This window comes from Oncorhynchus gorbuscha, linkage group LG06 (genome assembly GCF_021184085.1).
Source record: "Oncorhynchus gorbuscha isolate QuinsamMale2020 ecotype Even-year linkage group LG06, OgorEven_v1.0, whole genome shotgun sequence".
NCBI classification, from domain to species: Eukaryota; Metazoa; Chordata; class Actinopteri; order Salmoniformes; family Salmonidae; genus Oncorhynchus; species Oncorhynchus gorbuscha.
In genome coordinates, this window is record NC_060178.1 from 104,425,481 (window position 1) to 104,497,569 (window position 72,089).

The following is a 72,089-nucleotide window of genomic DNA, read 5'->3' on the forward strand; positions in this document are numbered from 1 at the left end:
CTTTGCCAAAGCACAGTCCCCACATCACTAGAGGGACATCTTCAACCAACAACTTACTACATTGAGACATGGCAGAATATAGCCCACGAATATGTCCCCCATAGCACAAACCCGAGGGGGGCGCCAAACCCGGACAGGAAGATCACATCAGTGACTCAACCCACTCAAGCGACGCACCCCTCCTAGGGACAGGATGGAAGAGCACCAGTAATCCAGTGACTCATCCCCCGTAATATGTTAGAGGCCAGGTGGAGAGAAGGGAACAGGCCAGGCAGAGACAGCATGTGTGGTTTGTCGTTCCAGTGCCTTTTCGTTCACCTTCAAACCCCTGGGCCAGACTACACTCAATCATAGGACCTACTGAGGAGATGAGTCTTAAATAAAGACTTAAAAGGTCGAGACAGAGTCTGCATCTCTCACATGGATGTAGACCATTACATAAAAATTGAACTCTTTAGAAGAAAACCCTGCCTTCAGCTGTTTGCTTAGAAATTCTAGGTGACAATAAGGAGGCCTGCGTCTTGTGACTGTAGCGGACGTGTAGGTATGTACGGCAAGACAAAATTGGAGAGATAAGTAGGAGCAAGCCCATGTAATGCTTTGTAGGTTAGCAGTAAGACCTTGAATTCAGCCTAAGCCTTGAAAGGAATCCAGTGTAAAGAGACTAGCACTGGAGAAATAAGATACATTTATTTAGTCCTAGTTAAGATTCTCGCAGCCAAGTTTAGCACTAACTGAAGTTTATTTAGTGCTTTATGCGGGTAGACGGAAAGTACATTCATGGCCAAAAGTTGAGAATGGCACAAATATAAATTTTCAAAGTCTGCTGCCTCAGTTTGTATGATGGCAATTTGCATATACTCCAGAATGTTATGAAGAGTGATCAGATGAATTGCAATTAATTACAAAGTCCCTCTTTGCCATGCAAATGAACTGAATCCCCAAAAAACATTTCCACTGCATTTCAGCCCTGCCACAAAAGGACCAGCTGACATGATATCTCTCGTTAACACAGAGAGTTGACGAGGACAAGGCTGGAGATCACTCTGTTATGCTGATTGAGTTTGAATAACAGACTGGAAGCTTCAAAAGGAGGGTGGTGTTTGGAATCATTGTTCTTCCTCTGTCAATCATGGTTACCTGCAAGGAAACATGTGCCAACATCATTGCTTTGCACAAAAACGGCTTCACAGGCAAGGATATTGCTACCAGTAAGATTGTACCTAAATCAACCATTTATCAGATCATCAAGAAATTCAAAGAGAGAGGTTCAATTGTTGTGAAGAAGGCTTCAGGGCGCCCAAGAAAGTCCAACAAGCGTCAGGACCGTCTCCTAAAGTTGACTCAGCTGCGGGATCGGGGCACCACCAGTACAGAGCTTGCTCAGGAATGGCAGCAGACAGGTGTGAGTGCATCTGCACGCACAGTGAGGTGAAGACTTTTGGAGGATGGCCTGGTGTCAATAAGGGCAGCAAAGAAGCCACTTCTATCCAGGAAAAACATCAGGGACAGACTGATATTCTGTAAAATGTACAGGGATTGGACTGCTGAGGACTGGGGTAAAGTCATTTTCTCTGATGAATCCCCTTTCCGATTGTTTGGGGCATCCGGAAAAAAGCTTGTCCACAGAAGACAAGGTGAGCGCTACCATCGGTCCTGTGTCATGCCAACAGTAAAGCATCCTGAGACCATTCATGTGTGGGGTTGCATCTCAGCCAAGGGAGTGGGCTCACTCACAATTTTACCTAAGAACACAGCCATGAATAAAGAATGGTACTAACATATCCTCGAAGAGCAACTTCTCACAACCATCCAGGAACAGTTTGGTGACGAACAATGCCTTTTCCTGCATGATGGAGCACATTTGCCATTAGGAAAAAGTGATAACTAAGTGGCTCGAGGAACAAAACATCGATATTTTGGGTCCATGGCCAGGAAACTCCACAGACCTTAATCCCATTGAGAACTTGTGGTCAATCCTCAAGAGGCGGGTGGACAAACAAAAACCAACAAATTCTGACAAACTCCAAGCATTAATTATGCAAGAATGGGCTGCCATCAGTCAGGTTGTGGTCCAGTGCTTAATTGAAAGCATGCCAGGGCGGATTGCAGAGGTCTAGAAAAAATGGTCAACTCTGCAAATATTGACTCTTTGCATCAACTTCATGTAATTGTCAATAAAAGCCTTTGACACGTATGAAATGCTTGTATTTATACTTCAGTATTATATAGCAACATCTGACAAAAATATCTAAAGACACTGAAGCAGAAAACTTTGTGGAAATTAAGATTTGTGTCATTCTCAAAACTTTTGGCCACGACTGTAGAGCATTACAGTAGTACAATCTAGAAGTGACAAAAGCATGGATTAACGTTTCTGCATAATTTTTGGGAAAGAACCTGTCATTAGTCTTGGTGATGTGGGTAAGGCGGAGTCAGGCGCAGGGCACAGATGTGTAATAATTGTAACTTTATCCAATAAACAATCTTCCATCATGGAGAACAAAATTCTAGAGCGCATAAACGAGACAACTTGACAACAATAAACATGCACAAAACCATGATGGACCCAGAGAGTTAAATAGGGAATAAATTATAACGTAATGGAACCAGGTGTGTACAATCAAGACCAAACAAAATGAAAAATAAATGTAGATCGGTGGAGACTAGAAAGCCGGTGACGCCGCCCGAGCAAGGAGAGGCACCAACTTCGGCGGAAGTCGTGATAGAACCTGATTTTTGTAATGTTACAAAGATGCAAAAAAGCTGTCCTTGAAATAGTCTTGATATGTTCATCTAAAGAAAGATCAGGGTCCAGAGTAACGTCAAGGTCCTTCACAGTATCATTTGAGATGACTGTACAACCATCAAAATGAATTGTCAGATCCAAAAGAATATCTTTAAAACATTTGCGCCATCCACTTCCTTATGTCTGAGAAACCGACTTCCAGGGAGGGCAGTTTTGGGGCTTCACCATGTTTCATCAAAATGTACAGCTGTGTATCGTGCACATAGCAGTGGAAGTTAACATTGTTTCTGAATGACATTAGTTAAAATATATACTGAAAACTATAGTGGCCGTACACGCAGCATTGAGGAACACTGAAACTAACAGATGATTTGTCATAGGACCAACCAACCACAGAGACAAGCTGATATCATTCTGACAGATAAGCTCTGTACCAGGCCAGAACTTTTCATGTAGGCCAATTTGGGTTTCCAATCTCTTCAAAATAATGTGGTGATCGATGGTGTCAATGGTGTCAAAAGCAGCACGAGGACAGATGCAGAGCCTTAAGTCTGACACCATTAAAATATATTTTCCACCTTCACGAGTGCAGTCTCAGTGCTATCATGGGGTCTAAAAACTGACTGAAGCGTTTTATATACATTGTTATTCTTCAGGAAGGCAGGGAGCTGCTGTGCAACAGCTTTTTCTCCAACATTTTGAGAGGAATGGGAGATTCAATATAGGTCGGCAGTTTTTTATTTTTCCCTGGTCAAGGTTTGGCTTTTTCAAGAGGCTTTATTACTGCCACTTTTATTGAGTATTGTACAAATCCGGTGGATAGGGAGCCATTTATTATGTTCAACATAGGAGGGCCAAGCACAGGAAACAGCTCGTTCAGTAGTTTACTATTTTCATGAATGTGTCAAGAGCTATAGTATTAAAACATTTGAGTGTCTCACTTGATTCTAGGTCCTGGCATTGTTGTGCAGACTCGGGACAACTGAGTTTTGCCGAAATATGCATATTTAAAGAAGTCATAATTTGTTTTCTAATATTCATTATCTTTTCATCAAAGAAGTTCCTGAATTTATCGCTACTGAAGTGAAAGCCATCCTCTTAGGGTATGTTGCTTTTTAGTTAGCTTTGCGACAGTATCCAAAATAAATTGAGGATTTCTTATTCTCCTCAATTAAATTGGAATAATAGGATGATTGAGCAACAGTGAGGGCTCTTCGATATTGTACGGTACTCTTTCCAAGCTAGACAGAAGACTTCCAGTTTGGTAGAACGCCATTTCCGTTCCAGTTTTCTGGAAGCTTGCTTCCGGGCTCGGGTATTTCCTGTTTACCAGGGAGCTAGATTCTTACATGAGTTGTTTGTTTTTAGGGGTGTGACTGCATCTAGGGTATTACGCAAAGTAACATTTTGTTCATCAGTTAGGTGGTTAACCAATTTTTGTACTCCGACGTCTTTGGGTAGGTGGAGGGAGTCTGGAAGGGCATCTAGGAATCTCTTGGTTGTCTGAAAATTTATGGCACGGCTTTTGATGATCCTTTGTTGGGGTCTAAGCAGATTATTTGTTTCGATTGCAAACATAATAAATTGGTGGTATGAAGAAAAACATCAAGATCCACAATATTTATTCCACAGGACAAAACTAGGTCCAGAGTATGATTGTGGGAGTGAATAGGTCAGGAGACATGTTGGACAAAACCCACTGAGTCGATGACAGAAATGGAGGTGGTCTTTTTTCCAGTGAGATTGCTAAGGCGAACACCGCCACGTTTAGTTTTGCCCAATTTAGATCGAGGCACAGACAATGGGGATAGCTGAGCTGACTGTCCTTGTGGCAGACTCCACTAAGCTGGCAGGCGGGCTAACAGCCTGCTGCCTGGCCTGCTCCCTGTTATGTATGATTGTAGGTGTGGGTAAGGATGACAGAGGCAGAGAAGTTAACCGTTGACAGGGAATTCCTTTCCTTCACTCTGTAAAGTGGGGAAAAGGGGCTGGACAGAACCATAACAAAGAAAGTAAAAGTTAGAGCCCCCTCTCCTACCCACTACTTATCTATTATTAACACCACCTGGCACGCTAACCAAAATACAGGCGGTGGTCCGCCCAGGTCTTACAGAGTGTGCATAGACAGTACGTACTATGAGTATTTTTATTTTTATTTTTTTATTTCACCTTTATTTAACCAGGTAGGCTAGTTGAGAACAAGTTCTCATTTGCAACTGCGACCTGGCCAAGATAAAGCATAGCAGTGTGAGCAGACAACACAGAGTTACATATGGAGTAAACAATTAACAAGTCAATAACACAATAGGAAGAAAAAAAGGGGAGTCTATATACATTGTGTGCAAAAGGCATGAGGTAGGCGAATAATTAAAATTTTGCAGATTAACACTGGAGTGATAAATGATCAGATGGTCATGTACAGGTAGAGATATTGGTGTGCAAAAGAGCAGAAAAGTAAATAAGTAAAAACAGTATGGGGATGAGGTAGGTAAAAATGGGTGGGCTATTTACCAATAGACTATGTACAGCTGCAGCGATCGGTTAGCTGCTCAGATAGCAGATGTTTGAAGTTGGTGAGGGAGATAAGTCTCCAACTTCAGTGATTTTTGCAATTCGTTCCAGTCACAGGCAGCAGAGAACTGGAACGAAAGGCGGCCAAATGAAGTGTTGGCTTTAGGGATGATCAGTGAGATACACCTGCTGGAGCGCGTGCTACGGATGGGTGTTGCCATCGTGACCAGTGACCTGAGATAAGGCGGAGCTTTACCTAGCATGGACTTGTAGATGACCTGGAGCCAGTGGGTCTGGCGACGAATATGTAGCAAGGGCCAGCCGACTAGAGCGTACAAGTCGCAGTGGTGGGTGGTATAAGGTGCTTTAGTGACAAAACGGATGGCACTGTGATAAACTGCATCCAGTTTGCTGAGTAGACTGTTGGAAGCAATTTTGTAGATGACATCGCCAAAGTCGAGGATTGGTAGGATAGTCAGTTTTACTAGGGTAAGTTTGGCGGCGTGAGTGAAGGAGGCTTTGTTGCGGAATAGAAAGCCGACTCTTGATTTGATTTGATTGGAGATGTTTGATATGAGTCTGGAAGGAGAGTTTACAGTCTAGCCAGACACCTAGGTACTTATAGATGTCCACATATTCAAGGTTGGAACCATCCAGGGTGGTGATGCTGGTCAGGCGTGCAGGTCCATGGACTTCAGTGTCCCAGAACATTTTGGAGTTGGAGCTACAGGATGCAAACTTCTGCCTGAAGAATCTGGCCTTAGCTTTCCTGACTGACTGCATGTATTGGTTCCTGACTTCCCTGAACAGTTGCATATCGCGGGGACTGTTCGATGCTATTGCAGTCCGCCACAGGATGTTTTTGTGCTGGTCGAGGGCAGTCAGGTCTGGAGTGAACCCAGGGCTATATCTGTCCTTTGTTCTGCATTTTTTGAACGGAGCATGCTTATCTAAAATGGTGAGGAAGTTACTCTTAAAGAATGACCAGGCATCCTCAACTGACGGAATGAGGTCAATGTCCTTCCAGGATACCCGGGCCAGGTCGATTCGAAAGGCCTGCTCACAGAAGTGTTTTAGGGAGCGTTTGACAGTGATGAGGGGTGGTCATTTGACTGCGGCTCCGTAGCGGATACAGGCAATGAGGCAGTGATCGCTGAGATCCTGGTTGAAGACAGCGGAGGTGTATTTGGAGGGCCAGTTGGTCAGGATGACGTCTATGAGGGTGCCCTTGTTTACAGATTTAGGGTTGTACCTGGTGGGTTCCTTGATGATTTGTGTGAGATTGAGGGCATCTAGCTTAGATTGTAGGACTGCCGGGGTGTTAAGCATATCCCAGCTTAGGTCACCTAACAGAACAAACTCTGAAGCTAGATGGGGGACAATCAATTCACAAATGGTGTCCAGGGCACAGCTGGGTGCTGGGGGGGTCGGTAGCAGGTGGCAACAGTGAGACTTATTTCTGGAGAGAGTCATTTTCAAGATTAGTAGTTCTAACTGTTTGGGTGTGGACCTGGAAAGTATGACATTACTTTGCAGGCCATCTCTGCAGTAGACTGCAACCCCCCCCTTTGGCAGTTCTATCTTGACGTAAGATGTTATAGTTGGGTATGGAAATCTCCGAATTGTTGGTGGCCTTCCTGAGCCAGGATTCAGACACTGCAAGGACATCAGGGTTAGCAGAGTGTGCTAAAGCAGTGAGTAAAACACACTTCTGATGTTCATGTGCATGAAACCAAGGCTTTTTCGATCACAGAAGTCAACAAATGAGGGTGCCTGGGGACATGCAGGGCCTGGGTTTACCTCCACATCACCTGCGGAACAGAGGAGGAGAGTAGTATGAGGGTGCGGCTAAAGGCTATCAAAACTGGTCGCCTAGAGCGTTGGGGACAGAGAATGAAAGGAGCAGATTTCTGGGCATGGTAGAATATATTCAGGGCATAATGCGCAGACAGGGGTATGGTGGGGTGCGGGTACAGCGGAGGTAAGCCCAGGCACTGGGTGATGATGAGAGAGGTATCTCTGGACATGCTGGTTGTAATGGGTGAGGTCACCGCATGTGTGGGAGGTGGGACAAAGGAGGTATCAGGGGTATGAAGAGTGGAACTAGGGGCTCCATTGTAAACTAAAACAATGATAACTAACCTGAACAACAGTATACAAGGCATATTGACATTTGAGAGAGACATACAGTAATCACAGGTGTTGAATTGGGAGAGCTAGCTAAAACAGTAGCTAAAACAGTAGGTGAGACAACAACAGCTAATTAGCTAGCACAACAACAGCAGGTAAAATGGCGTAGGCTAGGCAGGGAGGGTCGGATTAACTACACACAGAGCATGAGTGCGGCTGGGGCCGACAGATAAAACATAAACAAGCAGAATGGAGTACCGTGATTAATGGACAGTCTAGCATGCATCAGCTATGTAGCCAAGTGATCAGTGTCCAGGGGGCAGCGGTGGATGGGGCAGGGAAGCTGGACTGGAGAGTGTTATCCAGGTTAAAAACAGTTAGCAGTGGCTAACAATGACTAAATAGCTTGTAGCTAGTTAGCTGGTTAGCTTCTGGAGGTTCTTGAGTGTGTTCTAAAAAAATAAAATAATGGCGATTCCGTATCACATTGGGTGAGGCAGGTTACCGGAAGGTATAAACAAATTAAAAATCGAAAAGAGAAAGTAAATATGGGTCCAGTGAGTGTTTGGGACGCGGCGATTCAGACGGTTAGCCTGCCTGTGCTAAAAAGCTAACAGTTAGTAGGCCAGGGCTAAACAAGGTAGCAGTTAGCAGGCCGAATTAGCAAGCAAGGACGTCGCGATGGGGTGAGTCTGTTTATTCCTCTTCATGCGGTGACATCGATAGACCGGTCAAGGGTCCGGATATTGTAGCCCAGGAGTATGCTTCGGTGGTAGCACAGGAGCTCTGGCCGGGCTAGCTTCAAGCTTGCTAAGTGGGTGGAAACGCTAGCCAGGAGTAATCATCCGGGGTTGCGGTTAGCTAGATAGATAGTTGTGAAGAATCCAGCTGAAAATGTTCCGTTTGCGGTGGGAATCGGGTGGGAATCCGGGGATAAAACAATAATAGGTCCGTTGTGCTCTGGTTAGAGTCGCATTGTTCGAACTGGTGAGAGCTTTCCGAGCTAAAGGTTAGCTGATGACCGGTTAGCTGAAGACCGCTAGCAATGGTTTGCTGACTGATAGCTGGTAGCTAGCTGGCTAGCTTCAGTTGAGGGGTTCCGGATCCAAAGTAGATATAAGTACTTTAGAAGAAAATAGCTACATTGGGTGAGGCGGGAGAGTATTTAGAAGTTGAGGTTTAACAAAATGTTTTAAAAGATATGCGAAGAAAAATGTTTAAAAAAATATAAAAAATGATATATACAAGGGACACGACATGACGTTCGACTGCTACGCCATCTTGGAACCCGCAGGCCTCTTGCCTAAGCACTCCCAAGGTGCCTTCCCCCCTGGGTACGAAAACAGAATATTTACTAACTTAGTGAACAATTTCAAGAATCAAAAACAGTCCTTTTGGCATACACATACCTCAGCAGGACCGGTTTTAAAAAATCCTTTACTAAAACTTAGACCAGCAACAAAACACAAGATATACAAAGAAGCTCTCTCTCCTAACAAAGGAACCCTGGCTTTTATCCAGTTGGAGAAGGAGTTTACAATTGCAGACAGCTGTATCCCTTAACGAGAGAGGGGGATCAGAGCCCCAATCTGCAATGGGGCCGACCAATCAGCTGCTTGGGGGAATCCAGGAAGCCATTTCATGAAATACACACAAACTCACAACACAGAAACAGGGGAACGTAACACACCCTATCTCATTCATTATTGTCCAGTCATATGGTCAAGTGGTGCAAAGAAGGACCTTGTTAAGCTGCAGCTGGCCCAGAACAGAGTGGCACATCTTGCTCTTCATTGTAAGGGCTAATATTAATACGATGCATGCCAGGGCCGCTTGGCTAAGAGTTGAGGAAAGACTGACTGCATCACTTCTTGTGTTTATAAGAAACATTTGTGTTGGAATTTCAAAATTGTTTGCATAGTCAATTGACATACAGGACTGACACACACACTTAGCCTAAACTATCAAAACAATTGATTATTATTCGCCGTTAGTCAGCACCTCCAAACAAACTATTATTCTGGGTGTGCACCAGCTCATGATTTTTTATCTACTGTCTTTTACACACAATTATCCCACCATAAATGCCACCCAGGGACTTTTCACAGTCCCCAGGTTCAGAACAGATTCAAGGAAACGTACAGTATTGTACAGAGCCATGAGCGCCATGAGCGCAGGGAACCGCCGACGTCCACTTTGAGAGGAGGGCTGATGCACTCAAAGCCATGAAACAGTACAACAATGTACCACTCGATGGCCGTGCCATGAGCATTCAGCATGTCACATCACAAATCAGAGACGATAACCAGAGACGACCTTCACAGAGTTCAAATGGAGGCGATGGTGGATTCAACAGAGACCGAATCGGACGCCCCAATTCTCTCTCCTTTCCATCTCATATAGTGGAAGTGAAAAGCAAACCGTTTCAAAAAACAAATAAAGTGACACCTCACACACAACGCCACTCGAACATTTGACCTGATTTGTTGACGTGTATGTTTAACTGATAGATGTGCACACACACACACACACACATACATATTAAAGTGTTTACATGTATGTAAAGTATTTTGACTATAATGTATTTTTCATTATGTGTCGGACCCCAGTCAGACTAGCTGTCACCATTGGCGTCGCTTATAGGGGATCCTATTAAAGCAAATCAAATTCTCACCCTAGCTTCGTCCACATCCCCGTTCAAACCTAACTCTAGCCTCACCTCGAACCCTAACTGTAGCTTCATGACCATACCCGGTCTCCACCCTAATCCTAGCAAATTGTTGTATGTCAGTATGGTTAACTAATTCAATGCAGGTTGTACTAGAACACTAATACATTATTCACCAGAATACTGTCCTGTAAACACTTCACAATGAAGCTAGATGTTGGGCCTATGAGTTATAAATATTGCCTTTCTACCAGCAGGCAAGGTCTGATAGTAGCAGTGTTTTCTACCCATGATAAAAGAAAGGAAAAGAAAAAGAGATCTTCGTTTCCAGTTTCAGCATCTCTGCTAGTATTTCATGTCACAGAGGCCTCACACAAGCGTACACAGAAACTACTGATGTGTTCTATAGTCACTTGCCACAGCCATCTCTCCTGTCACTGCTCCAGTCATGTGGCAGATGACCTTGACAGGGATAAAACTGACAGCAAAGGGGACAGCTTTGCCTGCCGCCCAGCCACCAAGATTCCCACCACAGCTACAAATGGCGAAGGGTTGAAGAGGGAGGGAGGAGGAGGACAGAGAGGAGGAAGAGGATGGAGGAGGACAAAAAAGAGGAGGACAAAGAGGAGAACAAAAAGGAGGAGGACCAAGAGGAGGGAGAGGACAAAAAGAAGGTGGAGGACAAAGAGGGTGATGAGGACAAAGAGGAGGAGGAAGACTGAAGAGGACAAAGAGGAAAAGGAAGACTGAGGAGGAGGACAAAGAGGAAAAGGAAGACAGAGGATGATGTTGAAGAGAAGGAGGATGGAGGAGGAAGAGGATAAAGAGGACCAAAAGGAGGAGGTGGACAGAGGAGGAGGATGGAAAGGAGGAGGATGGAGGACAAAGTGAAGGAAGTTGTAGGAAGAAAAGGAGGAAAGAGGAGGTAAAGTAGGAGGAGGAGGAGGAAGAGGGGGTGGAGGAAGAGGAGGAGGAAAGAGGAAAGGAATTTGGTCAGGATCACTGTTGAATAAAAACAACAAACAACAAATACTGTACATAAGCAAAACAAAGGCTGGCAAATCATCACAAAACAGCAGGTGACCCCTTTGTGGTTGGCAGTTGCTGAGTAATATGTCAGTCTCAAAAGGGACTTCGATGAACAACACAGTCATGTCTTTTTTGTTTCATTTTGACATGTCCAGTTCCCACTGACAAGCTCAAAAGTCAGCCCAAGTAACAACCATGTCCAGTCATGTTTGACGTAAGACACAAAGGTGAATCTTCAATGAAAAATGGGTTTGTTGTGATACCTAACTGAGGTAGCCTTCATGGTTTTCATCCACTGATGCTGGGGTCAAAACAAACCCCCTTTGTCTTATTGAGAAACACACAAACACAGCCTCGCCTCACCATTGGTGCTTCAAAATGAAATTGCGAAAAAGGACCTAGAGAAGAGTTCACGCACTCGTTATAGTCTCTCTCTCTCTCTCTCTCCTTCACGTCCTTCTCCCTTTCCCTCTCTCCCGCCCACTCTCTTTCCCCCCCATCTCTCTCTCGCTCTCCCTCTTTCCCCATCTCTCACCCCATTTCTCTCTCTCGCTCTCCCTCTCCCCCCCATCTCCCCCCATTTCTCTCTCTTCCCCCATCTCTCACCCCAGATTTTCTTTAACAAAAACAAGAAATAAAAAAACTTCTAAGTGACCCCAAACTTATCCTGTAGTCCACGATCAGCTCCTTTGTCTTGCTCACATTGAGGGAGAGTTTGTTGTCCTGGCACCACACTGACAGTTCTCTGACCTCCTCCCTATAGGCCGTCTCATCGTTGTTGGTGATCAGGCCTACCACTGTTGTGTTGTCAGCAAATGTAATGATGGTGTTGGAGTCATGTTTGGCAGTCGTGGGTGAACAGAGAATACAGGAGGGGACTAAGTACACACCCCAGTGATAAGGATCAGCATGGCAGACGTGTTGTTGCCTACTCTTACCACCTGGGGATGGCCCATCAGGAAGTCCAGGATCCAGTTGCAGAGGGAGGTGTTTAGTCCCAGAGTCCTTAGCTTAGTGATGAGCTTTGTGGTCACTTTGGTGTTGAACGCTGAGCTGTAGTCAATGAATAGCATTCTCAAATAGGTGTTCCTTTTTGTCCAGGTGAGAAAGGGTAGTGTGGAGTGCGATTGAGATTGCGTCATCTGTGGATCTGTTGGGGCGTTATGCGAATTGGGGTGAGTCTAGGGTGTCCGGGAGGATGCTGCTGATGTGAGCCATGATCAGCCTTTCAAAGCAGTTCATGGCTACCAACGTGAGTACCACGGGGCGGTAATCATTTAGGTAGGTTACCTTCACTTCGTTGGGCACGGGGACTATGGTGGTCTGCTTGAAACATGTATGTATTACATACTCGGTCAGGGAGAGGTTGAAAAAAACAGTCAAGACATTTGAAAGTTGGTCAGCGCATGCTTTGAGTACACTTCATGGTAATCCGTCTGGCCCAGCGGCTTTGTGAATGTTGACCTGTTTAAATATTTTGTTCACATCGGCTTTCGAGAGCGTTATGACACAGCTAGTGCTCTCATGCATGCTTCAGTGTTGCTTGCCTCAATGCGAGCATAAAAGGCATTTAGCTCGTCTGGTAGGCTCGAGTCACTGGTCAGCTTGCATCTCAGTTTCCCTGTATAGTCCGCAATAGATTTCAAACCTTGCCACATCCGACGAGCGTCAGAGCCGGTGTAGAAGGATTCAAATGTAATCCTGTGTTGATGGTTCAAACAAGCAAAGCGCATAGCGGGATTTATTATAAGCGTCCCAATTAGTCTCCCACTCCTTGAAAGTGGCAGCTCTAGCCTTTAGCTCCATGCGGATGTTGCCTGTAATCCATGGCTTCTGGTTGGGATTGGGAAGTGTTTAGCTTCTATGGATCCTTCAATTAACTTTTTATGGCTACAGGGGCAGGATTGAGTAGCTTGGATGAAAGGTGCCCATATCAAACGGCCTGCCCCTCAGTCATAGTTGCTAAAATGTGTATATTATTAGTAGTATTGGATAGAAAACAGAGAAGTTTCTAAAACTGTTTGAATTATGTCTGTGAGTATAACAGAACTCATATAGCAGGCAAAAACCTGAAAAATTCCACTTCCTGTTTTTTTCTGGAGGTGGCAGATTTTCAACCAAGGTCTCATTGAAATTACAGCGAGATATGGATGAGTTTTCACTTCCTACACCTTCCACAGTCAATAGAACTTTGTCTGATGACCCAACTGTGAAAGGGGGGGGGGGTAATACACAGGTATTACACAGGTAATAGTCACCACAGCCATGAGTGGACCATGCTTTCACCAGGCGCATTCACAGGGGAAGGACTTGTGTTCTACCACTCATCTGAATTAATTCTAATTCTCTGGTTGGAACGTCATTCAAGATATATGTAAACCACATTCTAAGAATTGATTCAAACATCGTTTGACATGTTTCTACTGACTGTTACGGTACTTTTGGACATTTTGTCACGTTATAGTGGACGCGCTTTGTGACTTTGGAATTGTTTACCACACACGCTAACCAAAGTAGCTAATTAGACATAAATAACGGACATTTTCGAACAAATCTAGCATTTATTGTGGATCTGGGATTTCTAGGACTGCATTCTGATGAAGTTCATCAAAGGTAAGGAAACATTTATCATGTATTTTCTGGTTTCTGTTGACTCCAACATGGCGGCTAATTTAGCTACTGTTCTGAGCGCCGTCTCAGATTATTGCATGGGTTGATTTTTCCATAAACCTTTTTTGAAATCTGACACAGTGGTTGCATTAACCTCTAGCGTCGAGCAATCCCGTATCCGGGAGCGTAATTATAGCCTCAAGCTCATTACCATAACGCAACGTTAACTATTCATGAAAATTGCAAATGAAATTAAATAAATATATTCACTCACAAGCTTAGCCTTTTGTTAACAACACTGTCTCAAATCTCAGATTTTCAAAATATGCTTTTCAACCATAGCTACACAAGCATTTGTGTAAGAGTATTGATAGCTAGCCTAGCATTCAGCAGGCAACATTTTCACAAAACAAGAAAAGCATTCAAATAAAATAATTTACCTTTGAAGAACTTCAGATGTTTTCAATGAGGAGACTCTCAGTTAGATAGCAAATGTTCAGTTTTTCCAAAAAGATTACTTGAGTAGGAGAAATCGCTCTGTTTTGTTCATCACGTTTGGCTAAGAAAAAAATCTGAAAATGCAGTCTCTACAACGCCAAACTTTTTACCAAATTAACTCCATAATATTTACAGAAACATGGCAAACGTTGTTTAGAATCAATCCTCAAGGTGTTTTTCACATATCTATTCGATGATAAATCATTCGTGGCAGCTGTGTTTCTCCTCGAAGCAAACTAAAAATACACTCAGCTGGAGATTATGCAATAATTACAACGGAGGACACCAAGCGGCCACCTGGTAGATGTAGTCTCTTAAGGTCAATCTCCCAATGATTTGTCTACAAATACAATGCTGTCGGCACCTTGGGGAAACTACAGAAAGTCTAAGCTCATTCGTGACCCATACACAGCCACATAAGGAGACATTGGAACACAGCGCATTCAAAATCTGGGGGCACTTCCTGTATGAATTTGAATCTTGGTTTCGCCTGTAGCATGAGTTCTGTTGCACTCCCAGACAATATCTTTGCAGTTTTGGAAACGTCAGTGTTTTCTTTCCAAAGCTGTCAATTATATGCATAGTCGAGCATCTTTTCGTACAAAATATCTTGTTTAAAACTTTTTTTATCCATAAATTAAAAGAGCGCCCCCTATAGCCAAGAAGTTAAGGAGAGGTATATCTATAATTCCATGTGTATAACTTCTATTATAATCTACATTTATGATGAGTATTTCTGTTGAAACGATGTGGCTATGCAAAATCACTTGATGTTTTTGGAACTAGTGTATCTAACGCGCTAATGTAAACTCCGATTTTTTTATATAAATATGAACTTTATCAAACAAAACATGCATATATTGTGTAACATGAAGTCCTATGAGTGTCATTTGATGAAGATAAAATGAATCACTAACCTTGAATTATCTTTGTTTATGCTTTTTGTGAATGCTATATTTTGCTGGAAAATGGCTGTGCTTATTGTGGTTTGGTGGAGACCTAACATAATCATTTGTAGTGCTTTCGCTGAAAAGCCTATTTGAAATCGGACACTTTGGTGTGATTAACAACAAGATTACCTTTAAAATTATATAAGACACATGTATGTTTAAGGAATTGTAATTATGAGATTTCTGTAGTTTGAATTTGGCGTCCTCTATTTTCACTGGTAGTTGTTGTATTGATCCCAATATCGGGATTGGAGCCATAACAGGTTAAATTGAGTTGATTTCTGAAGTGCTGTTCCTTTTTTTCCCGTAGTGTATTTCTGCATTCTCTCTCGCTCTCCCCCTCCCTCCCTCCCTCCATCTCATCTGAAATTGTAAACCTCTGGATGCGGTGATTTCACCTCTGTTCTTAGGAGATAGTGCTGATCACAGCTCTCAGACTGAGGGGGAGACAGGGGTGTATTATGTGTATGTTTGTATATCTATATGTGTGTTTGTGTGTGACAGACAGACAGACAGGGGTTTTATTATTAGATAACGAGTGTCTTTGGCCACTGTGGAAGGACCTGCTCGTCCCAGCCTCATGATCCTCCAGCCCTTCCTTCTTGTTTTAGTCAAACAGATCCATCTGTTCAGGTAGCTTTTCTGTTCTGTGAAAATGATTCTGTTACTCAGCATCACATACAGCTTAATTAAGTCAGAATTTTACATACACTGAGGTTGGAGTAATTAAAACTTTTTTTTAACCACTCCACAAAAGTATTGTAAAGAGGATAGTGTCAATTTTTTCAACTTTTTGATAAAAAGTGTGCAAAATTTCAACGTCCTGCTAGTCATGCCAGGAATATAGTATATGCATATAGAAAACACTCTGAAGTTTATAAAACTGGTTAAATCATGTCTGTGACTATAACAGAACGTGTGTAGCAGGCAAAACCCCAAGGAAAAACTGTTCACAAAAAAAAATATATATCCCTCCGCCAGTTCCCTGTATTGTCTATCTAGCAAGGGAAATTAGATAGCGCCCAGTTTACAGTTCCTACAGCTTCCACACGATGTCGAAAGTCTTGGGAATTGGGTTGAAGCTAATCTTTGGTGAAATGAAGAGTAGGCACTTCCTGTCAGAGGTTACACGGTGGAAAGTTATGAAAGAGAGAAAATTGTCCATGATTTCTTGACTTGCTGCTATTGAATACAGATCGCCCCGTCATCAATTTGATCTATTATTAACGTTTACAAATACCTAAAGTTGGATTACAAAAGTAGTTTGAAGTATTTTGGCAAAGTTTATAGGCAACTTCTTTAATTAAAAAAATGACGTTGTGTTTTGGAAAGCTGTTTTTTTCTGGATCAGACGGGCTTTATAAATGGACATTTTGGGTATACATGGATGGAATTAATCTAAAAAAAGAATCAATTGTGATGTTTATGGGACATATTGGAGTGCCAACAAAGAAGCTCGTCAAAGGTAACCGGTATATTTTATTTCTGCGTTTTGTGTAGCGCCGGCTACTCTAATTCTTTTGTTTACGTCTCGTATTTCGGAGGGGTGCATGCTATCAGATAATAGCCTCTCATGCTTTCGCCGAAAAGCATTTAAAAAATATCACATGTTGGCTGGATTCACAACGAGTGTAGCTTTAATTGAGTACCCTGTATGTGTGATTTAATGAAAGTTTGAGTTTTATCTCGTACTATTTGAATTTGGCGCTACGCATTTCCCCAGGATATTGGCCAGGAGAGACGCTAGCGTCTCTATAGCCGTAAGAGGTTTTAACCACTTTAAAAATCCACCTTTCCAGAAACAAGTCTCTCACCAGTGCCGCTTGTTATAGACCCCCTTCAGCCCCCAGCTATGCCCTGGACACCATACAGTATGTGAATTGAACCCCTCCATCTATTTTCAGAGTTCGTATTGTGACAAACTGGGACATGCTTAACACCCCGGCCATCCTACAATCTAAAATTTTCTTAGGGCTAGGTGTTCCGCGAGCGGGACACCTGCCGACAACTTCCTGGGAAATTGCAGGGTGCGCAATTCAAATAAATAATTGTAATATTAAACATTTATGAACATACAAGTGTCTTATATCATTTAAAAGTAACTTTTCGTTATTCTAACTGCATTGTCAGATTTCAAAAAGGCATTACAGTGAAAGCAAACGATGTGATTGTCTGAGGACAGCGCCCCACATTAACATGTTTATCAACCAGCACAGGCTTCACAAAATCACAAATAGTGATTAAATAAATCACTTACCTTTGCGATCCCAAGGGCCCCAGCTAAACGACAAATTGTTGTTTTGTTCGTTAAAATTATTTTTATTTCCCAAAAAGTCGGTTTAGTTGGTGACATTGTAATCCACTCGCTCAACATGCAGACAAAGGAGTCCAAAAAGCTATCAGTAAGCTTCTTCCAAAAAGGTCAAACAACATTTCTATTTAATCCTCAGGTACTTTAAAATGTAAATAAACTATAATATTTCACATCGAAAGTAGTATGTTCAATAGGAAAATCCGTAAGCGCGCCTTCTCCCTCACGCTGAAAGACTGATTTACTGTAGATTTACAAAAACTCCAAATACTTGTTTGCTTTTCAAAAAAGAAGCCTGAAACCTTGAATAAAGACTTGACATCTAGTGGATACCATAGGAATTGCAATTTGGGTGATGGAGATATATAGAAACAATAGGTTTCCATAATAAAAGCCTGGGAACTGAAAAGGAAATATTCTGGTCGGATTTTCTTTGGATTTTCGCCTGCCATATCAATTCTGTTATAGTCTCAGACATTATTGTAACAGTTTTAAAACGTCAGAGTATTTTCTATCCAATGCTACCAGTTATATGCATATCCTGTCTTCTGGGCATGAGTAACAGGCAATTTGATTTCGGCACGTCAGTCAGGCAGAAATTCAGGAAACTAGACTCTAGCCCAAACAAGCATAGAAGCTCAAATTGTTTGGGCACAGACCTGGATAGTATGACAAAACTCTGCAGTAGATTGCAACTTTGGCAGTTATATCTTGTTGGAAAATGTTATAGTTAGAGATGGATATTTTAGGATTTTTGGTGGCCTTCCTAAGCCAGGATTCAGATACGGCTAGGACATCCGGGTTGGCGGAGTGTGTTAGTTAAAGCAGTGAACAAAACAAACTTAGGGAGGAGGCTTCTAATGTTAACATGCATGAAACCAATGCTTTGTGGTTGCAGAAGTCAAAAATGAGAGTGCCTGGGGAATGGGAGTGATGCTGGGGACTGCAGGACCATTAGGTCGAATTAATTGTTCCTAGGCACATATTTATTTAACGACTATTTTAACAGGAACGTTGACTGAGAACACATTCTCATTTACAGCAATGACCTGGGGAATAGTTACCGGGGAGATGAGGGGAAATGAATGAGCCAATTGTAAACTGGGAGTGATTAGGTGACAGTGATGATATGACGGCCAGATTGGGAATTTAGCCAGGACACCAGGGTTAATACCGCTACTCTTACAATAAGTGCCATTTGATCGTTAGTGCCCACAAAAAGTCAGGACACCTGTTTAACGTCCCATCCGAAAGATGACACCCTACACAGGGCAATGTCCCCAATCACTGCCCTGGGTCATTGGGGTGTTTTTAGACCAGAAGAAAGGGTGCCTTCTACTGGCCCTCCAACACCACCACCAGAGACTACCTGCTTCAGAAGTGAGCCGCAGGGTGGTATGCTGCTGGTTTTCCCCAGATCTGGGGAAGGGTACCAAAAACATTCTGCAACATTGAAGATCCTCATGAACATAGTAGCCTCCATAATTCTTAAATGGAAGACATTTAAACTCTTCATAGAGCTGCCACTCGGCCAAACTGAGCAATCGGGGGAGAAGGGCCTTGGTCAGGGAGGTGAGCAAGAACCCAATGGTCACTCTGACAGAGCTCCAGAGTTCCTCTGTAGAGATGGCAATATCTTTTAAGGAAAACCATCTCTGTAGCACCCAACCAATGAGGCCTTTATGGTAGCGTGGTCAGATGGAAGACACTCCTCTGTAAAAGGCACATGACAGCCTGCTTGGAGTTTGCCAAAATAAAAACAAGATTCTCTGGTCTGATGAAACCAAGAATGAACTCTTTGGCCTGAATGCCAAGCATCTCGTCTGGAGGAAACGTGGCACCATCCCTAATGTGAAGCATGGTGTTGGCAGCATCATACTGTGGAGATATTTTTGATTGACAGGGACTGGGAGACTATTAATGACCGAGGCAAAATATGAACGAAGCATATTACAGAGAGATCCTTGATGAAAACCTGCTCCAGAGCACTCAGGGCCTTGGGCGAAGGTTCACCTTCCAACAAGACAACGACTCCAGGCACACAGCCAAAACAACGCAGGAGTAGCTTCGGGACAAGTCTCCGATTGTCCTTGAGTGGCCCAGCAGGAGCCCGGACTTGAACACGATTGAACATCTCTGGAGAGACGTGAAAATCTAACATGACAGAGTTTGAAAGGATCTGCAGAAAAGAATGGTAGAAACTCCCAAATACAGGTGTGCCAATCTTGTAGCATCATACCAAAGAAGACTCGATGCTGTAATCACTGCCAAACAAGACTTGATGCTGTAATCACTGCCAAAGGTGCTTCAACAAAGTTCTGAGTAAAGGGGCTGAAAACTTATGTAAATGTGATATTACAGTTTATTTGTAATATATTGGCAAAAGTGTCTAAAAACATGTTTTAGTCATTATGGGGTATTGTGTGTCATTTGATGAAGATTTTTAAATATATATAAATGTTTGAATAAGGCTGTAATGTAACAAAATGTGAAAAAAAGTGAAATGATCTGAATACTTTCCAAAGGCCTGTATATGCTAAATAAAGAACGTTGCACACTCTGTTTCTCTATGTTACCCTACATCCCTCTACGTTACTCTGTTACTCTAACGTACTATATGTCAATCTATTTCAAACTTTGTCACTATATTACTCTATTTCACTCTGTCACTCAATGTCACTCTGTTACTCTTTTGTTACTTCTAATTAAGTGAACCAACGTTTCATCACAAAGTGCATTCCTCAGTGGACCATCTCTAGCGCCTACCTTGCTGGTCTATTTCCACAACTCTTTCTAAATGCACTTTGTACTATTTCACAAAGTTGCAATGAAACAATTGGTCAATTGAAATGAAACAGCTGGTAATTTGCTGCAGACAGATTTTTATGTGAGTCTCTAGGGGAAGTGTTATGTTCTGACCATGACACCAGTAATGGGTCCTTCGTCACCACCTGGTCTGTTGCTGCGTTACCATGGCAATGCACAGACATGGCTCAAGGCATTGGGTCAGCTTTGTCCATATCTGTGTCAACAAGGACCTCTGCCACACGAGTTATAGCCTGTTCACCCCGCTACCATCTAGAAGGTGGAGACAGTACAGGTGCATCAACATTTGGACTGAGAAACAGCTTCTCTCTCCAGGCCATCAGACTATTAAACAGTCACCACTAGCTTCAGTCACTGTTCTAGCCATCTACCGCCTGGTACTCTACCCTGTACCCCAGAGACTGCTGCCCAATGTACATAGAGTCATTGCACACTGGTCACATGAACATGGAATATATACGGATTTACCCACCTTATATGTATATACTGTATTCTAGTTATGGCTCATCCTATATAACTACTGCTGTACACACCTTTTATGTCCATATATACACTACTATTCAAAAGGTCACTTCGACATTTCCTTGTTTTTGAAGAAAAGTGCATTTTCACATTAAAATTACATCAAATTGATCAGAAATACAGTGTAGACATTGTTAATGTTGTAAATGACTATTGTAGCTGGAAACGGCTGATATTTAATGGAATATCTACATAGGCGTACAGATGTCCATTATGAGCAACCATCACTCCTGTGTTCCAATGGCACACTGTTAGCTAATCCAAATTTAGTATTTTAAAAGGCTAATATATCATTAGAAAACCCTTTTGCAAATATGTTGGCAGAGCTGAAAACGGTTGTGCTAATTAAAAAAGCAATAAAACTGTCCTTCTTTACTAGTTGAGTATCTGGAGCATCAGCATTTGTGGGTTCGATTACAGGCTCAAAATGTCCAGAAACAAATAACTTTCTTCTGAAACTCGTCAGTCTATTCTTGTCCTGAGAAATTAAGGCTAATCCATGAGAGAAATGAATAGTCAACAGTGAAGAGGCGACTCCGGGATCTTGGCCTTCAAGGCAGAGTTCCTCTGTCCAGTGTCTGTTCTTTTGCCCATCTTAATCTATTATTTTTATTGGCCAATCTGAGATGTGGATTTTTCTTTGCAGCTCTCCCTAGAAGGCCAGCATCCCGGAGTCGCCTCTTCACTGTTGACATTGAGACTAGTGTTTAGGGGGTACTATTTGATGAAGCTGCACATTGAGTACTTGTGAGGCATCTCTTTCTCAAACTAGACACACTAATGTACTTGTCTTCTTGCTCAGTTGTGCACCGGGGCCTTCCACTCCTCTTCTATTCTGGTTAGGGCCAGTTTGTGCTGTTCTGTGAAGGGAGTAGTACACAGCGTTGTATGAGAACTTCAGTTTCTTGGCAATTTCTCACATAGAACATCTCAACATCAACTGTTCAGAGGATACTGTGTAAATCAGGCCTTCATGGTCAAATTGCTGCAAAGAAACCACTACTAGAGGACACCAATAAAAACAAGAGACTTGCTTGGGCCAAGAAACACGAGTAATAGACATTAGACTGGTGGAAATCTGTTCTTTGGTCTGATAAATCCAAATGTAAGATTTTTGGTTCCAACCTCTGTGTCTTTGTGAGATGCAGAGTAGGTGAACAGATGATCTCCACAGGTGTGGTTCCCTCCATGAAGCATGGAGCAGGAGGTTTGATGGTGTGGGGGTGCTTTGCTGGTGACACTGAATGATCTATTTAGATGTCAAGGCACACTGAACCAGTATGCGCATTCTGCAGCGATACGTCATCCCATCTGTTATGCACTATCAATTGTTTTTCAACAATCAACAAAGGACAATAACCCAAAGCACACTTCCAAAGCTGTCATCAAGGCAAAGAGTGGCTACTTTGAAGAATTAAAAAGATTGTAGCAATGTACGCTGAGAGTCGGGAAGCAAGTTCAGGGAGTGAATACATTTAATAAATGAACACAACAAGAAACACGACCAGCACATTAAAATGACACAGGAACAATGACGACTGGGGAAGAAATCAAAGGGAGTGACTTATAAAGGGCAGGTAATCAAGGAGGTGATGGAGTCCAGGTGAGTGTCATTATGCTCGTAACCCTGATGACAGGTGTGCACCCTAATGAGCAGCTTGGTGACCAAGAGGCCGAAGAGTGACAAAGATAAAATATTTTTGGATTTCTTTGACACTTTTTTGGTTTCTACATGATTACATGTGTTATTTCATAGTTTTGATGTCCTCACTATTATTCTACAATGTAGAAAATTGTTAAAAAAAATAAGAAAAAGCCTTGAATGAGTAGGTGTTCCAAAACATTTGACCAGTAGTGCGTGTATATATATAAAGAAGTAGAGGGTGCTCAACCAACGTGAGTCGAGGTGCAACCTAAAATGTGGAAACATCATTGGAAAGGAAAAGGCAAAACACAATTAAACATTCTTAGTTTTATTTAGCAAGTTTAAAAGATTAACGTTTCAGCATTCAAAGTTTGACATTTTGGCCTGTCTGAAGAAGGCCTTTGAAGGCTGAAACGGCAATTTTCTAATCTCGAGCGAGCGTTTAGCCTTTTCCTTCTTAATATCTTTATTTTTCTGTGTGTATTTTTCTGGATAAGTGTGTGTTGTTATTTTTCATTGCTAGGTATTACTGCACTGTTGGAGCTAGAAACACATGCATTTAGCTCGGCATGTTCCTGCATGAGTCTATCTGGACTGTCTTCAGACACGGACAAGGCCACAGACACAGACCAACCAAATCAAAGTTCAGTTTTCGGTACACAGATTTGCATGATGTTATCCCATGTGTATCAAAATGCTTATGTTTCTAGCTCCAACAGTGCAGTAATAGCCACTGCGTCATTCAGTGGTAGTGTCGGAAACATCTGGGTTCAAATAGTATTTGAAATCTTTCATTTGAAATCTTTCAAATACTTGCATTCATCTCCTTGAGCCTGCTTGAAGTACCAAATGGATGAGGTTTGCCTTTTTAGGGGACAATTCTATTGATTTCATAGAACCAGGTAAGGCCACTCAAACACAGTTTATATGCAATGCCACATCTCTAGTCTGTGGACTGATTGCTTAGCCCCCCCTCAGTAATCACACGGCAAAAGGCAACGATGCCCTCTCAACCCTTCACCGACTCGTTTTTGAAGCTTTTGACTTGCAACACGTTCAGTTGGGCGTTTCATAGATATTATTCTTTCCTTCCCCTCATAGTTTGTGGTCATTCAGATTTGGGTTATTGTATCTCATGGTATGCCCCTTGGAGTGACTCAGCTCAATTCCTGGACCACCCAGCTGAATGTATAGGATGTATTTTAATGTATTTTCATGTCCGGATGAAAAGCGTGCCCAAAGTATACTGCCTGCTAATCAGGCCCAGAAGCTGGGATATGCATATTATTAGTTGCTATGGATAGAAAACATTCTGACGTTTCTAAAACTGTTAGAATATTGTCTGTGAGTACAACAGAACTGATTTGGCAGGCAATCCATCCAGGGAAAATTAGTTTGAGCTCAATTGTTTTTCCATTTGTTTTCTAAGGTAGGCTCTTTTTAATAGAAATATGCTTGCAGTTCATATGGCTTCCAATAGATGTCAACAGTCTTTAGAAATTAGTTGATGTTTATCTTTTGAGAAATGAAGAAGTAGCCCTGTTCTTTCCATGTGTCACTCCAGGTGGACTTTACTGTTTTGGTGCGCGCGACCTGGAACTCTGTTCACTTTGTTTGTGTCCGGTATTGAACACAGTTTATCCTGTCTTAATTTTTTAATTGGTTATTTACGTTTTAGGATACCTAAGTTTGGATTAGGAATGTTTTTTGAAATGTTTGGACCACGTTAAAAGGTCATTTATTGGATACTTTGTTGGAACTGGCGTATTTTCTGAATCAAAAGTGCCAAAAGAATGGACATTTTACGGATATATAGAAGGAATTTTTTCGAACAAAAGGACAATTTGTGATGTTTCTGGGACATTTTGGAGTGCCAACAGAAAAGATATTCAAAGGAAATGGATGAATTATATCGTTACTTCTGACTTTTGTGTCGAACCTGGCTGGTGGAAATCTGATTTTCATGTGTTGGTATGCGGGGTGCTGTCCTCAGATAATCGCTTAGCCTGCTTTCGCCATAAAGGCTTTTTGAAATCTGACATTGTTGCTGGATTAACAAGAAGTTAAAACTTCTTAGAGATAGGGGGCAGCATTTCCACTTTTGGATAAATAGCGTGCACAATTTCAACTTCCTGCTACTCATGCCAGGATTATATTATATGCATATGATTAGTAGGTGTGGGTAGAAAACACTCTGAAGTTTCTACAACTGGTTCAATCATGTCTGTGACTATAACAGAACTTATGTAGCAGGCAAATCCCCAAGGAAAAACTGTTCAGAATAAAACGTTTTTTTTTCTCTGACAGTTCCCTCAGTTTGCCAAGGGAAATTAGATAGCGCCCATTTTACAGTTCCTACGACTTCCACAGGATGTCACCAGTCTTTGGAATTAGGTTGAAGTTTATCATTGGTGAAACGAAGAAGAGGCACATCCTGGAACAACGTTACACTGTTGATAGTTACGCAAGAGGGAAAATGGTGCATGTTTTGTTTACTTTCTCTATCGAATACAGATTGTCGTGTCTACAATTTGATCGATTATTAACGTTTAAAAATACCTAAAGTTGTATTACAAAAGTAGTTTATTAGTTTATATTTATATTTTATATAGTTTATAGTTTGGCAAAGTTTATAGGCAACCTTTGAAATGTTTTGTGGTGACGTTGTGTTTTGGAAAGCTGCTTTTTTCCGGATCAAACCTGCTTTTTAAATGGATATTTGGGTATACATTGACGGAATTAATCGCAAAAAAAGGACCAATTGTGATGTTTATGGGACATATTGGAGTGCCAACAAAGAAGCTCATCAAAGGTAATGCATGTTTTATATTTTATTTCAGCGTTTTTGTGTAGCGCCGGCTACGCTAATTATTTTGTTTTACAACTCGTTCAGGGGGGGGGGGGGGGCATGCTATCAGATAATAGCTTCTCATGCTTTCGCCGAAAAGCATTTAAAAAAATCTCACACGTTGGCTGGATTCACAATGAGTGTAGCTTTAATTGAGTACCCTGCATGTGTGATTTAATGAAAGTTTGAGTTTTATCGCGTTTTATTTGAATTTGGCGCTATGCATTTCCCGAGGCTATTGGCCACTTGAGATGCTAGCGTCTCACTATCCCTAAGAGGCTTTATTTTGATGTGTTACACATGTATGTTTTGTGAGTTTTTATTATGAGTATTTCTGTTTTTAAATTTGGCGCGCTGCAATTTAACTGGATGTTGTTAGATCTATCAAGGTCAACAGGTTTCGAGCGGGAATGGGGGTGAGGGGATCACTCACAGGTTAAATCTTCTTAGGGCAGCAATCCCGTTAACGATATGATATGACAACAGCCAGTGAAAGTGCAGGGTGCCAAATTCAAAACAGAAATCTCATAATTAAAATTCCTCAAACATACATGTATCTTATACTCTTTTAAAGGTAATCATGTTGTTTATCGCACCACAGTGTCTGATTTCAAATAGGCTTTACAGCGAAAGCACCACAAACCATTATGTTAGGTCACCACCAAGCCACAGAAAAACACAGCCATTTTTCCAGCCAAAGAGAGGAGTCACAAAAAGCACAAATAGAGATCAAATGAATCACTAACCTTTGATGATCTTCATCAGATGACACTCATAGGTCTTCATGTTACACAATACATGTATGGTTTGTTTGATAAAGTTCATATTTATATTTAAAAAATCTGAGTTTACATTGGTGCATTACATTCACTAGTTCCAAAAACATCCAGTGATTTTGCATAGCCACATCGATTCAACAAAAATACTCATCATAAATGTAGATGATAATGCAAGTTATGCACATAGAATTATAGATATATCTCCTTAATGCAACCACTGTGTTAGATTTAGAAAAAACTTAATGGAAAAAGAAAACCATGCAATAATCTGAGACGGCGCTCAGAACACAACTAAAGTTTTCCACCATGTTGGAGTCAACAGAAATCACAAATTACGTTATAAATATTCCCTTACCTTCGATGATCTTTATTAGAATGCACTCCCAGGAATCGCAGTTCCACAATAAATGCTTGATTTGTTCATTAATGTCCATTATTTCTGTCCAAGTAGCTACTTTTGTTACCGCGTTAGGTATACAAATCCAAATGCTCATGCAGGTCCCGCATAACTTCGGACATAAACTTTAAAAAGTTATATTACAATGCTTAAAAACTTTTCAAACTATGTACAGAATCAATCTTTAGGCTGTTGTTATTATAAATCTTCAATAAAGCTCCAACCGGAGAATTCCTTTGTGTCTAGAAAAGCATTGGAACGCAGCTCGATATCATGTGAAATGCGCATGACCAGGAAATGGCTCTCTGCCCCACTTATTCAGCCCCACAACACAGTAGAAGCCTCATTCAAGTCTAAATACGATTGACATCTATTGGAAGCCCTAGGAAGTGCAACTTCATCCATATCCCACTGAGAATTCAATAGGGTTGAAAATCAACCAACCTCAGATTTTTCACTTCCTGTTTGGATTTCTTTTTAGGTTTTTGCCTGCCATATGAGTTCTGTTATACGTCACAGACATCATTCAAACAGTTTTAGAAATGTCAGAGTGTTTTCTATCTAATAATAATAATACTACTTAATAATATGCATATATTAAATAAAAAGTATTTAGTCAGCCACCAATTGTGCAAGTTCTCCCACTTAAAAATATGAGAGAGCTCTGTAATTTTAATCATAGGTACACTTCAACTATGAGAGGGTATATAACAAAGTATTGAGATAAACTTTTGTTATTGACCAAATATTTATTTTCCACCATAATTTGCAAATAAATTCATAAAAAAATCCTACAATGTGATTTTCTGATTTTTTTTTCATTTTGTCTGTCATAGTTGAAGTGTACCTGTGATGACAATTACAGGCCTTTCATCTTTTTAAGTGGGAGAACTTGCACAATTGATGGCTGACTAAATACTTTTTTGCCCCACTGTACATATGAGAGTAATGCAAGATATGTAAACATTATTAAAGTGACATTTTTAAAGTGACTGTAGTCGTGGGCAAACGTTTTGAGAATGACACAAGCATTAATTTTCACGAAGTCTGCTGTCTCAGTGTCTTTAGATATTTTTGTCAGATGTTGCTATGGAATACTGAAGTATAATTATATGCATTTCATAAGTGTCAAAGGATTTTACTGACAATTACATGAAGTTGATGCAAAGAGTCAATATTTGCAGTGTTGATCCTTCTTTTTCAAGACCTCTACAATCCGCCCTGGCATGTTGTCAATTAACTTCTGGGCCACATCCTGACTGATGGCAGTCAATTCTTGCATAATCTATGCTTGAAGTTTGTGAGAATTTGTGGGGTTTTGTTTGTCCTCCCACCTCTTGAGGATTGACGACAAGTTCTCAATGGGATTAAGGTCTGGGGAGTTTCCTGGCCATGGACCAAACATATCGAGGTTTTGTTCCCCAAGCCACTTAGTTATCACCTTTTCCTAATGACAAGGTGATCCATCATGCTGGAAAAGGCATTGTTCATCACCAAACTGTTCCTGGATGGTTGGGAGAAGTTGCTCCTGGAGGATGTGTTGGTACCATTATTTATTCATGGCGGTGTTCTTAGGCAAAATTGTGAGTGAGCCCTCCCTTGACTGAGAAGCAACCCCACACATGACTGGTCTCAGGATGCTTTACTGTTGGCATGACACAGGACTGATGGTGATGCTCACCTTGTCATCTCCGGGACGAGGTTTTTTCTAGAGGCCCCAAACAATCGGAAAGGGGATTCATCAGAGAAAATGACTTTACCCCAGTCCTCAGCAGTCCAATCCCTGTACCTTTTGCAAAATATCAGTCTGTCCCTGAAGTTTTTCCTGGAGAGTAGTGGCTTCTATGCTGCCCTTCTTGACACCAGGCCATCCTCCAAAGTTCTTCACCTCACTGTGCGTGCAGATGCACTCACACCTGCCTGCTGCCATTCGTGAGCAAGCTGTGTACTGGTGGTGCCCCGATCCCACAGCTGAATCAACTTTAGGAGACGGTCCTGACAGTTGCTGGACTTTCTTGGGCGCCCTGAAGCCTTCTTCACAACAAGTGAACCGCTCTCCTTGAAGTTCTTTATGATCTGATTAATGGTTGATTTAGATGCAATCTTACTGGCAGCAATTTCCTTGCCTGTGAAGCCCTTTTTGTGCAAAGCAATGATTACGGCACATGTTTCCTTGCAGGTAACCACGATTGACAGGACGAACAATGATTAAAAGGACAACCCTCCTTTTGAAGCTTCCAGTCTGTTATTCGAACTCAATCAGCATGACAGAGTGATCTCCAGCCTTGTCCTCGTCAACTCTCTGTGTTAATGAGAGATATGATGTCAGCTGTTCCTTTTGTGGCAGGGCTGAAATGCAGTGGAAATGTTTTTTTTTTACATTCAGTTTATTTGCATGGCAAAGAGGGACTTTGCAATTAATTGAAATTCACCTGATCATTCTTCATAACGTTCTGGAGTATATGCAAATTTCCATCATACAAATTAATATTTGTGTCATTCTCAAAACTTTTGTCCACAACTGTAGTGTTCCATTTATTAGAGTGGCAAATGATTTCAAGTCTGTGTATATAGACAGCAGCCTCTCTGTGCTAGTGATAGCTATTTAAAACTCTGATGGCTTTGAGATAGAAGCTGTTTTTCAGCCTCTCGGTCCCAGCTTTGATGCACCTGTACCCACCTCGCCTTCTGGATGGTAGCGGGGTGAACAGGCAGTGGCTCGGGTGGTTGTTGTCCTCGATGATCATTTTGGCCTTCATGTGACATCCGGTGCTGTAGGTGTCCTGGAGGGAATATAGTTTGCCCCCTGGGGTGCCCTGTTGCGCATTCTTCACCATACTGTCTGTGTTGGTGGACCATTTCAGTTTGTCAGTGATGTGTACACCGAGGAACTTAAAACGTTCCATCTTCTCCACTGCTATCCCATTGATGTGGCTAGGAGGGGGGGGGGGGGGGGTGCTCCCTCTGCTATTTCCTGAAGATGATGTTTTGTTGATGATCCTCCCTGTAGGCTGTCTTCTCGTTGATGGTAATCAAGCCTACTACTGTTGTGTCGTCTGCACACTTGATGATTGAGTTGGAGGTGTGCTTGGCCACGCAGTCTTGGGTGAACAAGGAGTACAGGAGGGGGCTGAGCACGCACCCTTTTGGGGCCCCATTGTTGAGGATCAGCAAAGTGGAGGTGTTGTTTCTTACCTTCACCACCTGGGGGAGGCCTGTCAGGAGGTCCAGGACCCAATTGCATAGGGCAGGGTTCAGACCCAGGGCCTCAAGCTTAACCTGTTACTCCTACCCCCTACTTTTTCAAATAATCTGTTAAAAATCGCGCAACATTTCAGCGCCCTGCTACTCATGCCAGGAATATAGTATATGCATATGATTAGTATGTGTGGATAGAAAACACTCAGACGTTTATAAAACTGGTTAAATCACGGCTGTGACTATAACAGAATGTGAGTTTCATCGAAAAGCGCAGGAAAATCTGATCACTGAAAATGCGAAAATATATCCATGCGCCACTAGAACCATTTGTTGAATGTGAACCACATTAAATGGGGCCGAGGTTGCAATACCTACAGCTTCCACACAATGTTTATTTATTTTTTTATTTCACCTTTATTTAACCAGGTAGGCAAGTTGAGAACAAGTTCTCATTTACAATTGCGACCTGGCCAAGATAAAGCAAAGCAGTTCGACAGATACAACGACACAGAGTTACACATGGAGTAAAACAAACATACAGTCAATAATACAGTATAAACAAGTCTATATACAATGTGAGCAAATTAGGTGAGAAGGGAGGTAAAGGCAAAAAAGGCCATGGTGGCAAAGTAAATACAATATAGCAAGTAAAACACTGGAATGGTAGGTTTGCAATGGAAGAATGTGCAAAGTAGAAATAAAAATAATGTGGTGCAAAGGAGCAAAATAAAGAAATAAATTAAATACAGTTGGGAAAGAGTTAGTTGTTTGGGATAAATTATAGGTGGGCTATGTACAGGTGCAGTAATCTGTAAGATGCTCTGACAGTTGGTGCTTAAAGCTAGTGAGGGAGATAAGTGTTTCCAGTTTCAGAGATTTTTGTAGTTCGTTCCAGTCATTGGCAGCAGAGAACTGGAAGGAGAGGCGGCCAAAGAAAGAATTGGTTTTGGGGGTGACTAGAGAGATATACCTGCTGGAGCGTGTGCTACAGGTGGGAGATGCTATGGTGACCAGCGAGCTGAGATAAGGGGGGACTTTACCTAGCAGGGTCTTGTAGATGACATGGAGCCAGTGGGTTTGGCGACGAGTATGAAGCGAGGGCCAGCCAACGAGAGCGTACAGGTCGCAATGGTGGGTAGTATATGGGGCTTTGGTGACAAAACGGATTGCACTGTGATAGACTGCATCCAATTTGTTGAGTAGGGTATTGGAGGCTATTTTGTAAATGACATCGCCAAAGTCGAGGATTGGTAGGATGGTCAGTTTTACAAGGGTATGTTTGGCAGCATGAGTGAAGGATGCTTTGTTGCGAAATAGGAAGCCAATTCTAGATTTAACTTTGGATTGGAGATGTTTGATATGGGTCTGGAAGGAGAGTTTACAGTCTAACCAGACACCTAAGTATTTGTAGTTGTCCACGTATTCTAAGTCAGAGCCGTCCAGAGTAGTGATGTTGGACAGGCGGGTAGGTGCAGGTAGCGATCGGTTGAAGAGCATGCATTTAGTTTTACTTGTATTTAAGAGCAATTGGAGGCCACGGAAGGAGAGTTGTATGGCATTGAAGCTTGCCTGGAGGGTTGTTAACACAGTGTCCAAAGAAGGGCCGGAAGTATACAGAATGGTGTCGTCTGCGTAGACGTGGATCAGGGACTCACCAGCAGCAAGAGCGACCTCATTGATGTATACAGAGAAGAGAGTCGGTCCAAGAATTGAACCCTGTGGCACCCCCATAGAGACTGCCAGAGGTCCGGACAGCAGACCCTCTGATTTGACACACTGAACTCTATCAGAGAAGTAGTTGGTGAACCAGGCGAGGCAATCATTTGAGAAACCAAGGCTGTCGAGTCTGCCGATGAGGATGTGGTGGTTGACAGATTCGAAAGCCTTGGCCAGATCAATGAATACGGCTGCACAGTAATGTTTCTTATCGATGGCGGTTAAGATATCGTTTAGGACCTTGAGCGTGGCTGAGGTGCACCCATGACCAGCTCTGAAACCAGATTGCATAGCAGAGAAGGTATGGTGAGATTCGAAATGGTCGGTAATCTGTTTGTTGACTTGGCTTTCGAAGACCTTAGAAAGGCATGGTAGGATAGATATAGGTCTGTAGCAGTTTGGGTCAAGAGTGTCCCCCCCTTTGAAGAGGGGGATGACTGCAGCTGCTTTCTAATCTTTGGGAATCTCAGACGACACGAAAGAGAGGTTGAACAGGCTAGTAGTAGGGGTGGCAACAATTTTGGCTTATAATTTTAGAAAGAAAGGGTCCAGATTGTCTAGCCCGGCTGATTTGTAGGGGTCCAGATTTTTCAGCTCTTTCAGAACATCAGCTGAATGGATTTGGGAGAAGGAGAAATGGGGAAGGCTTGGGCGAGTTGCTGTTGGGGGTGCAGTGCTGTTGACCGGGGTAGGAGTAGCCAGGTGGAAAGCATGGCCAGCCGTAGAAAAATGCTCATTGAAATTCTCAATTATGGTGGATTTATCAGTGGTGACAGTGTTTCCTATCTTCAGTGCAGTGGGCAGCTGGGAGGAGGTGTTCTTATTCTCCATGGACTTTACAGTGTCCCAGAACTTTTTTGAGTTAGTGTTGCAGGAAGCAAATTTCTGCTTGAAAAAGCTAGCCTTGGCTTTTCTAACTGCCTGTGTATAACAGTTTCTAGCTTCCCTGAACAGCTGCATATCACGGCTGTTCGATGCTAATGCAGAACGCCATAGGATGTTTTTGTGTTGGTTAAGGGCAGTCAGGTCTGGGGAGAACCAAGGGCTATATCTGTTCCTGGTTCTAAATTTCTTGAATGGGGCATGTTTATTTAAGATGGTCAGGAAGGCATTTAAAAAAAATATACAGGCATCCTCTACTGACGGGATGAGATCAATATCCTTCCAGGATACCCCGGCCAGGTCGATTAGAAAGGCCTGCTTGCTGAAGTGTTTCAGGGATCGTTTTACAGTGATGAGTGGAGGTCGTTTGACCGCTGACCCATTACGGATGCAGGCAATGAGGCAGTGATCGCTGAGATCTTGGTTGAAGACAGCAGAGGTGTATTTAGAGGGGAAGTTGGTTAGGATGATATCTATGAGGGTGCCCGTGTTTAAGGCTTTGGGGGGGGGTACCTGGTAGGTTCATTGATAATTTGAGTGAGATTGAGGGCATCAAGTTTAGAGAGTGAGAGACTTGTTTTTAGAGAGGTGGATTTTTAAAAGTAGAAGTTCAAATTGTTTGGGTACAGACCTGGATAGTAGGACAGAACTCTACAGGCTATCTTTGCAGTAGATTGCAACACCGCCCCCTTTGGCAGTTCTATCTTGTCTGAAAATGTTGTAATTTGGAATTAAAATTTCAGAATTTTTGGTGGTCTTCCTAAGCCAGGATTCAGACACAGCTAGAACATCCGGGTTGGCAGAGCGTGCTAAAGCAGTGAATAGAACAAACTTAGGGAGGAGGCTTCTAATGTTAACATGCATGAAACCAAGGCTATTACGGTTACAGAAGTCATCAAAAGAGAGCGCCTGGGGAATAGGAGTGGAGCTAGGCACTGCAGGGCCTGGATTCACCTCTACATCGCCAGAGGAACATAGGAGGAGAAGAATAAGGGTACGGCTAAAAGCAATAAGAATTGGTCGTCTAGAACGTCTGGAACAGAGAGTAAAAGGAGGTTTCTGGGGGCGATAAAATAGCATCAAGGTATAATGTACAGACAAAGGTATGGTAGGATGTGAATACAGTGGAGGTAAACCTAGGTATTGAGTGATGAAGAGAGAGATATTGTCTCTAGAAACATCATTGAAACCAGGAGATGTCATTGCATGTGTGGGTGGTGGAACTAATAAATTGGATAAGGTATAGTGAGCAGGACTAGAGGCTCTACAGTGAAATAAGCCAATAAACACTAACCAGAACAGCAATGGACAAGACATATTGACATTAAGGAGAGCCATCCTTAGTCGAGTGATCAAAAGAGTCCAGTGAGTGGAGTGGTTGGTTTGGGGGTCACGGCGATTTAGACAGCTAGCCAGGACATAGGTAGCAAGCTAGCATAGGATGGAGGTCTGTTGTTAGCCACCTCTTGCATTCCATCAGTAGATTAGTGGGGTTCCGTGTGGTAGAGGGGATTAGTCACAAAAAACAAAAAAACAAAAAAAATAGATATAGTTATAGAGGCCCAAGAAGAAACATAATAACAATAAAAATAAATAAATTGTCCGATTGTCTATTCTGAGAGCAGCCGGTAAGACAGCTAATGGTTAGCAGGCCGCAGATGGGCATTCAGGTAACGTCGCGACGGAGGAGCCAGCCGGATCTCCTTTGGGTAGATAACGTCAGCAGTCCAGTTGTGAAGGCCCGGTGGGGCTCCGCGTAGGCAGTAAAACGGGTCCGGATAGGTGACTGCAGCCCAGGAGTGATTGACGGAGCTCAGGAGTGATTGACGGAGCTGGCTAGCTCCGGAGTAATTGATGTTTGCTCCGGAATCGACGAGAGCAGATAGACACACGGATAGCAGGTAGCTAGCTGTGAGATCCAGGAATGAATGTCCAGAGAGCAGTTGAAATCCAAGGGCATGGAGAGAAAAATTGGTCCGGTATGTTCCGTTCCGAGCCGCGCTGCGCCGTACAAAACTGGCGATAGATTTTCGAGGTAAAGGATAGCTGATGAACACAAACCGTGGTTAGCTGAATACTAACGATTTGCCAGTAAAGAAGCTAACTAGCTTCTGAACTAGCTTCTGATTAGCTTCTAGCTAGCTCCTGGCTAGCTTCTGGTTAGTTTCTGGCTAGCTTCTTGGAGTTTCTGGCTAGCTTCTTGGAGGATTGCAGATTTGAGGTAAATAATACTTATTTATAAATATAAATTGGTGAGGCGGGTTGCAGGAGAGTGTTTTGAAGATGAGTTGATGGAAAATAAAAATAAAATGTATGTGAAAAAAAGTTGTAAATATATATATATATACAGGACACGACAAGACGAGGACAAAAGACGTCTGAACTGCTATGCCATCTCGGGTAATGATGTCAACAGTCTTTCTTCCGGTCTCCGACCGGATATTTTGGTTGGGATTTACCCGGACATTATTTCCAGACGTACAGCTATAGAATATACATCGCCTCGTGATCAATTTGATCGCTTTATTGACGTTTACTAATACCTAAAGTTGCATTACAAAAGTATTTCGAAGTGTTTTGTGAAAGTTTTTCGTCAACTTTTTTTATTTTAATTGATCACAGTCTTCATAGATAAATATCTAGGCTATATATGGAAAGATTTAATCAAGAAAAAAAAGACCCAATAGTGATGTTTATGGAACATCTAGGAGTGCCAACAAAGAAGATGGTCAAAGGTAATGAATGTTTTATATTTTATTTGTGCGTTTTGTGTAGCGCCGACTATGCTAATTATTTTGTTTACGTCCCCTGCGGGTCTTTTGGGGTGTTACATGCTATCAGATAATAGCTTCTCATGCTTACGCCGAAAAGCATTTTAAAAATCTGACTTGTTGCCTGGATTCACAATGAGTGAAGCAAGAGGTTAATAATGAGCTTGGAGGGTACTATGGTGTTGAATGCTGAGCAATAGTCATTACATTACATTACATTTAAGTCATTTAGCAGACGCTCTTATCCAGAGCGACTTACAAATTGGTGCATTCACCTTATGACATCCAGTGGAACAGCCACTTTTACAATAGTGCAACTAAATCTTTTAAGGGGGGGGGGGGGTTGAGAAGTATTACTTTATCCTATCCTAGGTATTCCATAAAGAGGTGGGGTTTCAGGTGTCTCCGGAAGGTGGTGATTGACTCCGCTGTCCTGGTGTCGTGAGGGAGTTTGTTCCACCATTGGTGGGCCAGAGCAGCGAACAGTTTTGACTGGGCTGAGCGGGAACTGTACTTCCTCAGTGGTAGGGAGGCGAGCAGGCCAGAGGTGGATGAACGCAGTGCCCTTGTTTGGGTGTAGGGCCTGATCAGAGCCTGGAAGTACTGAGGTGCCGTTCCCCTCACAGCTCCGTAGGCAAGCACCATGGTCTTGTAGCGGATGCGAGCTTCAACTGGAAGCCAGTGGAGAGAGCGGAGGAGCGGGGTGACGTGAGAGAACTTGGGAAGGTTGAACACCAGACGGGCTGCGGCGTTCTGGATGAGTTGTAGGGGTTTAATGGCACAGGCAGGGAGCCCAGCCAACAGCGAGTTGCAGTAATCCAGACGGGAGATGACAAGTGCCTGGATTAGGACCTGCGCCGCTTCCTGTGTGAGGCAGGGTCGTACTCTGCGGATGTTGTAGAGCATGAACCTACAGGAACGGGCCACCGCCTTGATGTTAGTTGAGAACGACAGGGTGTTGTCCAGGATCACGCCAAGGTTCTTAGTGCTCTGGGAGGAGGACACAATGGAGTTGTCAACCGTGATGGCGAGATCATGGAACGGGCAGTCCTTCCCCGGGAGGAAGAGCACCTCCGTCTTGCCGAGGTTCAGCTTGAGGTGGTGATCCGTCATCCACACTGATATGTCTGCCAGACATGCAGAGATGCGATTCGCCACCTGGTCATCAGAAGGGGGAAAGGAGAAGATTAATTGTGTGTCGTCTGCATAGCAATGATAGGAGAGACCATGTGAGGTTATGACGGAGCCAAGTGACTTGGTGTATAGCGAGAATAGGAGAGGGCCTAGAACAGAGCCCTGGGGGACACCAGTGGTGAGAGCGCGTGGTGAAGAGACAGATTCTCGCCACGCCACCTGGTAGGAGCGACCTGTCAGGTCGGACGCAATCCAAGTGTGGGCCGCGCCGGAGATGCCCAACTCGGAGAGGGTGGAGAGGAGGATCTGATGGTTCTCAGTATCGAAGGCAGCCGATAGGTCTAGAAGGATGAGAGCAGAGGAGAGAGAGTTAGCTTTAGCAGTGCGGAGCGCCTCCGTAATACAGAGAAGAGCAGTCTCGGTTGAATGACTAGTCTTGAAACCTGACTGATTTGGATCAAGAAGGTCATTCTGAGAGAGATAACGGGAGAGCTGGCCAAGGACGGCACGTTCAAGAGTTTTGGAGAGAAAAGAAAGAAGGGATACTGGTCTGTAGTTGTTGACATCGGAGGGATCGAGTGTAGGTTTTTTCAGAAGGGGTGCAACTCTCGCTCTCTTGAAGATGGAAGGGACGTAGCCAGCAGTCAGGGATGAGTTGATGAGCGAGGTGAGGTAAGGAAGAAGGTCTCCGGAAATGGTCTGAAGAAGAGAGGAGGGGATAGGGTCAAGCGGGCAGGTTGTTGGGCGGCCGGCCGTTACAAGACGCGAGATTTCATCTGGAGAGAGAGGGGAGAAAGAGGTCAGAGCACAGGGTAGGGCAGTGTGAGCAGAACCAGCGGTGTCGTTTGACTTAGCAATTGAGGATCGGATGTCGTCGACCTTCTTTTCAAAATGGTTGACGAAGTCCTCTGCAGAGAGGGAGGAGGGGGGGGAGGATTCAGGAGGGAGGAGAAGGTGGCAAAGAGCTTCCTAGGGTTAGAGGCAGATGCTTGGAATTTAGAGTGGTAGAAAGTGGCTTTAGCAGCAGAGACAGAAGAGGAAAATGTAGAGAGGAGGGAGTGAAAGGATGCCAGGTCCGCAGGGAGGCGAGTTTTCCTCTATTTCCGCTCGGCTGCCCGGAGCCCTGTTCTGTGAGCTCGCAATGAGTCGTCGAGCCACGGAGCGGGAGGGGAGGACCGAGCCGGCCTGGAGGATAGAGGGCATAGAGAGTCAAAGGATGCAGAAAGGGAGGAGAGGAGGGTTGAGGAGGCAGAATCAGGAGATAGGTTGGAGAAGGTTTGAGCAGAGGGAAGAGATGATAGGATGGAAGAGGAGAGAGTAGCGGGGGAGAGAGAGCGAAGGTTGGGACGGCGCGATACCATCCGAGTAGGGGCAGTGTGGGAAGTGTTGGATGAGAGCGAGAGGGAAAAGAATACAAGGTAGTGGTCGGAGACTTGGAGGGGAGTTGCAATGAGGTTAGTGGAAGAACAGCATCTAGTAAAGATGAGGTAGAGCGTATTGCCTGCTTTGTGAGTAGGGGGGGAAGGTGAGAGGGTGAGGTCAAAAGAGGAGAGGAGTGGAAAGAAGGAGGCAGAGAGGAATGAGTCAAAGGTAGACGTGGGGAGGTTAAAGTCGCCCAGAACTGTGAGAGGTGAGCCGTCCTCTGGAAAGGAGCTTATCAAGGCATCAAGCTCATTGATGAACTCTCCGAGGGAACCTGGAGGGCGATAAATGATAAGGATGTTAAGCTTGAAAGGGCTGGTAACTGTGACAGCATGGAATTCAAAGGAGGCGATAGACAGATGGGTAAGGGGAGAAAGAGAGAATGACCACTTGGGAGAGATGAGGATCCCGGTGCCCAGAATGGGATAGGGAGAGATTGAATATGTCCGTAAATACACCAGCCAGCTGGTCTGCGCATGCTCTAAAATAATTACTCACATCGGTCACCGAAAAGGAGAACGCACAGTCCTTGGTAGCGGGCCGTGTCGTGGCACTGTGTTATCCGAAGCGGGCAAAGAACGTGTTTAGCTTGTCCGGATGCAAGACGTTGGAGTCAGCGACGTGGCTGGTTTTCCTTTTGTAGTTCACAATTGTCTGTAGACCCAGCAACATGCATCTTGTGTCTGAGCCGTTGAATTGCAACTCCACTATGTCTCTATACTGACGTTTGCCTGTTTGATTGCCTTGTGGAGGGAATGACTACTCTGTTTGTATTCTGCAATATTCCCAGTCACCTTGCCATGGGTAAATGCAGTGGTTTGCACTTTCAGTTTTGTGCAAATGCTGCCATCTATCCACAGTTAGTGGTTTGGGTAGGTTTAATTAGTCACAGTGGGTACAATATCTCCTATACACTTCCTGATAAACTCAGTCACCGTCTCAGTTTATTAGTCAATATTATTCTTGGAAGCTACCCGGAACATATCCTTGTCCACGTCAGTAAAACAATCTTGAAGCGTAGATTCCGGGTTGGTCAGACCAGCGTTGAATAGTCCTTAGCACGGGTACTGCCTGTTTGAGTTTCTGCCTACGGGAAGGGAGGAGCAAAATGGAGTCGTGGTCAGATTTGCCGAAAGGAAGGTGGAAATGGGACTTCTATGCATGCCGGAAGTTGGAGTAATAGTGTGTCACGTTCGTCATATTCATGAGACCAAGGCTAAACAAACTAACAAAGAAACAAAACGAATGTAAAGCTATATAACAATGCATGCTGACATGCAACTACACAGACAATAACGCACAAAACCAAAATGGAAAATGGCAACCTAAATAGGATCCCCAATCAGAGACAACGATAAACAGCTGCCTCTGATTGGGAAACAATTCAGGCCACTCTAGACCTACGTATACCTAGACATACTAAAACCCCATCAATATACAAAAACCCTAGACAGGGGAAAAACACAGAGACAATACAAAAATTAAATCAACCACCCTTGTCACAGTCCTGACCGAGCCAAAATAATAAAGAAAAGAAAAGATAACTAAGGTCAAGGCGTGACACAGTGGTCGAGTGTTTTAGTAGCGCGAGTGCTACAGTCGATATGCTGATAGAATTTCATCAAATTTGCTTTGTTAAAATCCCAAGCTACAATAAAGGCATCCTCAGGATATATGGTTTCCAGTTTGAATAAAGTCCGGTGAAGTTCCTTGAGGGCCGTTGTGGTATTGGCATCAGGGGGGATATACACGACCGTGACTATGACCAAACATAATTCTCGTGGGAGATAATACGGTCAGCATTTGATTGTAAGTTATTCTAGGTCGGGTGAACAAAATTACTTGACTTCCTATATGTTATCACAATTACACAAAGAGTCATGAGACATACACCCCCTCCCTTCTTCTTCGTGGAGAGATGTTTATTCCTGTCGGCACGATGAACTGAGATTCCAGATGGCTGGACCGACTCGACAGTATATCCCAAGAGAGCCATGTTACCATGAAACAGAGTATGTTAGAATCCCTGATGTCTCACTGTAACAAAACCCTTTCCCTGAGCTTGTCAACTTTATTATCCAGGGACTGAACATTAGCGAGTAATATACTCGGAAGCAGTGGGTGGTGTATGCGCCTCAATTGCCCTGGGTGGTGCGAACAAAGTATCCACTTCGTGAAAGTTGTATTCCAGGTCGTAACGTCCTTTCTCCAATGGGGTTGTCCTCTCTCCCATGTGGTTGTCCTCTCTCCCATGGGGTTGTCCTTTCTCCCATGGGGTTGTCCTCTCTCACATGGGGTTGTCCTCTCTCACATGGAGTTGTCCTCTCTGCCATGGGGTTGTCCTCTCTCACATGGAGATGTCCTCTCTGCCATGGGGTTGTCCTCTCTGCCATGAGGTTGTCCTCTCTCCCATGGGGTTTTCTCTTTCCCATGAGGTTGTCCTCTCTCCCATGGGGTTTTTCTCTTTCCCACGAGGTTGTCCTCTCTCCCATGGGGTTTTTCTCTTTCCCATGAGGTTGTCCTCTCTCCCATGGAGTTGTCCTCTCTACCATGAGGTTGTCCTCTCTCACATGGGGTTGTCCTTTCTCCCATGAGGTTGTCCTCTCTCCCATGGGGTTGTCCTCTCTCCCATGGGGTTGTCCTCTTTCCCATGAGGTTGTCCTCTCTCCCATGGGGTTGTCCTTTCTCCCATGAGGTTGTCCTCTCTCCCATGGGGGTTTTCTCTTTCCCATGAGGTTGTCCTTTCTCCCATGAGGTTGTCCTCTCTCCCATGGGGTTTTTCTCTTTCCCATGAGGTTGTCCTTTCTCCCATGAGGTTGTCCTCTCTCCCATGGGGTTTTTCTCTTTCCAATGAGGTTGTCCTCTCTCCCATGGGGTTTTTCTCTTTCCCATGAGGTTGTCCTCTCTCCCATGGGGTTTTTCTCCTTCCCATGAGATTGTACTCTCTCCCATGAGGTTGTCCTCTCTCCCATGAGGTTGTCCTCTCTCTCATGGGGTTTTTCTCTTTCCCATGAGGTTGTCCTCTCTCCCATGAGGTTGTCGTCTCTCCCATGGGTTTTTTCTCTTTCCCATGAGGTTGTCCTCTCTCCCATGAGGTTGTCCTCTCTCCCATGAGGTTGTCCTCTCTCCCATGAGGTTGTCCTCTCTCCCATGGGGTTGTCCTCTCTCCCATGGGGTTGTCCTCTTTTCCATGAGGTTGTCCTCTCTCCCATGGGGTTGTCCTCTTTCCCATGAGGTTGTCCTTTCTCCCATGAGGTTGTCCTCTCTCCCATGGGGTTGTCCTCTCTCCCATTGGGGTTTTTCTGTTTCCCACGAGGTTGTCCTTTCTCCCATGAGGTTGTCCTCTCTCCCATGGGGTTTTTCTATTTCCCATGAGGTTGTCCTTTCTCCCAAGAGGTTGTCCTCTCTCCCATGGGGTTTTTCTCTTTCGAATGAGGTTGTCCTCTCTCCCATGGGGTTTTTCTCTTTCCCATGAGGTTGTCCTCTCTCCCATGGGGTTTTTCTCTTTCCCATGAGGTTGTCCTCTCTCCCATGAGGTTATCCTCTCTCCCATGAGGTTGTCCTCTCTCCCATGGGGTTTTTCTCTTTCCCATGAGGTTGTCCGCTCTCCCATGAGGTTGTCCTCTCTCCCATGGGGTTTTTCTCTTTCCCATGAGGTTGTCCGCTCTCCCATTAGGTTGTCCTCTCTCCCATGGGGTTTTTCTCTTTCCCATGAGGTTGTCCTCTCTCCCATGATGTTTTTCTCTTTCCCATGGGGTTGTCCTCTCTCCCATGGGGTTCTTCTCTTTCCCACGAGGTTGTCCTCTCTCCCATGGGGTTTTTCTCTTTCCCATGAGGTTGTCCTCTCTACCATGGGGGTTTTCTCTTTCCCATGAGGTTGTCCTCTCTCCCATGAGGTTGTCCTCTCTCCCATGGGGTTTTTCTCTTTCCCATGGGGTTGTCCTCTCTCCCATGGGGTTTTTCTCTTTCCCACGAGGTTGTCCTCTCTCCCATGGGGTTTTTCTCTTTCCCATGAGGTTGTCCTCTCTCCCATGGGGTTTTTCTCTTTCCCATGAGGTTGTCCTTTCTCCCATGGGGTTTTTCTCTTTCCCATGAGGTTGCCCTCTCTCCCATGAGGTTGTCCTCTCTCCCATGGGGTTTTTCTCTTTCCCATGAGGTTGTCCTCTCTCCCATGAGGTTTTTCTCTTTCCCATGAGGTTGTCCTCTCTCCCATGGGGTTTTTCTCTTTCCCATGAGGTTGTCCTCTCTCCCATGGGGTTTTTCTCTTTCCCATGAGGTTGTCCTCTCTCCCATGGGGTTTTTCTCTTTCCCATGAGGTTGTCCTCTCTCCAATGGGGTTTTTGTCCTTCCCATGAGGTTGTCCTCTCTCCCATTGGGTTTTTCTCTTTCCCATGGGGTTGTCCTCTCTCCCATGGGCTTTTTCTCTTTCCCATGAGGTTGTCATCTCTCCCATGAGGTTGTCCTCTCTCCCATGAGGTTGTCCTCTTTCCCATGAGGTTGTCCTCTCTCCCGTGAGGTTGTCCTCTCTCCCATGAGGTTGTCCTCTCTCCCATGAGGTTGTCCTCTCTCCCATGAGGTTGTCCTCTCTCCCATGGGGTTTTTCTCTTTCCCATGAGGTTGTCCTCTCTCCCATGGGGTTTTTCCCTTTCCCACGGGGTTGTCCTCTCTCACATGAGGTTGTCCTCTCTCCCATGGAGTTGTCCTCTCTCCCATGAGGTTGTCCTCTCTCCCATGGGGTTGTCCTCTCTCCCATGGGGTTGTCCTCTTTTCCATGAGGTTGTCCTCTCTCCCATGGGGTTGTCCTCTTTCCCATGAGGTTGTCCTTTCTCCCATGAGGTTGTCCTCTCTCCCATGGGGTTGTCCTCTCTCCCATTGGGGTTTTTCTGTTTCCCACGAGGTTGTCCTTTCTCCCATGAGGTTGTCCTCTCTCCCATGGGGTTTTTCTATTTCCCATGAGGTTGTCCTTTCTCCCAAGAGGTTGTCCTCTCTCCCATGGGGTTTTTCTCTTTCGAATGAGGTTGTCCTCTCTCCCATGGGGTTTTTCTCTTTCCCATGAGGTTGTCCTCTCTCCCATGGGGTTTTTCTCTTTCCCATGAGGTTGTCCTCTCTCCCATGAGGTTATCCTCTCTCCCATGAGGTTGTCCTCTCTCCCATGGGGTTTTTCTCTTTCCCATGAGGTTGTCCGCTCTCCCATGAGGTTGTCCTCTCTCCCATGGGGTTTTTCTCTTTCCCATGAGGTTGTCCGCTCTCCCATGAGGTTGTCCTCTCTCCCATGGGGTTTTTCTCTTTCCCATGAGGTTGTCCTCTCTCCCATGGGGTTTTTCTCTTTCCCATGAGGTTGTCCTCTCTCCCATGGGGTTTTTCTCTTTCCCATGAGGTTGTCCTCTCTCCCATGAGGTTATCCTCTCTCCCATGAGGTTGTCCTCTCTCCCATGGGGTTTTTCTCTTTCCCATGAGGTTGTCCGCTCTCCCATGAGGTTGTCCTCTCTCCCATGGGGTTTTTCTCTTTCCCATGAGGTTGTCCGCTCTCCCATGAGGTTGTCCTCTCTCCCATGGGGTTTTTCTCTTTCCCATGAGGTTGTCCTCTCTCCCATGATGTTTTTCTCTTTCCCATGGGGTTGTCCTCTCTCCCATGGGGTTTTTCTCTTTCCCACGAGGTTGTCCTCTCTCCCATGAGGTTGTCCTCTCTCCCATGAGGTTGTCCTCTCTCCCATGAGGTTGTCCTCTCTCCCATGGGGTTTTTCTCTTTCCCATGGGGTTGTCCTCTCTCCCATGGGGTTTTTCTCTTTCCCACGAGGTTGTCCTCTCTCCCATGGGGTTTTTCTCTTTCCCATGAGGTTGTCCTCTCTCCCATGGGGTTTTTCTCTTTCCCATGAGGTTGCCCTCTCTCCCATGAGGTTGTCCTCTCTCCCATGAGGTTTTTCTCTTTCCCATGAGGTTGTCCTCTCTCCCATGGGGTTTATCTCTTTCCCATGAGGTTGTCCTCTCTCCCATGGGGTTTTTCTCTTTCCCATGAGGTTGTCCTCTCTCCAATGGGGTTTTTGTCCTTCCCATGAGGTTGTCCTCTCTCCCATTGGGTTTTTCTCTTTCCCATGGGGTTGTCCTCTCTCCCATGGGCTTTTTCTCTTTCCCATTAGGTTGTCATCTCTCCCATGAGGTTGTCCTCTCTCCCATGAGGTTGTCCTCTTTCCCATGAGGTTGTCCTCTCTCCCGTGAGGTTGTCCTCTCTCCCATGGGGTTTTCTCTTTCCCATGAGGTTGTCCTCTCTCCCATGAGGTTTTTCTCTTTCCCATGAGGTTGTCCTCTCTCCCATGGGGTTTTTCTCTTTCCCATGAGGTTGTCCTCTCTCCCATGGGGTTTTTCTCTTTACCACGAGGTTGTCCCCTCTCCCATGGGGTTTTTCTCTTTCCCATGAGGTTGTCCTCTCTCCAACGGGGTTTTTCTCCTTCCCATGAGGTTGTCCTCTCTCCCATGGGGTTTTTCTCTTTCCCATGGGGTTGTCCTCTCTCCCATGGGGTTTCTCTCTTTCCCATGGGGTTTTTCTCTTTCCCATGAGGTTGTCCTCTCTCCCATGGGGTTTTTCTCTTTCCCATGAGGTTGTCCTCTCTCCCATGAGGTTGTCCTCTCTCCCATGGGGTTTATCTCTTTCCCATGAGGTTGTCCTTTCTCCCACAGTATAATGAAATACATGTAGCTAATATCTCAGAAACCCACAAATTGACACAATACAGTAGATGTAGCTAAAGTATCAGAGACCCACACAGTTACACAATACAGTAGATGTAGCTAATATCTCAGAAACTCACACAGTGACACAATACAGTGTGATAGCTAGTCTCAGAGACCCACACAGTAACACAATAGAGTATATTTAGCTAACATCTCAGTAACTCACAGTGACACAATACAGTTGATATAGCTACAGTCTCAGAGATGCACAAAGTAAAACAATACAGTAGATGTTACTAAAGTGTCAGAGACCCACACATTCACATACAATACAGTAGATGTAGCTAAAGTCTTAGAGACCCGCAGGGTGACACAATACAGTAGATGTAATTAAAGTCTCAAAAACCAACACAGTAACACAATACATTAGATGTAGCTAAAGTCTCAGAGACCCACACACTGAAAAGTCACAATAATAAGGCATTCATTTTTTCTAGGAGCGTCTGGACTACATTCATTCTCTTGGGCAATGAGTTTCTCAACAGCGCAACTGACAGTCAGAGATTCACACAGAAACAAACAGCACGTTTACAATAATAAGGCATTTGCTCTTCAATAAAACCCCATTTATTGCCCTGATATGCTGACAGGAGCGATGTGGGATAAAAGACAGAAAACATTGATCTGGTGGATATTAAATATAGATTTGAACATTTTCTAATGTGTGCTGGAGCCAGAGATTGCATTACACTAAGCAAAATGAGCATATTTAATGTGGTGAACAAGGATATTACCCTCGGGCACATATCAATCAATGGCCATCATCATCATTATGATCATAACCTTATATCCAGCTTTGTCTAGTTGACGATAATGAAAATGTAGAAATGTATTGAATCAATAATCAGACTACTAGATTAACACAGGTCTAGAATTATTAGAAATATTGTATTATTTAGCCGATGCTTGGAAAAGCATGCGTATGTAGCAATGTAATGCTGTTTCCCTAGGAACATCTCTACACAATTGGTGACAGGCAGCACTGTGTAGCAGAAGGCATCATGAATGTCCGTTCCACTGTTTCTAACAGCTACAGTGCTGTTCCATCAGTCAACATTGTCTAACTATTCCACCACTGTTTTTTTACAGTTTCAACACGCTGAAGATCTTGATTATGCTAATAAAGAACTATACTGATCGAACAAATAAGTACTACATGTAACAATTTTAAAGATTTTACTGAGTTACAGTTCATATAAGGAAATCAGTCAATTGAAATGAATGAATTAGGCATTAATCTATGGATTTCACATAACTGGGCAGGGGTGGAGCCATGGGTGGGCCTGGGAGGGCATAACTTCCAGGCAAAACTTGAGACATCTGTGGCTTTGCATCATGTGACAAACTGCACATTTTAAAGGGTGTACCTGTGTAATGATCATGCTGTTTAATCAGCTTATTGATATGTCACACCTGTCAGGGGATGGATTATTTTGGCAATGGATAAAATACAACATTTGAGAGAAATAAGCTTTTAGTGCGTGTGGAACATTTCTGGGAAATATTATTTCAGCTCATGAAACAACACTTAACATGTTGAGTTTATATTTTTGTTCAGTATATCTGTGGCACTCCAGGACCAGGGTTGCCTACCCCTGATTTACACTAACATTACAGAGATCTATTAGAGTTGCATCATTCCTTTTTCACAGTATCCAATAGGTGTCAGTGATCACATTTCAACAGAAAGTAATCAGAGTAGTCTGAAGACAACTGCATGTCTGCTTCTGTTTGTATTTTCGTTCAGTGTAATTCACAGAATACAGCTGTTTGAGATGAGGGTGATACATATGATTAGTGTGCTCTGCTTAAGTGACTTTCTTTCAAAATGCAAAAGTTACAGAGAGTGCGGAACTAAATGTGATATAAAATGTCTTGCCGCTTAAAGCTTGGTCCTGCTCTTCACCTTAGACATCTCTTTCTGGCTACATGGTCAAAATGTCGAACTAGTTACAAACTTTTAACTTGCATTTTGTTATGCAGGTGAATGAGGACCCAAAAGCGACTTGGCGAAAACATAGTCTTTAATCCAGTAAGAAACTTTACAAAACAAAAAGCATAATACTACTCGTAAAGACGAGAACAGACTGGAGACTTGATCGAGAACTGCAGGTTGCCTCGGGAAGGCACTTGAACCTAGCAGACTCAGACACCTGCTCACCACGCAGCATCTGAGGGAAACACGACACGACAGGGCAAAACATAGACACAGCACGGTGAATTATAGATGAGGATCCGACAGGGCAGGTACGGAAAACAAGGAGAGAAATAGGGACTCTAATCAGGGAAAAGGATCGGGAACAGGTGTGGGAAGACTAAATGATGATTAGGGGAATAGGAACAGCTGGGAGCAGGAACGGAACGATAGAGAGAAGAGAGAGCGAGAGAGTGAGAGAGGGAGGGGGAGAGAGAGGGATAAAAAGAGGGAAAGAACCTAATAAGACCAGCAGAGGGAAACGAACAGAAGGGAAAGCACAAGGACAAGACATGATAATTAATGACAAAACATGACAGTACCCCCACTCACCGAGCGCCTCCTGGCGCACTCGAGGAGGAATCCTGGCGGCAACGGAGGAAATCATCAATGAGTGAACGGTCCAGCACGTCCCGAGACGGAACCCAACTCCTCTCCTCAGGACCGTAACCCTCCCAATCCACTAAGTATTGGTGACCCCGTCCCCGAGAACGCATGTCCATGATCTTATGTACCTTGTAAATAGGTGCGCTCTCGACAAGGACGGGAGGGGGGAGGGAAGACGAACGGGGTGCGAAGAAAGGGCTTGACACAGGAGACATGGAAGACAGGATGGACGCGACGAAGATGTCGCGGAAGAAGCAGTCGCACAGCGACAGGATTGACGACCTGGGAGACACGGAACGGACCAATGAACCGCGGAGTCAACTTACGAGAAGCTGTCGTAAGAGGAAGGTTGCGAGTGGAAAGCCACACTCTCTGGCCGCAACAATACCTTGGACTCTTAATCCTGCGTTTATTGGCGGCTCTCACAGTCTGTGCCCTGTAGCGGCAAAGTGCAGACCTCACCCTCCTCCAGGTGCGCTCACAACGTTGGACAAACGCTTGAGCGGAGGGAACGCTGGACTCGGCAAGCTGGGATGAGAACAGAGGAGGCTGGTAACCCAGACTACTCTGAAACGGAGATAACCCGGTAGCAGACGAAGGAAGCGAGTTGTGAGCGTATTCTGCCCAGGGGAGCTGTTCTGCCCAAGACGCAGGGTTTCTGAAAGAAAGGCTGCGTAGTATGCGACCAATCGTCTGATTGGCCCTCTCTGCTTGACCGTTAGACTGGGGATGAAACCCGGAAGAGAGACTGACGGACGCACCAATCAAACGACAGAACTCCCTCCAAAACTGTGACGTGAATTGCGGGCCTCTGTCTGAAACGGCGTCTAACGGGAGGCCATGAATTCTGAACACATTCTCGATAATGATTTGTGCCGTCTCCTTAGCGGACGGAAGTTTAGCGAGGGGAATGAAATGTGCCGCCTTAGAGAACCTATCGACAACCGTAAGAATCACAGTCTTCCCCGCAGACAAAGGCAGACCGGTAATGAAGTCTAGGGCGATGTGAGACCATGGTCGAGAAGGAATGGGGAGCGGTCTGAGACGACCGGCAGGAGGAGAGTTACCCGACTTAGTCTGCGCGCAGTCCGAACAAGCAGCCACGAAACGGCGCGTGTCACGCTCCTGAGTCGGCCACCAAAAGCGCTGGCGAATAGACGCAAGAGTGCCTCGAACACCGGGATGACCAGCTAACTTGGCAGAGTGAGCCCACTGAAGAACAGCCAGACGAGTGGAAACAGGAACGAAAAGGAGGTTACTAGGACAAGCGCGCGGCGACGCAGTGTGCGTGAGTGCTTGCTTAACCTGTCTTTCAATTCCCCAGACTGTCAACCCGACAACACGCCCATAAGGAAGAATCCCCTCGGGATCAGTAGAAGCCACAGAAGAACTAAACAGACGGGATAAGGCATCAGGCTTGGTGTTCTTGCTACCCGGACGGTAAGAAATCACAAACTCGAAACGAGCGAAAAACAACGCCCAACGAGCTTGACGGGCATTAAGTCGTTTGGCAGAACGGATGTACTCAAGGTTCTTATGGTCTGTCCAAACGACAAAAGGAACGGTCGCCCCTTCCAACCACTGTCGCCATTCGCCTAGGGCTAAGCGGATGGCGAGCAGTTCACGGTTACCCACATCATAGTTGCGCTCAGATGGCGACAGGCGATGAGAAAAATAAGCGCAAGGATGAACCTTATCGTCAGACTGGAAGCGCTGGGATAGAATGGCTCCCACGCCTACCTCTGAAGCGTCAACCTCGACAATGAATTGTCTAGTGACGTCAGGATTAACGAGGATAGGAGCGGACGTAAAACGTTCTTTTAGAAGATCAAAAGCTCCCTGGGCGGAACCGGACCACTTAAAACACGTCTTGACAGAAGTAAGAGCTGTGAGAGGGGCAGCAACTTGACCGAAATTACGAATGAAACGCCGATAGAAATTAGCGAAACCTAAAAAGCGCTGCAACTCGACACGTGACCTTGGAACGGGCCAATCACTGACAGCTTGGACCTTAGCGGAATCCATCTGAATGCCTTCAGCGGAAATAACGGAACCGAGAAAAGTAACGGAGGAGACATGAAAAGAGCACTTCTCAGCCTTTACGTAGAGACAATTCTCTAAAAGGCGCTGTAGAACACGTCGAACGTGCTGAACATGAATCTCGAGTGACGGTGAAAAAATCAGGATATCGTCAAGATAGACAAAAACAAAGATGTTCAGCATGTCTCTCAGAACATCATTAACTAATGCCTGAAAAACAGCTGGCGCATTGGCGAGACCAAACGGCAGAACCCGGTACTCAAAATGCCCTAACGGAGTGTTAAACGCCGTTTTCCACTCGTCCCCCTCTCTGATGCGCACGAGATGGTAAGCGTTACGAAGGTCCAACTTAGTAAAGCACCTGGCTCCCTGCAGAATCTCGAAGGCTGATGACATAAGGGGAAGCGGATAACGATTCTTAACCGTTATGTCATTCAGCCCTCGATAATCCACGCAGGGGCGCAGAGTACCGTCCTTCTTTTTAACAAAAAAGAACCCCGCCCCGGCCGGAGAGGAAGAAGGCACTATGGTACCGGTGTCAAGAGACACAGATAAATAATCCTCGAGAGCCTTACGTTCGGGAGCCGACAGAGAGTATAGTCTACCCCGAGGAGGAGTGGTCCCCGGAAGGAGATCAATACTACAATCATACGACCGGTGAGGAGGAAGGGAGTTGGCTCGGGACCGACTGAAGACCGTGCGCAGATCATGATATTCCTCCGGCACTCCTGTCAAATCGCCAGGTTCCTCCTGAGAAGTGGGGACAGAAGAAATGGGAGGGATGGCAGACATTAAGCACTTCACATGACAAGATACGTTCCAGGATAGGATAGAATTACAAGACCAATTAATAGAAGGATTATGACATACTAGCCAGGGATGACCCAAAACAACAGGTGTGAAAGGTGAACGAAAAATCAAAAAAGAAATAGTCTCACTGTGGTTACCAGATACTGTGAGAGTTAAAGGTAGTGTCTCAAATCTGATACTGGGAAGATGACTACCATCTAAGGCAAACATGGGCGTAGGCTTGTCTAACTGTCTGAAAGGAATGTTATGTTTCCGAACCCATGCTTCGTCCATGAAACAACCCTCAGCCCCAGAGTCAATCAAGGCACTGCATGTAGCACCCGAACCGGTCCAGCGTAGATGGACCGACATAGTAGTACAGGATCTAGATGAAGAGACCTGAGTAGTAGCGCTCACCAGTAGCCCTCCGCTTACTGATGGGCTCTGGCCTCTTACTGGACATGAATTAACAAAATGTCCATCAAATCCGCAATAGAGGCACAGGCGGTTGGTGATCCTCCGTTCCCTCTCCTTAGTCGAGATGCGAATCCCTCCCAGCTGCATGGGCTCAGTCTCAGAGCCAGAGGAGGGAGATGGTTGCGATGCGGAGCAGGGAAACACCGTTGATGCGAGCTCTCTTCCACGAGCCTGGTGACGAAGATCTACCCGTCGTTCTATGCGGATGGCGAGAGCAATCAAAGAGTCCACACTGGAGGGAACCTCCCGGGAGAGAATCTCATCTTTGACCACTGTGTGGAGTCCCTCCAGAAAACGAGCGAGCAGCGCCGGCTCGTTCCAGTCACTAGAGGCAGCAAGAGTACGAAACTCTATAGAGTAATCCGTTATGGATCGATCACCTTGGCATAGGGAAGCCAGGGCCCTAGAAGCCTCCCCACCAAAAACTGAACGGTCAAAAACCCGAATCATCTCCTCTTTAAAGTTCTGGTAATTGTTAGAACAATCAGCCCTTGCCTCCCAGATAGCTGTGCCCCACTCTCGGGCCCGGCCAGTAAGGAGTGAAATGACGTAAGCAACCCGAGCTCTCTCTCTAGAGTATGTGTTGGGTTGGAGAGAGAACACAATCTCACACTGGGTGAGAAAGGAGCGGCACTCAGTGGGCTGCCCGGAGTAGCAAGGTGGGTTATTAACCCTAGGTTCTGGAGGCTCGGCAGGCCAGGAAGTAACAGGTGGCACGAGACGAAGACTCTGGAACTGTCCAGAGAGGTCGGAAACCTGAGCGGCCAAGTTCTCCACGGCATGGCGAGCAGCAGACAATTCCTGCTCGTGTCTGCCGAGCATGGCTCCTTGGATCTCGACGGCAGTGTTACGAGCGTCTGTAGTCGCTGGGTCCATTCCTTGGTCGGATCCTTCTGTTATGCAGGTGAATGAGGACCCAAAAGCGACTTGGCGAAAACAGAGTCTTTAATCCAGTAAGAAACTTTACAAAACAAAAAGCATAATACTACTCGTAAAGACGAGAACAGACTGGAGACTTGATCGAGAACTGCAGGTTGCCTCGGGAAGGCACTTGAACCTAGCAGACTCAGACACCTGCTCACCACGCAGCATCTGAGGGAAACACGACACGACAGGGCAAAACATAGACACAGCACGGTGAATTATAGATGAGGATCCGACAGGGCAGGTACGGAAAACAAGGAGAGAAATAGGGACTCTAATCAGGGAAAAGGATCGGGAACAGGTGTGGGAAGACTAAATGATGATTAGGGGAATAGGAACAGCTGGGAGCAGGAACGGAACGATAGAGAGAAGAGAGAGCGAGAGAGTGAGAGAGGGAGGGGGAGAGAGAGGGATAAAAAGAGGGAAAGAACCTAATAAGACCAGCAGAGGGAAACGAACAGAAGGGAAAGCACAAGGACAAGACATGATAATTAATGACAAAACATGACACATTTCTCTGTTACCTTCCATTTACAGCAAGATGCAGTGCAGTTCAGGCACACATGGTCTACAATAGACTAAAGCATCTGCTTAATGGAATAAATACTATAATTAGAGACCGATGGACATGTATTGGGGGGGATGGGCGGGTCCAATTCAAGGTGTCATAAAAAAAACATAATTCTCCCCCCCAATGTAAAAAAATATATTCACATGACCCTCCGCTAAATTGAACATCATCCCCCCTCAAAGAATGAACTCAAAATAATATTTACGACCACAAATGACAACTGTGTCTAATGTGGATGTCGACATCGCCACTTCAGCAGAGTCGATGCCACACAGGGCTACGGGCCAGAAGGTTGACGGTTCGCTGACCATCACAGAAGATCTCACTCTCTCTCTGCTTAATTCATTACACTACAATCAGAGCAGGCTGCATACAATCAGCTAGGGGAAAACCGAATTTTCAAAATTTTGATGTCATATTTATAATTATATAAAATATATGCAACACATTTTCCACCAACAGGTTTCTGTGCCAATGCACCACACAACAAATAAACAAAACATACCGACTTCGGGCACTTCCATATCATGTTTTGCATTTTCAACACCAAAATTATTTTTAAAAATACATCCATCCCTACCTTGTAGGCTTAGCCAGAATCGAAGGCTTGACAATCTCAGCATGTCATCAAAGTTTTTGGTGTTCTATAACATATGTCCCTTTCCATTCATCAATTGGCCTCTGCACCGTTTGAAGTGATTGATTTTAATTTATTTAAAAAATGCATAATGTACACAAAGATTTGTTTAAATTGACCGGTATTGCACAATAAAGTCGGGGACTTACTTCCATTGTGGACCCTATTTTTTACATGAATACATTTAGTCAACTTGATACAGACACATTACAGAGATAGAGAGAAATGCTCAACCTCCAGATGAGTATGAGGGGGGAGTTTAAGCACAATTCTTACAAGCTTGTTTGGCTGGTAGCTTATTCTTTAGATGTTTGGGGCTGCTGTTGAACCATGATGTGCAGGCATAATCAAAGTGACGCTGGACTAGCGCACTTGCCAGAGGCTTTAGATTTCCTTACAATTGCCGGCTGATTTCCAAGTGAATATTCTAAAACAATGAGCCATTTCAGAGTATTCTTTAGGCCAAAATGGCGCTGGACAAAATGACAGGGAAGATTTTAATTTACCAGACATTTGAGACATTTTAGGGATATATGCATTCAAATCCAACCTGGCACAGACAGCATCATCTATAAAGTGACATTTACATGTCCTTAAAAACAGCCTATAACAAATTAGAAAACTCTATTTCTGAAAACCTCTATTGATGAAAATCCTGTCAAACTGCAGCAGCCTTGCACTTGTTAAAATTAATGATATTTTAAACCTGACTTATATTTAAGCAGATACAATCACTGCCATTGGACAATATAACTCACAGGGATGAGCTTGATTGATGCAGGTTTGCATCATATAGGCTTATGCAACTGCAAGTAAATATTTAATCAGTATTGTGCTGTTTGATTAGTTTCAGTTATTCATTTTGTATTGAAGGTCAAGGTAGCCTAGCCGATGTGCTTTCGTTCTGGCCTGAGCAACCTGTGATTTCTGTGATTTTGATTGGTCAAGACACAGAACGCACAGAACCTGCAGCACTCCGACATAAAGGACAGATAGTCTTACATAAAGCGCAAGATGACAAATCGAATCGCACCAGTCATCGGCTCAAGTCCAAGTCATGAGTCATAAATGGTCAAGTAGAGTGGCAATTTTCCCTATGTGCTGCATTTGCGCTCCGGCGCGCTGTAACCCCGAGACTGCCACACAGAAGAAATATTATCCCACAAAGAGAAGCACCAGATTGAACTACATTCAACTTTCTAGAGCAGTGGACACATCCATATCCAAGGCATTCCTAGTCGATGGCAAAACATTTCTGTAAAAAAAATTATATAGCCTTGGGTTCCTACTATTTGTCTCGGGCTATTGCCTGCATTTTTGCCTTCGGGGAGGCCCAGATAGCAAATCAAGTATACAATTGGCTTACCGCTGGCCAGTCGGATGGCTCAGATTACTGTGTCTGCATTAACATACCAGTTTAAAACCATGACTAGAGTCCATTTGGTCATATTTTTTCACTGTTGAATCATATTGCAAATGCATGTGCATTTGCAATATGTTTCAATGGGCATTTACCATCACGAATTTGTCATGCTCAAAAATACTGCACAAATGCAAAATTGACTGGCCTGATGAACACAGGATGGCCAGGTAGTGATAGTGGTTCCTCTCCATCGCGCATTGTGTTGATTTCATCATGTCTATTTGGTGATGTTTTTTTCATTGTTGAATCATATTGCAAATGCATGTGCATTTGCAATATGTTTCAATGGGCATTTAGCATCACAAATTTGCCATGCTCAAGACTCCTGCAGAAATGCAAAATTGACTGGCCTGAAGAACACCGGATGGTCGGGCAGTGATAGTGGCTCCTCTCCATCACCCGTGTTGATTTCAGAATGTCACTTTGGTGATGGTACCTCACTGTTTAAATATATTGCAAATGGACAAAGGTCACCAGCAAGTCACCGTCCATCAGTCAATTATAGATATCATTCTGACACCAAACTGATACAAACTGACACCACACCCACTTTTTCCAACTCTTTTAGAAGCCAACTATCACATACTTCAGAGCTGTTCCAAAATGCACAACAACTTCTGTTCAAACCATAATAAAAACATAAAACATGTAGTTAAGTTCTAGCTGCGGGTCCAGTTCTGACATTATGTGTAGGCCTACCTGAGGTGACCCCGAATCCCAAGTTTCGTCTCGATAGGTCCTTCGGTGCCTGAGAAAGACCTTAATTGGTGCTGAAAATCCACTTTTTTCCATGCCTTGCTACGGGTCCTTGAATGAGCTATCGGACAGAAACGATGGGGTCCGTCTCTATGGGCCGAGCCGGTTTCAATGCACCTAGTCTTGCATCTCTGAGACTTTTCTAAATGTCGTCATTTTCGTAATGGTCAAAATGAATTGAAGTCATTGCAAATGTATGAGGCTGTTTCTCGGTCCGAGAACCTTCTAGAGCCAAGTATCTCACCACGCACTATTGACCTGAGGTCTAGAACAGGTTTCTAAAGTTTCAGAACTATAGGTCTGACGGTTCTTTTTTAGTTCGAACAAAGGTAACTATTGCAGGAACTGTCTGTCTCTACGCACCACACTGTGTCCCTCTGTCCTAGCTGTGTGTGTTTGTTTTTTTCTTGGGAATTTTATGGGAGAAATTACTGATTTACAGTTCATGGAGGTTGCCTAATCACACATATGAATTTTTGAAAAGAGCTGACCTTTTTAACCCTTCAAAACAGCCACTATGACACCATTTAAGGCACTTCCGGTTGGCACAGGAAGCTATAAGTAAACTCATATGCTGATTGGGGTATGCCTTTACAGAATCCTGAGTTTTAAGTGTTTACGTTAAGAACTGACCGATTTTACACAGGGTTGAATGCACTATTTATCACAAACTGCTGGTTGGGTATGGAAAAACACTTTTAGGGTGATTTTAACCACTTCCGGTTGCTCCAGGAAGCTTAGAATCAACACAGGTAGACCTCATAGTGGCCTGATGGATTGCCATAGAAGACAGGTTCATAAGACATTCATAACCCACATAGGCTTCAGGTTGGAAGTAGGGGTGCAGGCAATGTATTCCTATGGGGAGAGAAGTCATTGAAAACTGTTTGATGTCAACACCTTCTTTTTACTGTTAAGGGTTAAGGCCACACGGTCAAGGTTAGACTTACACAGATCGGGAGGACCTGAGGAACGTTCCTGAGGTCAATTTGTGCTTCTCACCCTAAAAGTTCTCCCACTGTCATGTGGTCCTTCTCTAGCTCAGTTGGTAGAGCATGGCGCTTGTAACGCCAGGGCAGTGGGTTCGATCCCCGGGACCACCCATACGTAGAATGTATGCACACATGACTGTAAGTCGCTTTGGATAAAAGCATCTGCTAAATGGCATATATTATTATTATCCAAAAGCAAATAAAAATTAGGGCCAGGCTTCATTATAGGCCTTCTTTTTCTCATGGTCGCTGCGCTTAGACCGAGCGAGCTACGGTCAAGTGGGGCATCTAGTTGAACTCGGCAAAGCCTAGAGATTATGGTAGGTAATGCCATTGCAAGCTCTGAGTGCCTTTAAGCACCGAAATGTGTCACTTCATCCTTGCTGTGTGTGTGTGTGTGTGCGTGCGTGCGTGCGTGCGCGCTTGAGAGCTTTTCTTTGACATCTGTTGGGAGAAATGACTGACGTACAGTTCATGAGGGTTGCCTAATCACACATATGAAGTTTTGAAAAGATCTGACCTTTTTAACCCTTCGAAACAGCACCTATGACACCATTTTAAGGCACTTCCGGTTGACACAGGAAGCTGAAAGTGAATAATAATAATATAATATATGCCATTTAGCAGACGCTTTTATCCAAAGCGACTTACAGTCATGTGTGCATACATTCTACGTATGGCGTTACAAGCGCCATGCTCTACCAACTGAGCTACAGAAGGACATATCCTCCTTGGGGTAGGCAAGAAATTCTAGAATTTTGACTTTTAAGTCTTTACGTTAATTACTGACTTATTTACGGATGGTTTAGTGAGTGTGTGTTATTTCAGAAAATCACAGAAATCTCGCAGAGCTCCGAAACACACTTTAAAAACATTTGTATGAACACGCTACAACTGGATCTATAACTGTTAAAAAATATATATATATTCGAACACCACCAATTTGACATTGTACGATTTCTTTTAACTTCTTAGAACTACAACTCCCGGATCCGGGAGAATTGTCATCAACTACACTAATTAGCATAATGCAATGGACAAAAAATCTTACTAGAAAATATTCATATCCATGAAATCACAAGTGAAATATAGCGAAACACAGCTTAGCTTTTTGTTAATCACCCTGTCTTCTCAGATTTTGAAATTATGCTTTACAGCCAAAGCAAGACAAGCATTTGAGTAGGTTTATCGATAGCCTAGCATAGCATTATGTCCAGCTAGCAGCAGGCAGCTTGGTCACGAAAATCAGAAAAGCAATCAAATTAAATCATTTACCTTTGATGAGCTTCGGATGTTTTCACTCACGAGACTCCCAGTTAGACAGCAAATGTTCATTTTGTTCCATAAAGATTATTTTTATAGCTGAAACACCTCCGTTTGTTCTTCACGTTTTGTTGAGAAATCCACCGGAAATTGCGGTCTCGACAACGCCGAAAAGTATTCCAAATTTGATCCATAATATCGACAGAAACATGGCAAAAGTTTTTTATAATCAATTCTTAAGGTGTTTTTCAAATATCTATTCGATAATATATCAATCGTGACAATTGGCTTCTTAGTAGGAGCGAGAGGAGCAATGGCCGCCTTTGTCTATTACGCACAAATCACTCTGAGAGCCACCAGCTGACCACTGACGCAATGTTGTCCTTCACGCTAATTTTTCAAAATAAAAGCCTGAAACTATGTCTTGTGACTGTAGACACATTAGGGAAGCCATAGATTAAGAATCTTGTTGATATCCCTTTCAATACTCAATAGGGAGTCATAGGAACGCAGAGGTTTCTAAATAAGAGGCACTTCCTGATTGGATTTTTCTCAGGCTTTTGCCTGCAATATCAGTTCTGACAGTATTTTTACAGTTTTGGAAACTTTAGAGTGTTTTCTATCCTAAGCTGTCAATTATATGCATATTCTAGCATCTTGTCCTGAGAAATAGCCATTTACTTTGGGACCGTTATTTTTCCAAAAATTAAAATACTGCCCCCTAGTCTCAAGAACTTAAATGACGATAGATAAATGGCTGGTTGTTTTTGTATTGATACCGTTGGTTCCTTTACTTTGACGTGAAGCGGAAAAATGATTGCTCTATTTTCACTTTGGACCTTTAATCCCAGAAAAACGGCCATAACTCAAAAAGCGTTGAGGCCAACTGCCCATTTTGCCAAACCTATGTTCACCAAGTTTCATCTTCAAAGTTTTTTCCGTTTAGGAGATAAGGCCACGTCGTGATTCATGATGTTTTGTACATTTGCAATATGATTCCATTCGCCCTCTTGTGGTATTTACCGGGACAGCGGAAAAATGACCAACATTTGAATATTTTATCAAACGGAAACCGAATGTCCGGAAGAGTTGGTTTGATGACTTCCTGGAAGATCCGGCCTTGCCCCACGGCCCGGCACCGTCCGCAAATTTTACAAACCTTTTCGGACGTCTAGTAAGGGACCATACATTTGCAATATGGACTTTCTCACTAACCATATGGCAAGCATCAAAATGTTCCGTTAAGGTATGGTATGGGAATAATAATTCATTTTATTTTGTAAAGTGGTTTCTTGCATCAAACAACACAACAATATTTTCAGTCACCTTGTCTGAAGGACAAGTGGATAAACAGGTTTTTTCTTCGGGTTAGGGGGCAGTATTCATAAGTTTGGAAGACTGAGGTGCCCAAAGTAAACTGCCTCTTAATCAGGCCCAGAAGCTAGGATATACAAATAATTTGTAGTATTGGATAGAAAACACTCTAACGTTTCTAAAACTATTAAGATAATGTCTGTGAGTATAACGGAACTGATATGGCAGGCAAAATCCTGAGGAGAATCCATCCAGATTTTTTTTGTTGATATGGCTGTCTATGGGAAAATCAAAGGAATGCCTCCCAGATTGCAGTTCCGAGGGCTTCCACTAGATGTCAACAGTCTTTAGAAAGAGTTTCAGGCTTGTTTTTTGAAAAATTAGCTAAAATTTGTAGGTTTTTTAGCTGTCTCCCAATTTGACTGTGTTATTGTGGCGCATGTGGATGAGGGCACACTTCGTTATTTATCTCCGGTAATTTTTTATTTATTTCATTTTTTTATTTCACTTTTATTTAACCAGGTAGGCTAGTTGAGAACAAGTTCTCATTTGCAACTGTGACCTGGCCTAGATAAAGCGTAACAATTTGACACATACAACAACGCAGAGTTACACATGGAATAAACAAAACATACAGTCAATAATACAGTAGAACAAAAGAAAACAAAAAGTGTATATACAGTGAGTGCAAATGAGGTAAATTGAGGAAATAAATAGGCCATGGTGGTGAAATAATTACAATATCGCAATTAAACACTGGAATGGTAGATCGGCAGAAGATGAATGTGAAGGTAGAGATACTGGGGTGCAAAGGAGCAAAATAAATAAATACCAGTATGGGGATGAGGTAGGTAGATAGATGGGCTGTTTACAGATGGGCTAAGTACAGGTGCAGTGATGTGTAAACTGCTTTGACACCTGGTGCTTAAAGTTAGTGAGGGAGATGTGATTCTCCAGCTTCAGAGATTTTTGCAATTCGTTCCAGTCATGGGGCAGCAGAAAACTGGAAGGAAAGACGACCAAAGAAGGAATTGGCTTTGGGGGTGACCAGTGAGATATACCTGCTGGAGCGCATGCTACGAGTGGGTGCTGCTATGGTGACCAGTGAGCTGAGATATGCCGGGGCTTTACCTAGCAGAGACTTGTAGATAACCTGTACCCAGTGGGTTTGGCGACGAGTATGAAGCGAGGGCCAACCAACGAGAGCGTACAGGTCACAATGGTGGGTAGTGTATGGGGCTTTGGTGACAAAACGGATGGCACTGTGATAGACTACATCCAGTTTGTTGAGTAGAGTGTGGGAAGCTATTTTATCGATGACATCACCGAAGTCGAGGATCGGTAGGATGGTCAGTTTTACGAGGGTATGTTTGGCAGCATGAGTGAAGGATGCTTTGTTGTGATATAGGAAGCTGATTCTAGATTTAATTTTGGATTGGAGATGCTTAATGTGAGTCTGGAAGGAGAGTTTACAGTCTAGCCAGACACCCAGGTATTTTTAGTTGTCCATGTATTCTAAGTCAGAGCCGTCCAGAGTAGTGATGCTGGACGGGTGAGCAGGTGCGGGCAGTGATCGATTGGAAAGCATGTATTTAGTTTTACTTGCGTTTAAGAGCAGTTGGAGGCCAGGGAAGGAGAGTTGTATGGCATTGAAGCTTGTCTGGAGGTTAGTTAACACAGTGTCAAAGGTGGGGCCAGAAGTATACAGAATGGTGTCGTCTGCATAGAGGTGGATCAGAGAATCACCAGCAGCAAGAGCAACATCATTGACGTATACAGAAAAGAGAGTCGGCCCGAGAATTGAACCCTGTGGCACACCCATAGAGACTGTCAGAGGTCCAGACAACAGGCCCTCCGATTTGACACACTGAACTATATCAGAGAAGTAGTTGGTAAACCAGGTGAGGCAATCATTTGAGAAACCAAGGCTGTCGAGTCTGCCAATAAGAATGTTGTGATTGACAGAGTCGAAAGCCTTGGCCAGGTCGATGAATACGGCTACACAGTAATGTCTCTTATCGATGGCGGTTATGATGTCGTTTAGAACCTTGAGCGTGGCTGAGGTGCACCCATGACCAGCTCTGAAACCAGATTGCATAGCGGAGAAGGTATGGTGGGATTCGAAATGGTCAGTAATCTTTTTGTTAACTTGGCTTTCGAAGACCTTAGAAAGACAGGGTAGGATAGATATAGGTCTGTAGCAGTTTGGGTCTAGAGTGTCACCCCCTTTGATGAGGGGGATGACCGCGGCAGCTTTCCAATCTTTGGGAATCTCAGACGATACGAAAGAGAGGTTGAGCAGGCTAGTAATAGAGGTTGCAACAATTTCGGCGGATCATTTTAGAAAAAGAGGGTCCAGATTGTCTAGCCCGGCTGATTTGTAGGGGTCCAGATTTTGCAGCTCTTTCAGAACATCGGCTATCTGGATTTGGGTAAAGGAGAAATGTTGGGGGCTTTGGCGGGTTGCTGTGGAGGGTGCCGGGCAGTTGATCGGGGTAGGGGTAGCCATGTGAGAAGCATGGCCAGCCATAGAGAAATGCTTATTGAAATTCTCAATTACAGTGGATGTATCGGTGGTGACAGTATTTCCTAGCATCAGAGCAGTGGGCAGCTGGAAGGAGGTGCTCTTGTTCTCCATGGACTTTACTGTCATGTTTTGTCATTAATTATCATGTCTTGTCCCTGTGCTTCCCCTTCTATTCGTTTCCCTCTGCTGGTCTTATTAGGTTCTTTCCCTCTTTTTATCCCTCTCTCTCCCCCCTCCCTCTCTCACTCTCTCGCTCTCTCTTCTCTCTATCGTTCCGTTCCTGCTCCCAGCTGTTCCTATTCCCCTAATCATCATTTAGTCTTCCCACACCTGTTCCCGATCCTTTTCCCTGATTAGAGTCCCTATTTCTCTCCTTGTTTTCCGTACCTGCCCTGTCGGATCCTCATCTATAATTCACCGTGCTGTGTCTATGTTTTGCCCTGTCGTGTCGTGTTTCCCTCAGATGCTGCGTGGTGAGCAGGTGTCTGAGTCTGCTAGGTTCAAGTGCCTTCCCGAGGCAACCTGCAGTTCTCGATCAAGTCTCCAGTCTGTTCTCGTCTTTACGAGTAGTATTATGCTTTTTGTTTTGTAAAGTTTCTTACTGGATTAAAAACTCTGTTTTCGCCAAGTCGCTTTTGGGTCCTCATTCACCTGCATAACAGAAGGATCCGACCAAGGAATGGACCCAGCGACTACAGACGCTCGTAACACTGCCGTCGAGATCCAAGGAGCCATGCTCGGCAGACACGAGCAGGAATTGTCTGCTGCTCGCCATGCCGTGGAGAACCTGGCCGCTCAGGTTTCCGACCTCTCTGGACAGTTCCAGAGTCTTCGTCTCGTGCCACCTGTTACTTCCTGGCCTGCCGAGCCTCCAGAACCTAGGGTTAATAACCCACCTTGCTACTCCGGGCAGCCCACTGAGTGCCGCTCCTTTCTCACCCAGTGTGAGATTGTGTTCTCTCTCCAACCCAACACATACTCTAGAGAGAGAGCTCGGGTTGCTTACGTCATTTCACTCCTTACTGGCCGGGCCCGAGAGTGGGGCACAGCTATCTGGGAGGCAAGGGCTGATTGTTCTAACAATTACCAGAACTTTAAAGAGGAGATGATTCGGGTTTTTGACCGTTCAGTTTTTGGTGGGGAGGCTTCTAGGGCCCTGGCTTCCCTATGCCAAGGTGATCGATCCATAACGGATTACTCTATAGAGTTTCGTACTCTTGCTGCCTCTAGTGACTGGAACGAGCCGGCGCTGCTCGCTCGTTTTCTGGAGGGACTCCACACAGTGGTCAAAGATGAGATTCTCTCTCGGGAGGTTCCTTCCAGTGTGGACTCTTTGATTGCTCTCGCCATCCGCATAGAACGACGGGTAGATCTTCGTCACCAGGCTCGTGGAAGAGAGCTCGCATCAACGGTGTTTCCCTGCTCCGCATCGCAACCATCTCCCTCCTCTGGCTCTGAGACTGAGCCCATGCAGCTGGGAGGGATTCGCATCTCGACTAAGGAGAGGGAACGGAGGATCACCAACCGCCTGTGCCTCTATTGCGGATTTGATGGACATTTTGTTAATTCATTTTTGGGTCCTCATTCACCTGCATAACATTTACAGTGTCCCAGAACTTTTTTGAGTTAGTACTACAGGATGCAAATTTATGTTTGAAAAAGCTTGCCTTAGCTTTTCTAACTGCCTGTGTATATTTGTTCCTAACTTCCCTGAAAAGTTGCATATCACGGAGGCTAGTCGATGCTAATGCAGAATGCCACAGGATGTTTTGTGCTGGTCAAGGGTAGACATGTCTGGCGTGAACCAAGGACTATATCTATTCCTAGTTCTACATTTGAAGGGCATGCTTATTTAAGATGGTGAGGAAGGCACTTTTAAAGAATAGCCAGGCATCATTTACTGATGGGATGAGGTCAATGTCATTCCAGGATACCCTGGCCAGGTCGATTAGAAAGGCCTGCTCACAGAAGTGTTTCAGGGAGCGTTTGACAGTGATGAGGGGTGCTCGTTTGGTCGCAGACCCATTACAATGAGGCAGTGATCGCTGAGATCTTGATTGAAAATAGCAGAGGTGTATTTGGAGGGTGAATTAGTTAGGATGACATCTATGAGGGTGCCTGTGTTTACTGATTTGGGGTTGTACCTGGTAGGTTCATTGATAATTTGTGTGAGATTGAGGGCATCAAGCTTAGTTTGTAGGATGGCCAGGGTGTTAACCCTCCCGTCACCCTCGTATTGTGTCTAGTCCGCGCATCCTCCGGGTCACCCTGTCCCGTCCTGGCTAAAGGCCCAATGTGCGCAAGTGTGACAGTATGCATGTGAACAGCCTTTGCAGATGTATTTCTTACACCTGCAGCACACAGTGTGTGTCTTGGAGTCCTTCTTGGGTGGGCAGAGCTGACACCTCTTACTACCAGCGACGGGCCCCTCACCGTGCCAGCGGCGGGCGCCTCGCGCTGTTGATCACGAGCCGCCGCCATAGCACTCTGTAGGACTTTGACGCCGCTTCGGTGTTGGGTAGATGCTGCCTTCTTTGGATCAGCGGCTTCACAAGTGCCTTTCCCAGCTGCTCGAGGGACACTGTGCTTGTTCCGCTTGCGAGGCATCCAGTCAGGCTTGATCTCTCGCCATATGACAAAGGCATTGTAGGAGGACACGTCGAGGATGTTGTGGAAGTGGCCAGCGGGCAGTCATCTGTCTGCAGCTGTAGGTGTCGACCACCTTGTCTAGGTTGTCCACGCCTCCCTTGTTGCAGTATTAGTCTAGGATGACGGCCGGCTTCCTGTCGCAGCGATCGCTAATGTGGCCCCCTGTGTGCAGCGTGCTCAAAAGTAGCACATTCTTGTTTTTCTTTGCCAGGTAGGATACTAGAGTGGCGGTGAGCGTGAAGGCAAACCTGGAGGACAGGACCTGTCTGCCCCTGGACTCGAGCAGCGCGGGTGGGAGCTCGGCCTTGATCTTTCTCACCGTCGAGGGCCGCTGGCCCAGTTCGTAGGAGGTGAAGAAGTTGTCACAGGTGACGTTGTGACCGCTCAGACCCGTTGTCAGATCGAGGACGACGCGCATCCCCTGGTTCTTCTCGGGGCCTCCGCTGGCCGCCTTGCCGGTGTACACTGGCATCTTCCAAGCGTAGCTGGACTTGGCGTCGCAGGCCACCCACGACTTGATGCCGTATTTCGCCGGCTTGCTGGGGATGTACTGACGGAAAGGACAGCGGCCTTTTGGAAATGAGACAAGAGATTAGTGTCGTTACTGTCTCATTGGGGCCAACGTCCTTTTGTGTTACACACGCTGCTAGTGCTGCTAGTGTTGCCACAGCCTCTGGTACCGCTGCTACAGCTACTACCTCTCTATAGACATATGCGCACATGCACACACACGCACAGTACCTCTGAACGGGACCAGTCACTCATCTACCATCACGACAGGCCCCGGGATGTAGAGGGCCGGCAGCCTCCCACAAGTCCCAGGGAATCTGAGTATTCTTCCTGGTCCACGCTGGACAAGATCTGTTCTAGAACCTGCGTGGCCGTAAAACGCACGGCCATGGCCGCTCGGCTCCACTGAGCGCACTTGGCACAGGTGGGGCGCCGGTCACTTTGTGTGTGTGTGTGTGTGTGTGTGTGGGTGTGTGTGTGTGTGTGTGGGTGTGTGTGCCGCTGACAATATTAGTATCCTCTCTACGTACGGTTGGACGTCCGGCCGGCTTACGCGGGATGCCGAGACCTGAAAATGCACGAGGCTGGCTTGCGCGCTTGTGTGGAGCCGTGTGCAGCTGACCCATCCCACCCGAGCCACAATAACACTTGGCTACTCTCTAGCACACAGCGGAGCATGTATGGACCTGTGCAGTGGCTGGCACGGTCGCTCTGACACAGGAGCACAGAGCACAGAGCGGGAGCCCTGGAAACAGGGCCAGGGCCTGGGTCGCTCTGACCCACGAGCACAGAGCACAGAGCACAACAATAACACTTGGCTGCTCTCTAGCACACAGCGGGGCATGTCTGGACCTGTGCAGTGGCTGGCAGGGTCGCTCTGACCCACGAGCACAGAGCACAGAGCACAACTATAACACTTGACTGCTCTCTAGCACACAGCGGGGCATGTCCGGACCTGTTTAGTGGCTGGCAGGGTCGCTCTGACCCACGAGCGCAGAGCACAGAGCACAACTATAACACTTGGCTGCTCTCTAGCGGGGCATGTCCTGACCTGTGTAGTGGCTGGCTGGGTTGCTTTGACCCACGAGCGCAGAGCACAGACCAGAGAGCCAAGGCACAACCACACCACACTCGCAGACTCTCTACTACACTCAACGGCATACGCCTCGCCAGTGGCTGGCATGGTGACCCAGATCGCAGAGCACAGAGCGGGGAGCCCTGGAAACACAGCTAGTGGCTGGCTGAGTTGCTCTGACCCACGAGCACAGAGCACAGAGCAGGGAGCCACGTACAACCTCACCACACTTGCCACACTCGCAGACACTCTACTACACTCAACGGCATACGCCTCGCCAGTGGCTGGCAGGGTCATAGAGCACAACTATAACACTTGGCTGCTCTCTAGCACACAGCGAGGCATGTCTGGACCTGTGTAGTGGCTGGCTGGGTCACTCTGACCCATGAGCACAGAGCACTGAGCACAGAGCTGGGAGCCACTCACAACCTCGCCACACTCGCAGACTCTCTTACCACACTCAACGGCATATGCCTCACCAGTGGCTGGCAGGGTCGCTCTGACCCACGAGCGCAGAGCACAGAGCGCAGAGCGGGGAGCAGGGAGCCAGGCACAACCTCGCCACACTCGCAGACTCTCTACTACACTCAACGGCATATGCCTTGCCAGTGGCTGGCAGTGTCGCTCTGACCCACGAGCGCAGAGCGGGAGCCCTGGATACACAGGGCCTGGGTCACCCTGACCCCAAGACCACGGGAGGGTTAAGCATGTCCCAGTTTAGGTCACCTAGTAGCACGAGCTCAGAAGATAGATGGGAGGCAGTCAGTTCACATATAGTATCGAGGACACAGCTGGGGGCAGAGGGAGGTCTATAGCAAACGGCAACAGTGAGAGACTTGTTTCTGGAAAGGTGAATTTTTAGAAGTAGAAGCTCAAATTGTTTGGGTACAGACTTAGAAAGTAATACAGAACTCTGCAGGCTATCTATGCAGTAGATTGCAACACCGCCGCCTTTGGCAGTTCTGTCTTGGCGGAAAATGTTATAGTTAGCAATGGAGATTTCAGGGTTTTTGGTTGTTTTCCTAAGCCAGGATTCAGACATGGCTAAGACATCAGGGTTGGCAGAGTGTGCTAAAGCAGTGAGTAAAACAAACTTAGGGAGTAGGCTTCTAATGTTAACATTCATGAAACCAAGGCTTTTACGTTTACAGAAGTCAATAAATGAGAGCACCTGGGGGGTTGGAGTGGAGCTAGGCACTGCAGGACCTGGATTAACCTCCACATCACCAGAGGAACAGAGGAGAAGTATGATAAGGGTACGGCTAAAGACTATACGAACTGGCCGTCTAGCACGTTCAGAACAGAGAGTAAAAGGAGCAGGTTTCTGGGCACGATAGCATAGATTCAAGGCATAGTGTACAGACAAAGGTAAGGTAGGATGTGAGTACATTGGAGCTAAACCTAGGCATTGAGTAATGAAGAGAGAGATATAGTCCCTAGAGATGTTTCAACCAGGTGATGTCATCGCATATGTAGGAGGTGGGACATCATGGTTGGTTAAGGCATATTGAGCAGGGCTAGAGGCGCTACAGTGGAATAAGACAGTAATCACTAACCAGGACAGTAATGGACAAGGCATATTGCTATTAGAGAGAGGCATGCGTAGCCAAGTGAACATATGGGTCCAGTGAGTGGTTGGGCTGGCTGGGGACACAGCGATTCAGACAGTTAGCAGGCTAACAATCTAACAGTTAGTAGGCCAGAGCTAAACAAGCTAGCAGCTAGTAGACCAGGGCAAGCTAGCAGTTAGCAGGCCGGGTTAGCAAGCAAGCAGTTAGCATGGGCTAGCAGTTAGTAGACCAGGGCAAGCTAGCAGTTAACAGACCGGGTTATCAAGCAAGCAGTTAGCAAGGGCTAGCAGTCAGCAGACCGGGCAGGCAAGCTAGCAGTTAGCAGACCGGGTTAGGAAGCAAGCAGTTAGCAAGGGCTAGCAGTTAGCAGACCGGGTTAGCAAGCATGCAGATAGCAGGGGCTAGAAAGTTAGCCCTGGAGGGGGGGGGGGGTGTCGCGATGGGGGTAAGTCTGTTTTTCCCTCTTCGTGCGGTGACGTCGATAGACCAGTCGTGGAATTAGTAGGGTTCCAAGTAGCTCTAAGTAACTAGCTGGCCGATATTGTAGCCCAATGAACATGCTATTCTCCGTCTGAAATGTTATAGTTCATTTACATATTAGGTTACCTGAGGATTGATTAGAAATGTTGTTTGACTTGTTTGGACAAAGTTTATTGGTAACTTTTGGGATTCCTTTGTATGCATTTTGAACTAGGGAAACCGGTGGATTACTGAATCAAGAGCGCCAGCTAACTTACTTTTTTTTGGATATAAAAAAGGACTTTATCGAACAAAACGACCATTTGTGATGTAGCTGGTACCCTTGAGAATGCAAACAGAGGAAGATCTTCAAAAGTAAGTCATTTATTGTATAGCTATTTCTGACTTTCGTGACGACTCTGCTTGTTTGGAAAATGTATGGAATGCTTTTGTATGCGCGGCGCTGTCCTCAGATAATCATATGGTATGCTTTCGCCGTAAAGCCTTTTTGAAATCTGACAAAGCGGCTGGATTAACAACAAGTTAAGCTTTTAAACGATATAAGACACTTTGTATTTTCATGAATGTTTTATTACAAGTTTTGAATTTTGAATTTCGCGCACAGCAATATCACCAGATGTTGGCGATGTGGGACGCTAGCTTAATGTCGAGCTCTGCATGCTTTCTTTCAAAACGGTTTTCATATGTTTTTATTATAATTATGTCAACATTTTCATACTGTACATTGGTCCATGTACGTAGAATAGATCCGCAAGAGGGGTAACATCACTCCATAAGAAGCAGGAGTAGGATCCCCATGATGTGGCTCTACACGGGGGCGGGACGGGGGAGTGAAATTGGAAAAAATTTGGTTGATGCAGTGAAGGAGAATTACATGAGCGTGTCGAATTAAAGGAACGTGGGGTACAGCAAGCTCAGACAGAGAGGGAGGAGAGAGAGATACGGGGAGAGGGAGAGATAAAGGGAGGGAGTAGAATGCGAGAGAGTGTAAGGGTAAGGCAGAGGGAGTGAGTGTTACTGGGAGGGGAGAGAGAGAATACAGGGAAGCAGTAGAGAGAGAGGGATACAGGAGAGGTAGATGGAGAGAGAGAAAGAGGGAGGGAATAGAGAGGAAGAGAACTAAAGAGAAAGAACGAGAGAGAGAGTGAGAGATACAGGGAGGGAGGGAGAGAGAGAGAGAGGGAGGGAGAGAGGGAGGGAGGGAGAGAGGGAGAGAGCATGATACAGGAAAGGGGGAGAGAGGGATACAGGGAGGGAGAGAGACAGAGGGAGTGAGATAGAGGGAGGGGAGAAGGAGTGAGAGTGGGGGAGATAGGGGGAGTGGGAGAGAGAGTGATATAGTGAGTGAGAGAGAGAGAGAGAGAGAGAGAGAGAGAGAGAGAGAGAGAGAGAGAGAGAGAGAGAGGGGGGGAGAAAGAGGTGTCTGATATATACAGCGCAGATAGCGAGGGAGGAAGGACGAGAGAGCCTCAGTGAAGGAAAATGACAGCGCATGGGATGAAAAAGACGGAGAAGAGAAGAGAGAAGCATGGATAAACAAGTTACTAAAAATACTTCCTCCCTCCACCGTCCTCTCACAGAGGATAAAAGATGTACCCTAGTTTAATAAATCTGTCAGCTCCCTTTTGCCTATTTAACGTTATTCAAAATGTCCTTTGTCAATTCATCTCTCCTTCTTAATACAGAGAGGCATCTTTGGTCCATGTCTCATCGTCAGTCCTCTTCTCATCTTCAGTCTGCTATTGTCCTTATCGTCTTTGATTTTACAACATATGTCACTCACTCCCCTCTCCTTCCTTCCTCATCCTTTCCTACCTCTCTATGAAGTTCCCTCAAAACAGTTAGTCAATTCGTTCATAGCGTTATTAATCCATGCCAGGTTGACATTGTGGATTCTTCATGGGTTGCATGTTCTGAGACAGCTAGGTCTCAGAGGTTCTGTATCTGATTCAGGATCTGCTGGAAATCTGCTTCCTTCTGGGATATTTACCTTCTTCACAGCAGTAGGCTCAAATATTTTTGGTCATGTCATCTTATCTGTTCAAATAATCTTGCCATCTTAATGGCTAAGGGTGGTATAATGTTGCTGTTGGCATGTACAACAATTCCACACATTTATTAGTTATGTGTTGTATTGTGTGTTCTCTTAATTTCATTACGGAACCATGTTAGTGTAGGAAACTGCTAATTTAGCTAGCCTTTTAGTGAGACAGGAAGGAGTGGAGGATTTCTCAATTATACTGGTGCCTTTCAATGCATGATTCTATGTGGTTGTTTTCAAATAACATAACGGGAACAAACATGTATTCCATATGCATTCAATATGTACAGTCCAATAACTAGGGGTGCTTGTCCATAAGGTCATACTTCATCAGTCAGAAAGTGTTACTGAAAGCTCTACACGACATGTTTCGCTCTCACTGTGCTTCTGCTAAGAGTTACATTTGACATTATCCTGTCTCCATAACATGCTCCATCTCTGTACCCCCCAGGGGGCAGAACGAGGCCAGCATAGAGGCATCTCCTTAGCCTTCAAATACATGAACTTTGTGTATTCAGGAGAGATATGTCTGGGCGTCTTCCCAAATGGCAACCTATTCCATTTATAGTGTGAGCCCTATTCCCATAGATCAAAAGTAGTGCACTATATAGGGAATATGATGCCATTGGCGATGCAAGCATGCAATACCTTCTACAGTTTTTATTGGCCGTAATTAATAACTACAACTGAGTGAACAACAAGTTGCTGTCATAACCAGCTGGGTGCATGCTGTTCAACTGGTTTAATATTATTGGTTAACATGCTACTGTCATAACCAGCTGGGTGCATGCTGTTCAACTGGTTTAATATTATTGGTTAACATGTTACTGTTATAACCAGCTGGGTGCATGCTGTTCAACTGGTTTAATATTATTGGTTAACATGTTACTGTCATAACCAGCTGGGTGCATGCTGTTCAACTGGTTTAATATTATTGGTTAACATGTTACTGTTATAACCAGCTGGGTGCATGCTGTTCAACTGGTTTAATATTATTGGTTAACATGTTACTGTCATAACCAGCTGGGTGCATGCTGTTCAACTGGTTTAATATTATTGGTTAACATGTTACTGTTATAACCAGCTGGGTGCATGCTGTTCAACTGGTTTAATATTATTGGTTAACATGTTACTGTCATAACCAGCTGGGTGCATGCTGTTCAACTGGTTTAATATTATTGGTTAACATGTTACTGTCATAACCAGCTGGGTGCATGCTGTTCAACTGGTTTAATATTATTGGTTAACATGTTACTGTTATAACCAGCTGGGTACATGCTGTTCAACTGGTTTAATATTATTGGTTAACATGTTACTGTTATAACCAGCTGGGTACATGCTGTTCAACTGGTTTAATATTATTGGTTAACATGTTACTGTCATAACCAGCTGGGTGCATGCTGTTCAACTGGTTTAATATTATTGGTTAACATGTTACTGTTATAACCAGCTGGGTGCATGCTGTTCAACTGGTTTAATATTATTGGTTAACATGTTACTGTCATAACCAGCTGGGTGCATGCTGTTCAACTGGTTTAATATTATTGGTTAACATGTTACTGTTATAACCAGCTGGGTGCATGCTGTTCAACTGGTTGAATATTATTGGTTAACATGTTACTGTTATAACCAGCTGGGTACATGCTGTTCAACTGGTTTAATATTATTGGTTAACATGTTACTGTTATAACCAGCTGGGTGCATGCTGTTCAACTGGTTTAATATTATTGGTTAACATGTTACTGTTATAACCAGCTGGGTGCATGCTGTTCAACTGGTTTAATATTATTGGTTAACATGTTACTGTTATAACCAGCTGGGTGCATGCTGTTCAACTGGTTTAATATTATTGGTTAACATGTTACTGTTATAACCAGCTGGGTGCATGCTGTTCAACTGGTTTAATATTATTGTTTAACATGTTACTGTTATAACCAGCTGGGTGCATGCTGTTCAACTGGTTTAATATTATTGGTTAACATGTTACTGTCATAACCAGCTGGGTGCATGCTGTTCAACTGGTTTAATATTATTGGTTAACATGTTACTGTTATAACCAGCTGGGTGCATGCTGTTCAACTGGTTTAATATTATTGGTTAACATGTTACTGTCATAACCAGCTGGGTGCATGCTGTTCAACTGGTTTAATATTATTGGTTAACATGTTACTGTTATAACCAGCTGGGTGCATGCTGTTCAACTGGTTGAATATTATTGGTTAACATGTTACTGTCATAACCAGCTGGGTGCATGCTGTTCAACTGGTTTAATATTATTGGTTAACATGTTACTGTTATAACCAGCTGGGTGCATGCTGTTCAACTGGTTTAATATTATTGGTTAACATGTTACTGTTATAACCAGCTGGGTACATGCTGTTCAACTGGTTTAATATTATTGGTTAACATGTTACTGTCATAACCAGCTGGGTGCATGCTGTTCAACTGGTTTAATATTATTGGTTAACATGTTACTGTTATAACCAGCTGGGTGCATGCTGTTCAACTGGTTGAATATTATTGGTTAATATGTTACTGTTATAACCAGCTGGGTGCATGCTGTTCAACTGGTTTAATATTATTGGTTAACATGTTACTGTCATAACCAGCTGGGTGCATGCTGTTCAACTGGTTGAATATTATTGGTTAACATGTTACTGTTATAACCAGCTGGGTACATGCTGTTCAACTGGTTTAATATTATTGGTTAACATGTTACTGTCATAACCAGCTGGGTGCATGCTGTTCAACTGGTTTAATATTATTGGTTAACATGTTACTGTCATAACCAGCTGGGTGCATGCTGTTCAACTGGTTTAATATTATTGGTTAACATGTTACTGTTATAACCAGCTGGGTGCATGCGGTTCAAATGGTTTAATATTATTGGTTAACATGTTACTGTCATAACCAGCTGGGTGCATGCTGTTCAACTGGTTGAATATTATTGGTTAACATGTTACTGTTATAACCAGCTGGGTGCATGCGGTTCAAATGGTTTAATATTATTGGTTAACATGTTACTGTCATAACCAGCTGGGTGCATGCTGTTCAACTGGTTGAATATTATTGGTTAACATGTTACTGTTATAACCAGCTGGGTGCATGCGGTTCAAATGGTTTAATATTATTGGTTAACAT